Source organism: Carya illinoinensis, chromosome 2 (genome assembly GCF_018687715.1).
Source record: "Carya illinoinensis cultivar Pawnee chromosome 2, C.illinoinensisPawnee_v1, whole genome shotgun sequence".
Lineage (NCBI taxonomy): Eukaryota > Viridiplantae > Streptophyta > Magnoliopsida > Fagales > Juglandaceae > Carya > Carya illinoinensis.
The window spans coordinates 24,533,086-24,605,174 of NC_056753.1; the positions used below are offsets into that span (position 1 = coordinate 24,533,086).

The 72,089-nt window shown below is 36.9% G+C and overlaps 4 protein-coding genes across 5 annotated transcripts in view; 2 read left to right on the top strand and 2 right to left on the bottom strand.

The window, feature by feature from the left end:
• Positions 1-20,497: 20,497 nt before the first annotated feature.
• On the bottom strand, positions 20,498-23,498 carry LOC122301816. The gene is made up of 3 exons (XM_043113189.1): positions 23,391-23,498; positions 23,073-23,324; positions 20,498-20,881 (listed from the first exon to the last, which is right to left on the bottom strand). Exons 1-3 carry the CDS (start codon positions 23,496-23,498, stop codon positions 20,498-20,500), a joined length of 744 nt encoding a protein of 247 aa, XP_042969123.1.
• Positions 23,499-30,752: 7,254 nt separating this feature from the next.
• Positions 30,753-45,117, top strand: LOC122300452 (serine/threonine-protein kinase PBL27-like). Its single transcript, XM_043111121.1, has 5 exons — positions 30,753-31,235; positions 32,143-32,342; positions 32,598-32,787; positions 43,504-43,895; positions 44,064-45,117. The coding sequence occupies exons 1-5, from the start codon at positions 31,106-31,108 to the stop codon at positions 44,688-44,690; spliced, it is 1,539 nt and encodes a 512-aa protein (XP_042967055.1). The 5' UTR covers positions 30,753-31,105; the 3' UTR covers positions 44,691-45,117.
• A 785-nt stretch (positions 45,118-45,902) lies between these two features.
• LOC122300449 (ISWI chromatin-remodeling complex ATPase CHR11-like) lies at positions 45,903-58,690 on the bottom strand. The gene is made up of 25 exons (XM_043111120.1): positions 58,116-58,690; positions 57,523-57,654; positions 57,332-57,438; positions 53,824-53,936; positions 53,235-53,332; positions 52,883-53,062; positions 52,574-52,795; positions 51,972-52,106; positions 51,492-51,774; positions 51,325-51,398; positions 50,964-51,184; positions 50,777-50,864; positions 49,373-49,466; positions 49,044-49,232; positions 48,896-48,927; positions 48,695-48,771; positions 48,513-48,602; positions 48,349-48,418; positions 48,136-48,190; positions 47,989-48,047; positions 47,748-47,913; positions 47,064-47,242; positions 46,736-46,951; positions 46,424-46,522; positions 45,903-46,319 (listed from the first exon to the last, which is right to left on the bottom strand). Exons 1-25 carry the CDS (start codon positions 58,338-58,340, stop codon positions 46,302-46,304), a joined length of 3,222 nt encoding a protein of 1,073 aa, XP_042967054.1. The 5' UTR covers positions 58,341-58,690; the 3' UTR covers positions 45,903-46,301.
• A 9,528-nt stretch (positions 58,691-68,218) lies between these two features.
• The window catches only part of LOC122300453 (lipase-like), a 4,372-nt gene continuing 501 nt past the window's right edge, over positions 68,219-72,089 (top strand). Inside the window, exons 1-10 of one of the 2 annotated variants that reach the window (XM_043111122.1) lie at positions 68,219-68,488; positions 68,659-68,728; positions 69,382-69,464; positions 69,975-70,040; positions 70,180-70,227; positions 70,345-70,412; positions 70,741-70,813; positions 70,897-71,058; positions 71,640-71,834; positions 71,923-72,011. In XM_043111122.1, the coding sequence (XP_042967056.1) occupies positions 68,662-68,728; positions 69,382-69,464; positions 69,975-70,040; positions 70,180-70,227; positions 70,345-70,412; positions 70,741-70,813; positions 70,897-71,058; positions 71,640-71,834; positions 71,923-72,011 (851 nt within the window). In that variant the 5' untranslated portion in view covers positions 68,219-68,488; positions 68,659-68,661. The remainder of the gene's footprint in view (positions 68,489-68,658; positions 68,729-69,381; positions 69,465-69,974; positions 70,041-70,179; positions 70,228-70,344; positions 70,413-70,740; positions 70,814-70,896; positions 71,059-71,639; positions 71,835-71,922; positions 72,012-72,089) is intronic. The other variant, XM_043111123.1, reaches the window with a different exon arrangement.

A 72,089-nucleotide genomic window follows, 5' to 3' on the forward strand; every position in this document is an offset into this window, starting at 1 on the left:
AAGTACTCTCAATTATTTCCATCGAGATAAGAGTATTTTACAACGGGAATAAAAAAAAAAAAATCGATGAATACGTGGCTTAAAAATAAATAAATAATAATAATATAACAAGAAAGCGATGATTATGTTGGAAAAAATGTTTGAGATTATCCGACAGAGAAACAAGAAAGAGACTGGCGTAACCAATTAATGTCAATCTGAAAAAGAGTAGTGACAATAATTGGTCACTGTATTAAGCTTTGTCATTTGTCGTGATTATATATTAAGTGTACTTTCTCCCCCATCCTTTAGCTTTTTAGTGCCACGTTAATCATGTGATCTTATAACCATTTTGTTTCTTTTTTGCCTTCAAGACCATAATATGACTGCCTCTCGGGAGTGTTAAAAAAAAAAAAAAAAAAAAATCAGTAACTCGATAAATTTGATCGGATTGGACCAAATCGATAAGATTGTCCGATTTTGAGTTTAGTTTAATTTAGTATTAATTTATTTATTTTTTAAATTAATTAAAATCAGTCTAATTCTATTTTTTTTTTTATTAAAATCGGACCGAATCGGTTTATATATATTTTTTATATTATATATGATATTTATATATAATATATAACTAAATATAAAATAGTTTTGTATTATATGGTAAATTACTAATTAATATAATATTAAATTTTAAAATCTTATATAATTTTGTTTATTGTATTAATAGTTATATTAATATTATATAATGCATATTAATAGTTATAATAATACTATATAACCATACATTATAATATACTATAATATATCATTATATTATATATTATATTATATCATTATAGTCTATAATATATATTATAATATATTATATTATATAATATAGTATATTAAAATCGAAAAATCGGACCGAAAATCGATAAAAGTGGAGTACCGGTTTAGAAGGATAACTGATGCGTAATTGATTTTGAAAAATGCAAAATCGATGCATACCGATTCGGTCTAGGTCATAAATTTTATCCAAAACGGACCAAACCGGACCGGTTACACCCCTAGTGGCCTCTCCTCTATGGCTTTCCTCTACGTTGATGTATGTATTAAATTTTTGAATACTATAACAGTGACTGCTTTGATTAAAGTATTGAAATAAAATATTTTGATATTGACACAATTTCGAGATCAATTATATATTATATATAAATAGTTATATGTATATATAAGCTAACAATTAATAGAATAAATACATATACGTAAATATGTATCATGTATACGTGTATATATATATATATATATATATGAAAGAATTGAAAATTTATAAAATGAATATATGTTGAAAAAATCACAAACTTGAGTTAAGACACAAAAATAAAGAAAAAAAGAAAAAAATAGATAGATTATTAAAAATAATGATATTTAAAAATAAAAAGAATGATGAGACTTATTTGAAGTTACAAAAAAATTAAAATTATATAAATCTATTTTATATTCTAGAATTAATTAAATACCATTTGAATTTAAAATTTACAAAAATATTATCCAAGTACAAGAAAATTAGAAAAACAATCCGAAACATAATAGGGAGTGAAATATCAATTTTGGCCAGAACGGACTAGAATGGGCCAAAATTTGGAGCAAAACGGAATGAAATGATATAATGTACCAGATACTACACCAAAACGATAAATTCTGGCCATACCAAGTACTGGTACGGAACGATTTTAAAAACTTTGGTATATATTGTATAAAGATATTAGGGGTGAAAACCGACCCATTTGACGCGGTTTTTGAGCAAAATTGCCGCCGACCAATGAGAGGAAAAACGGTGGAGCAACCGACCATAACCAGTCGACGAGGAGGAGGAGAACCAGCCGTATCGACTTCGGCAGTTCACAGTCAGTTCTTGTTTCTCCCTGGCGGCGTCATTTGTCTGAGAGAGTAGAGAGAGAGAGAGAGAGAGAGAGAGAGAGAGAGAGAGAGAGAGAGAGAGAGAGAGAACGAAGAGATAGGGAAGAAGAACGAAGAAGACGACTATATAATATCTAAACAGAGCCGTTTGGTTTAATACCAGACGAAGCCGTTCTACTTTTTTTTTTACACCTTATAAACAAAACGACGTCGTTTGGTTTAATAACAAATGGCATCGTTTAATATGTGTGTAAAACACAAATGTAGGAGTAAAACGATGTCATTCCACTTACACTTAAGTGGAATGACGTCGTTTCATATTGATATAATTTAAAAAAAAAAAAGTATTATTACATCGGCCGGTTCAACAATTTGAGCATGCTTCAAACCGCGACCGAATTAACGATAGTCAGTTTTGCTAAAACTTTACTGTCCACCGACCAGTTCCGGTCTTCGGCAGCCAGTCTGAGTCGGTCACGGCCGATTCCACGGTTTCCTGTACACCCTTAAAAGATATACTTATAATTCTTTTAATAATTTTTATATAATTATGTTTTAAATTAAAAATATTTTATAAAATATATTAATTTTATTACTTATTTTAAATCAAATTCATCTTTTAAAATATGATTGTGTAAAATATAAAAAAATGAGTGTATGTGTATTATTTCTCATATCATATTCGCGTTCTTTTATTTTATGTATTAATTCGGAAAGCTCGTTCTAATTTCTTGGTTTGATATTGCTTCATTATTTGATTGCATTTTCTTTAATTATTTGGTACGTGTCATGATTGATAGATTTTTGTGCACTATTTATTGAATTTCCATAGATACAAGTTTAGTGTGTAATATATTATATATTGTGTGACTTATTATACTCATAAAAAATTAAAAAAGAAATTAACAATTTTCAAAATGAGTTGACGTGACAAATTTATGCATCAGTGGTGTGTTAATAAATAAGATTGTAAATAAATTTATTTTATTTATTTAGAGTGTAGTAATGTTTGTATGATCGATCATGTCATTTTATGTAATATTAAAATTTTACTAAATTTTATTGATTCTACTTCATTGGTTTATAGGTCTATTTCTACAAGCAGTACTGTAGTTTGTTAATGAAGTACTTAGGGGTAACAAATTGCGCGTATTTTTTAGTTATGTTCGTGTCGTATCAAGTTATGAATATTTGATTATATATGTCAGTTTAAACAGAATCCGTTAAACGTAAATGTTGTTACAACAAGATAGAAGGGAGATAAGAATATAATATATAATATTTTATAATCTTGAACTTTTGAGTTATCCTTATAAAAATAATGATTGGTTCAATGAATTCAAAACTAATAAAGTCACTTAACGATTAACAAATTAATAAGGTCCTTTAGAAGTAGTTTTTTTTTTTTTAAATTTTTATTTTTTTGAATTTTTTGTTCCACTTTGAGTTGGGCCTGTTTTAAACCTCTCTTAAATAACAATAAATCTTTGCAACCATTTCACTTCATTAGAATGAATTTTAACTTAAAAGGCTCCATGTTGCTTTTCTTAAACTGGAATCAGGCTGTCCATAGAAGCCTATTAATAACCATCTCTCTGCACAATTGGTTCTTTGATCCATACACTTATATGCCAAACAGAAAAATTCTCCACCTCAACTTCTACCATATGGTCCCACATCATTATCTAACCCCCTTTCAACCCTACTGCTTCAACTACCAAGCATCCCTCAAATTTTAACTTTCTCCTTAGACTCTCAGCCTTTGTTTTTTTTCAACTTTGTTTCCATCAAAAACACAACGCTGGGCTTCTTGTCCTCTGCCATGTGGCAGAGATCCGGAACTGCCGAGGGCTCACTGTCCAAGGGTTCCCAAGCCCTCGGCAGTTCCAACTTAATGTTTTCATGGGGACAGGTAGGGCTGCATCACAGCCTCCACCAACTCAGTTGAACTTTCTACCTGCAGTTCAGAAAGTCCACCAACCATCCACTTAGATTTTTTCTCTACTCTTTCATCCTCCTCCTTGTCTACCCCTAATCTTAACATTCTTTTTTAGGGTGAAAAGGATGTTGTGGAACCCTCACCTCTCTTCCCAATATCTCTTGCTCTTCTTTTCCAAACCCCCCTCCCCTTACTCCTTGTAGCCACTTCACTCATATCATTACTCACATCCACCCCACCGAACTCCTCTACACTTTGTTTTTGGAACCCCTTCTTAACCACTATGCCCTTACCCTTCTCCATACTCCACTTTCTCTCTCAATCTGCATTCTCCCTCATCCACTACCTCTCCCTTTTTTGCACTTACTTCCATGTTGGATAATGCAATCTCTTGAGTGACAGGAACACACTCCACTTCAGATTACACCCCCCTATCCTTTTCTTTTTGTCTCATTCCCTATTTCTGAATTATCACTCTCTCGCTCACTACAGACTCCTTCTAAAGAAGCAGTCATTATTTTCTCCTTATACCTCCAACCATCACTGTGTTTCAACCTATTCCCAGCTCTTAACCATACACCAAACTGAGCCTCACCATCCTTCTCCCCCTTGCATCCTACCTCCTCATGCATAATGCATCCACATTGAAAACAAAAGTGAGGTAGTTTCTCATACCTCAAAGGGATCCAGTGACTCCTCCCTTTCAAGTTGATGGTCCTCCCTCTAGCTAATGGTTTCTGAATATCTATCTCTATTAGTACCCTTATATAGAGTCCCCATCCACATCCATCAGCTCCTGTCTCAACCTCAACGACTCTCCCAATCGTACCACCCACCATTTCCCCCTTGGGTTTGTTCATACATTTGAGCGGCAACTCAAACATTTGTATCCGAAATCTCTCAGTATTAAACTACATCTTATGTGGAGGGACACACCCATCATAGTCCCGTAGCACAAATAGATGATCATCGAAGAGCCAGGGTCTGCCCTCCATGATTCTCTGCTTGTCTGTTACACTGCCAAATTCAACCACGAAGGTGTTTGGCCCAACTACATGGAATCTTGCCCTTCTACTAATCCTCCAGATTTTTGCCATAACCGATTCAATCACACCCTTGTTTATTTTTCTCTCAGTCCAAACCTTCCCTATCAAGCACATCTCTTCTTTGAATTTGAATTTGAATTTAAAACCACAAAGTGACAAGGGCTAGTGTGTGCTAGGTGATTTCAACGAAATCCTAGCTCATGATGAGAAGTATGGAGGAAAACAAAGACCAGAAAGACAGATGACCAGATTTAGATAGGTGTTAGAGGAGGGGGGTTTGTTTGATTTGGGTTGGAAAGGGGATAAATTCACCTAGAGCAACAAGCATGAAGATGAGACTTTTACTAAAGAAATGTTAGATAGGGCTGTTGCAAACTCAAAATGGATGGACAATCATACAGAAGGATGGGTGGAGGTGTTGGTGGCCAGGTACTCAGACCATAGGCCCATCTTGCTGAACAAGAGCTTGAGAACAAGCTTGGGAGGTAGATACAAGAAGTTGTTTAGATTTGAAGCCAGTTGGGCACTCGATGGTAACTGTGAAGAAATTGTCAAAACAGTTTGGAAAGAAGATAACAAAGATGGGATACCTACCATGGAGATCTTACACAAGCTGGCTAAGACAGAAGGAGCCCTTTCGAGGTGGAGCAAGCTCATGGTTACTAATCAGAAAAAGATGCTAGCAGAAAAGACTGCTCAATTGAGGAGGTTACAAGAACAAGAAGACAGACACAACACGGCAGCTATAAAAGATCTTCAAAAGGAATTAGGAGTCATGATGGCAAAGGAGGATTTGAAATGGAGGTAGAGGGAAAAGGTGAATTGGTATCAACTTGGAGATAAAAACACTAAGTTTTTTCACTGCTATGCAAATCAGAGAAGGAGGGTTAACAGGACTCAAGAAATAACTGATGAGTCCCATAGAAAACATACCAGGCAAGAAGAACTGGCAGGGACTTTCAAGGTTTATTTTGAGAGGATGTTTGCTTCTTCAAAACCTGATAGTGAGGACATTGAATTCTGTTTAAGGAATCTGCACCCCTCGGTTACTAGCAAAATGAATGAACAGTTATCCAAAGCCTTTACTAGAAGTGAAGTTGAGGCAGCCATTAAACATATGGCACCTTACAAATCACCTAGGCTCGATGGCTTTGGAGCTTGTTTCTACCAGAAATACTGGCACCTTGTAGGAGAAGAGGTCAGTAATTCAGTTTTGGCCTTGTTGAATGGTAACTCTCTATCCTCTCTTGCTAATTATACTTACATTACCCTTATTCTCAAGAAAAAAGAACCCAAAATGGCTAGTGACTACAAACCTATTAGTCTGTGTAATGTGGCCTACAAAATAATGGCAAAAGTTTTAGCAAACCAATTAAAAAGAGTGCTAAATGACATCATCTCTCTTAATCAAAGTGCCTTCATACCTGAAAGATTAATCACTTATAACATTCTAGTAGCTTTTGAGGTGTTGCATACTATGAAAGTGAGGAAGAAGGGGAAAGAATGGCATATGGACATCAAGCTCGACATGTCAAAAGCCTATGATAGGATTGAGTGGCCTTACTTGAAAGCTGTCATGGTGAAAATGGGTTTCTGTGATGGTTGAATTGAGTTGATTATGAAATGTGTGTCTTCAGTTTCATATTCAGTTCTTGTTAATAGGAAGCCAGGAGAGAAGATTATGCCATCAAGAGGGTTGAGGCAAGGGGATCCCCTATCCCTTTACCTGTTTCTACTATGTGCAGAAGGACTTAGCTCCCTGCTAAACTTCTCAGACCAGATAGGGGAGACTAAAGGTGTAACTGTTGCGAGGGGAAGGACTAGAGTTAACCATCTACTCTTTGCAGATGACTACATTTTATTTGGAAGGGCCAAGTATGAGGAATGGGAGAAGATCAAGGGTATTCTTTGGCAGTATGAGAAAGCTTCAAGCCAGTTCATGAATCAAGATAAGACTGCAGTTTTATTTAGCTCTAACTCTAAGGAGGAAGAGAAAAGGAAAATCATGCAAAGTGGTGGAGCTGTAATGAGAGGTTCCTATGAATCTTATTTGGGTTTACCTCTAGTTGTGGGAAGCTCCAAATATAATGCCTTCAGGTGCATCAAAGAAAAAGTATGGAAGAAGATAAACAATTGGAAGAACTCCTTCCTTTCTGCAGCAGGGAAAGAAGTGCTGATCAAAGCAGTCCTTCAGGCAGTGCCCACGTATACTACGAGTGTTTTCCAACTCCCTAAGCAGCTATGCAAGGAACTGAATGTCATGTTGGGTAAGTTTTGGTGGGGCAATCACCAAACAGGGAAAGGCATGCAATGGTGTAACTGGGAAAGAATGGGAAGACAGAAGGGATTAGGGGGGCTGGGCTATAGGGATTTAGAGAGCTTTAATCTGGCTCTCTTGGCCAAACAGGGTTGGAGATTACTTCAGAATGACAAAAGCATGGCTGCAAAGATCATGAAAGAAAAATACTTCAAAGGAAAGTCCCTTTTGACAGCAAAGTTGGGTCATAGACCTTCTTACGTGTGGAGGAGCATGTGGAATGCTATGAAGTTACTAAAAGAGGGCCTGAGATGGAAGGTGAGAAATGGGGAGAAAATCAAGATATGGGGGTGTAGATGGCTTGCCTTACCTTCATCTGGCATGGTGCAATCACCACTTAAAATACTAGATAGAGAAGCTTCTGTGTGTGCACTGATGACTGAGCCAGGGAATTAGAATGAGCCTCTAATCAAGAACGTCTTCAATGAAGTGGAAGCAGACCATATATGCAGTATGCCCTTGAGCAAGATGGGGGTGGAGGATAGAATGATATGGGGACCCTCAAACAAAGGTCTGTTTTCTGTTAAAAGCACTTATCATCTGGAAAAGGAAAGAAAGCAGGCTATTTGTGGTGGTTTTTCAATGCAAAATGAGAGGGGAAGGAGCTGGGATAGTTTATAGAAGTTAAATGTTCCTGAGAAAATTAAAATTTTCTTATGGAAAGCAGCAAATGAATTACTGGCTACCAAAAGGAATCTTTTTGCAAGAAAGATTACCAGTAATCCCTTATGCCATATCTATAAAAGGAAGGAGGAGACAATGATGCATGTTATTTGGCAATGCCCAGTTGCATGTGATGTATGGTCAGAATTTTTGAAGAAAATGCAGAAGATGAAGTCAAATGAAGCTGATCTACTGGTTCTGTGGGAAAAATTAAGGGACTTACTTGATGAGAATGAACTAGAAGTCACAGCAGCAGTTATGAGGGGGTTATGGCTGAGGAGGAATGAAAGCTTCTTTGAGGATAAATTTAAAGCTCCAAGTCAGGTTTTAAGAGCAGCAAAGAATGATATTCTCGAGTTTCAGCAAGCTCAACAGTTGATCAAAGCTAAGGACAACAGATTTGAGGAGGTTAGTAAAAGAACCAAAGGGTGGACAAAACCAAGCCCAGGTTATGTCAAAGTAAACTGGGATGCAGCAGTTAGAAAGAAGGAAAAGAAGGTGAGTATAAGGGTGGTTATGAGAGATGAGGATGGAGATTTCTTAGTGGCAGTTGAAGAACAAAAGCCTCACATAGATTTACCTGTGGTAGCAGAGGCATATGCCCTGTGGAGGGCCATGGAAGTGTGCAGAGAGCTTTAGTTGGTTAAGGTGCTGTTTGAAGGGGATGCTCAAGTAGTGGTACATGCAGTTAACTCGGTTACAGAAGAACTATCTTTCTATGGTAGTCTAATTGAGGATATAAAAATTATACAAAAGCAAAGAAGTGGATGGTCAGTACAGTATACAAACAGATCCAATAATGAAGTTGCCCATTTATTAGCTAAGGAAAGTCTATCTTTACAGACCAGTTTGGTATGGATTGATAATATACCTGATTGCATTAAGCAAATTGTTGATAGTGAGAGTTCATGTAATGATCAATGATTAATGAAGTTAGTTTTTTCCTTTCAAAAAAGAATGAATTTTAACTTTACAAAATTACCATCAATTTTATATTGAGCTTTAAAAAGATAATTAAAAAAAAAACTGTAAGTTGTTCATTTTTTCTATTAATTTCTTTTTAATTGGAGATTCTGAAAACTAAATTAAAGAAATGGGAAGTTTAGTCAAGAACTTACCAATGCTGGTATGAGTGAAGATAAAATAAAATAAAAAATGATATTATTTGATCATTTGGAGGGGGATTGGCTCAAGAACAATCCTATGAAGAGAATGAGGATATATATGAGTAATGCTATAGACAAATGTGTAAGTTTTGCGTAACCTTTTTGTAACCATCAAAAAGTGAAATTTTCACACTTTTTATGGTGTGGTCCTTTTTTTTTTCCTTCTAACAAAAAGTATTCGTGAAATTTGTACATTTTGAACTTGTATATATCTATTAAGGACATATTTCGCATAGGGGTGCTACCTTCCCCCGCCCATGCGAGGGGAAGTTTTTTGTCCCCGCCCTGCATGAACGGGAGCGGGGTACCCCATCCGGTGACAGGGGTGCGGGGGTGGACCTGCCCCGTCCACCCCTCGGCTTGGTAACTGGACCCTTGGCTCGTTGAGATTATTTGGGCCATTTTGAGTCCAAATAAGTTTTTTTGGATTTAAAATGACTCAGAAACACAATCCATGCCTATTTTTAGACTAAAAATTTAACTACAACTATATTTATATATTAAAAAATTTGAAAAAAAAATAGGAATACAAATACTAATTACTAAATTCCAAGTTCAAAAACTTCAACTGTCAACCTAATACTATTAGCCTATTAATTACTAAGTAACTAAGGCATGCACTAAGCTATTACAAAATTACAATGATAGAAATTACAAAATCATGTCAACTAATAAACAATTACAAAATTACAAAGACATAAAAATAATAAATACTACAAATTGTACCATTAATAATTAACATTACAACTAATTATAAATTAACAAAATCATAACATTAGAAAGTTTGATCAATTTTAGGTGGCGGTGAGTTCACTGAGATGTTCCATTGTGTTGAGATATGGACAGACAAATTCAAGATCATAAATCCTGCAATAATAATAAGTTAAAAATAAAACGAATTAGAATTATCAATATAAAGTTTTAACTTATAAATTAAGGGATTAATTGTGCAAACCATGAGCAATGGTAGGTCTAGAGTCTAATATAAAAGAAGTCATACTACAGTGGAGGTACTTGTAGACATCGTCCCACATATCACTACAACAATTAAATTTGAAATCAACACCAATTAATTTTAAATAAATAAATAAAAATAAGATAATTGAATTCAGGTGACATTACCAGATCCAAGTGCATCATCACCTTCCTCCTCGGCGTTGACATGATCATAATCAATAACATCCGAAATATGAATTGGACTCCCTGTAATCCAATTTGAGGTGCAAATCAAAAACTCAACAGTGGCAAGATCTAATGAGCTCTGGAATGGATCCAATATGCACCCTCCGGTGCTAAAGGCCGACTCTGAGGCTACAGTACTAATAGAGATGACCAAAATACTGTGGGCTATTTGTGCAAGGACGGGATACTTGGGGGCATGTACCTTCCACCAAGCTAAGATATCAAAGTCTCGTACATATGGTTCAAGATCTAGACCAAAGTATCTGTCTATCTCTGACTTAGCCTCTATAGTACTTCTCGTTAATGGGTTCCCTTCCATCTTGTCACCCCAGTCTATTCTACGTTTTTTCTCAGCCCTGGCATCTGGAACTAGTGGAGGGATAGGAGTAGGTGTTGTAATATTACCATCCCGCAAGATGGTAAACTCATAAAATAATCTATCAAGGGTTTCTCTAACCCTTGATACAATATGCTCCGCCCATACTTGCCCGTAGGCAATATCCAATCCATATACCATGCCATCCACCTTAAACCGAGGGTCAATGGCAACAACATCATATAGCAACATATTAGCCCTATAGAAATCTACCCCCCAATTCTTGTCGTACTTCGCCCTCATCAACAATGCTATCTCCCACAACCTAGTGTGACCGCTCGCAATAATCTCATCTAATTCCTCTTTTACCTTACATATTTGTTAACAAAAATGATGGGATGTAGGATACAAAGAACTAGATAAAATCATGGTAATCTCGTAGAAAAGCCTTAGAAAATCTATGAAAGTAGATACAACATCCCAGTCCTCAGTCATAAGCTTCCCCAATCCCGCTTGATCTTCAAAATATTTTACATATTGGATGTTTTCCTCACCCAATAAGACAAATGCCAACTTATACTCTTAGACTGCCTCCAACATAAAAAATGTTGAGTTTTATCGTGTAGTCAAATCAGTACAAAGCCCATTCTTTGATGTTATGCCAGTAGACCACGCAGCAACCTTAAATTTTTCCAATCTCGCAGGAGAATATCTCACCCATCTCACAGCAGTCCTGACCTGAGCAATAGAGTCATGAAGATTTTTCATACCGTCACTGAAATAAGATTAAGAATATGTACTACACACCTCACATGCAAATACTCACCACTCAATATTATCTTATTTGCCTCTCTAAGAAAGGTCTTAAGATATCCCAATGCGATATCGTTAGACGATACATTATCAACGGTGCATGTCACAACGCGTGTCAACCCCCACTCGTTATAGCGGCCTCCAAGGTTCTCTCAATCGTCTCACCCTTGTGATCGATAATTTGAGAAAATTTAAGAATTTTCTTATGCAATGTCCAATTGTCATCAACAAAATGACAAGTCAAAGATATATAATTAAAATTTTAGAGTGATGTCTAACAATAGTGGTGAGACAAACAAACTGATCCGCCAAGACACCCCTCAACTTCTCTTTTTCATATCGATAATATTTTTTTACTTCATTTGCCATCGTGTGACGAGAAGGAAGTTGAAACCTTGGTTCCATGTAGTGACAAAACGCTTGGAACCCTTCCCCATCCACAATTTGAAAAGGCAGCTCATCCATGATGACCATATAGGCTAGGTGTATCCTACACTCCTCAGGATCCCACTTCGTGTATCCCTTCAACTCAATACCCCCACTACTTACATCCTCCATTTTTTTAAGTCCAATTTCTAGATTAGATTGACTCTTCTCTTGCAAAGATTTTAGCATTGAACTTTTTTTACATTACTCTTCTAAGTACACCTTTAATTGAGAGGTGTCATGTCTCCTATAGTGGCATCCATAAATTTTACCGCAATTGTTACATTTAACTTGAGTGTTATTAGGATCACCACCCTCTAGTTTGGTTAAGTGAGACTAAACTATAGAAGCAGGTTTTTTGTTAAGCTTGGGGGCAGGGCAAGGGGTAGAGGTAGGGGTAGGGGTACCCTTAATTGGGGTAGGGGTAGAGGCAGGGATACCATCAATATTGTTTGATATATTGGTTGATATTTACATTCTATGGTATACTTAAGGCGATGGTTGATATTTAAGTTCTCTAGAAGAACAAGATTTTAGAAATCATAGGAGTGATGCAGCAAATGATCTTAGAAGTTTGAAAATATATCAATATGTAGCGAAAATAGTTAAAAAGAAAGGAATCCCGCATAAGAAAAGAGCCCAACATAAATTAGAAGGAAAAGTCATACATTATATGTCGGAGGGTCAAAAACCCCACCACATTGTTGAAGTACAACAATAGTTTCAAATGGAAGACAAAGTACTTGCACGGACTAATTATTTCAATATCGTGAGAGGGAAAAGCAAGTATAAAAAAAATTAAATCATTAAACATACAAAATATATCATGCATAGGTGTTTCTCTTGTATGTATCCTGTGTACTTGACTATGCGTATTTTTAATAAAACTCTTACTGATAAAAAAATATATATATCCTTCGTGTTGACCAATATATTACAGAGTGGAAAAAGGTTGCTAACTTTAGTTCCATCCACTTCTTCATTTTCAACAGTCCATAAGTGTCAGTAATGCAAAGAAGAGCTGATTACAAATAATCGAACAATCTAGAAAACTAATTCGTGTTTTATGATTTATCATTAAAACTCTTTAGAAAAATTTATCATTTTTTTTTTAATTTTTTGATCGGTAAAACTCTTTAAGAACTTGTTATAGATAAATCAACAAGAACTTGTTAGATAAATAATCAAAATACTTGCTAAGGATGTTAGCCAGAAAAATATAGCATTCAGCTTCCTTTAAATATACAAACAATCGGCGTGAGGAATATATATAAATAATTATATATATAAATTCATAATCACTTGTGTTTAAAGTTTGTAAAATACCTTTCGCAACTTCATACACGCAGACACGAATAATTAAAATTTACAATAATTTTTGCCCTAAAAATGCAATTAATAGGGCAAAAAAAATTAGACAACCTTCAAATAACAAAATGAACTCAATAATTAAATTAAATTTATAGTAAAATCCAACCATAAAAACAAACCAAAAGGATTTTATAAAAACAAATTTACACAAAATCAAAACACATTCAATCTGATCACTCATCACACACATGCACATTCAATCCTCCACAGCACACAATTCACAATCTCATCCTTCATCTCCATTAATCTCATCTTCCACTTAATTCCATAAAAATTTAAATTAAAAAAAAAAAAGAAAAAAAAAAGAGAGAGACATACTTACCGGCCAGAGAGACTTGAGGAGGTAACTGCGGTGGCGACGGGGGGAACGATGACGCAATGGCGCACTAAGTGGCTGGCCAGATCTGTTCGACCGGGGTGGGGGGGGGGGGGGGGGGGGGTTTACTCCGTTGGGGGGGGGGGGGGGGGGTCTGTGCCAGCTGGATTTGATCTCGCGAGGGGGGGGTTTAGTTTTAGGTTAAAAGTAAACCCAAAACGCACCGTTTTGGATTTACTTTCTTATAAAAATAAAAAAATAAAACCTCAGGTGTCAAAATGATGCCGTTTTGGTCACCAGAGGGTTTATATATATATTTATATAAATATATATATACGGGGCAAGGCGGGGTACCACCCCATACTGCCCCCACCACTGCCCATGACCCATATACGAGCAGGGGAAACCCCACCCCTATGTTGCCGGACAGGATAATCATCCCCACCACACAAGGGCGGGGCGAGGTAGCAGCAGGGCCCCGCTACGCACCCCTAGTTTCGCATTCTGCTTGAAAATGCAATCTTCTTGAGATAAGGATGCTTGGTGGCCTAGAGTGCAAGAAAAAACCTTCGATGCCTAATTTAGTTTTTAGTTCAAAGATGAGAGTTTGATAAAACATAAACCTGGATTGTATAAAAGCTTTTATACTTAAATTTTTCGATAAGGTCATTGTTCTTTCTGAACTTGGGGTATCCTCCCATACTCTGGACATCATGCTATCGCTTTTAATGTGGTAGGCTCTATCGAAGGTAAGATTTCCTGTCATAATCTCTTGTCAATGGTGAACGTCAGAACATTTAATGCAGAGTAGTTCTCCACAAGTCATTTGGCTAGTGGTGTGCCCATGTGGACACTGTTCCCTCTCCTTATGTTGGTCTAGACCCTTCGCTTCTTTACTGGTCGATTGGCTTGAGACATCTAGATTGTGGGCTTTAGTTGAGAAGGGTTGGGCCTAGTCAGACGAGGGATGAATATGTCGCTCAAATATCATTATTCACACACACATATCTATTTTATTATAAAAAGTGGCTATCTAACTACTATACTAACTTTTTTTATTTTTCCATTAACTTTTATTTCCTCATTAATTTGCTACCTATTATTGGCCTTAATTCAATAGATCAAGGTTGTTTGTTGCATTGAAAGAAGAGAAAGATGGATGCATGCACATGGTTAAAATTGAGAAAAAATGTCTTTTCAATCAAAACATTTTCTGTTTGATGGCCAATGAGAAATAAAAAATAAAAAATAAAATCTTTATGGATCTCATGAACACGTTCTCCTGTACGTCATATCTGCATGTTTTATAGACAGACAAGTCTTTCTTTCTAATTACCATTTCCTTTAATTAAATATGTTACTACTTTTTCAAAATTATAATTTTTAGATGAAAACATTTGCTAGATAGGTAGGTCGTAGGTGTACTATATGCAGTTTTTTCTTTCAAAGTTAATCAACGTGCGTGTTAAATGCATGATGCAGAAAGGAGGCATGCAATAAAATAGATAAGAGTGAAAGCTGACTCACTCTTTCTATACTACTCATCAATGATACTCATGAAGTTGACAACAATTTATCTCATAATTAAGCAAACACTTCCACTAATTAAATAACTAATTTGAATAAAAAACTTATTAAAGAATTAATCATATTTTTTATGTATGTAATGTGGTGTACAATTGTAATATCTTAAAAATATATTAGCTTGGAATAATTGAAATAGTCTGGTAAGTAAGAGAAATAATATATAATCTATTCAACTTTTAATCAAATGGAAAAGTTAAAATATAAATAATATTTTTGAGATCAAAAGAAGTCATTTTTAAGATTTTGTGATTGTTAAAAATTATATATAAATATATATATATATACTAGGTCAAGATCAATGTGTAAAACACGTTTGCCTAGTTGGGTAAAATGATTATTTTAAAATATATATATATTATAAAAAAAAAGTTAGTTTGAATTAATAATTTATGGCATAGGAGAAAAAATGTGAATTCTAGTAAATAGTCTTGATGTTATATAAAATAATAAAATTTTTATAAAAGACAAGTGTTACACATATGTTATATAAAAATAAAAGATATATTATACATCAGTTAAAATTTATTCCACACCCCACTAACATGATTTTATTTTTAAGGTTAAACCCATCACGATGTTATGAATCTATTTCTCTCATGACATCTCTCTCCTCAAACCCTTTCTTTTTCTCATCTCTCTCTACCCCTCTCAATCCCTTTCTCTCTCACAAAAAATAAATCTTCCAATTTCTCTCTCCCAACTAGCTTATCTCTATCGTCATTGTGGGGTAGTGGAGATGGAATGAGGCGTGCGGTGCCTTTGTAGCTTATGACATAGATGAGGATTAAGGACGAGATGCTCCCGTTACCTCGGGCTCGGAGGAAAAGACAATTGCATTATAGTCATGATTAATTTAATTTGCCAACAAATTCAGTTAAAGGGTGTATAGTCATATTATTTATGAATCATTCATTCTAATTACCTTCTATTTTTTTAGTATTATTTTTCTTAATTTAATATTAATTTTATTAAATAGATTCTATTTCATTTTAAATATTATTAAATATTTTTAATGAATTATAATTAGAATTCTATCAGAGAATAAAATAAATAAAAAAGAAATCTAAGAATAAATAGATATTAATTATAAATCGATATTATTAAAATGATATTTATATGAAATATTGAATATAAAATAATAAATAATAAATTAAATAAGATAGGTAGAATAGAAAATTCTGCAGCGTCCTAACTCCTAAACAATCTAACTATTTGTTTGGGACCATTTTAAATCATAGCGTGCCACTGACTGTGCCTCTTGGCGAGGGATGTCATCTCATATGGGTCACTGACATCTGTTATGACATGTGCGAGCCGGTATATTGATGAGATCAAGAGGAGTGTAATTCGAACTGCATTTCGAGGCTAACAAACAGAGTTAATGGAAAATAAAAAAATATTAACGGAAAATAATAAAAACTGTTAAAACAACAATTTTTGTTAGATAGCTACTATATAAAGTTTTCACCTTTTAACGGAAATTTCATGAGATTGGGGACTCCATGGAAGTCTGTTGTGTGTATATATATATTATATTATATTTATAATGGGTACAATTTTGAATATAATTTATTCGTACTAACATATATATATTACATATCTCTCACAATATTTTTTATTTGTAAAAATTGTATTTCTGGGTCTTAGTTTGAAGACACAATGATTAAGAGAAGTTTATGCACTTTTGATTTTAATGTCAGTGAGTATCTTTCGTTTATATATTTTGTTTAGAAATAATAGAAAATAGTGAGGGATAGTTTGATCTCACCATCTATAATTTATATTGATTTATCATGTTTTAAACTATAAATTGTATTGATCATATACGAGTATTAAATTCATATCATGTATGAGCATTTGTTATATTTGGAGAATATTACAACATAAACTTCACAAAGAGATGATTTAATTTGATGCATTAATTAATTTTTTTTGAAAAAAATCATATTATTTTTATTAAAAATCTTGTTTCACTCGATTAGGCAAACGTACTTTACACGTTGGTCTAGCCTAGCATATATATATATACATGCATATATATCACAGATAATGAGCATTTTTAAATGGTAAAATGCGTCAATGTGCCATAAATAGAGAAATCACATGGAATAGAATGCTGATTAGCTTTTTGTCTCACAGCAATCGCATCCCCTTGAGGAATAAGCCTTTTTTTACTAAACTAGTAGTAATTTAGAAAAAAAAAAAAAATTGCATGCCCCGATGCACTCTTTCTCAAGCGAAAAAGAATCCCAAGACCCTAATCTTGCGAATGGCTTGACCTCCTTTCTCTTTTTTTTTTTTTTAAGAGTTGGTAGCCACCCACATAGCGGCCTCGTCCTAATTTTATTATTAAGCCCTCACTTATGACGGAGGAATACCGTAATAACATCATAACACTTGGGGGCTTACAAGATAAATGCTAAGAAAAAAGACCCAAAACCAAGTGTCCAAACAAACCAAATCAAAAGACAAAACAGCCAAAAAAGAGACCAACTCTAACATGCCTAAAACAACCAACCAACTAAACGTAAAAAAACAGAAACCAAACAACCAGGACCAAAGCCAAAGCACCTACAAAACGAGCAGCCAACATACAATTTTCAAGAAAAAAATAGAAACGTACCACGACTACGAAAAGCGCAAGTAGGGAAGACCAATTCTGTCCATACGAAGCAGACCACGGAGTTGATTGGGTAAGGAGTCATTAACAAATCAATCCATATTGAAACCCCCAGCTCCCCTTTTGGCTAGAAAATCAGCGACCACATTACCTTCACGAAAAATATGGTGCATGCGAAACTCCATACAGCCCAAAAGACCCCACAGTTCCTCCCAAAAATCTTCTAGGTACTAAATATTACACTCACCCTTAGTACACTAGCGAACCAACAATTGGGAATCAACCTCAATCTCAACCTGACAAAAACCAAACTGATGGCACCTCCTAACCCCTTCTAACAAACTTCTCAACTCAGCAAAATTATTAGAACCCTGACCCAAGAAAACCGAGTAAGCAGAATGCAACCTACCAAGACTACCACGAATAACCCCCCCAGCACCAGCCTACCCTGGATTCCCTAAACTACTACCAACCGAGTTGAGTTTCATCCAATCTTGGGGTGGCCGCTGCCACCTGATCACACGAATTTGCCTGGGCCTAAGATAAACAACCGGGATCTCCAGCCTTTTCAGAATAGCCTCATCTTGAATAGAAATCCTAGCGACTTTCATAAATAACGACATAATCCTTCGAATCCATAACTTGATAACATGCCAAACAGACTGAACTGAATCCACTTTATCTTCAACCCGAGCTTTGCAACGTCTATCCCAAAGCCTCCAAGAAACAATAGAAGGAAGAATACCAAAGATAGACCTCAACTGAGAAGACTTACCAGCACGCCAAAACCAGAAATTAATTTGCTCCTTCCAAGTATTGAAAACACCCATATGAACACCTAGATGGGTCGCTACCAACCTCCAAATACATCTGGCAAAATCACATGTACAGAGTACATGATTTAAATCCTCCATATGTCCTCTGGCACAACAATTACATTTAGAAACAATAGGAATGCCAATATTCTTAATCTTCTCATCCACACTCAAACAATTATGGTACGCCTTCCACATCATAATAGAAATTTTCTTAGGAATATGAGTATGCCAAATCCGATTTGCCCAAGGTAACGAGGGAGCTCTCAAACGGATACAATCCCAAGCACTTCTAGTGTTAAACTTCCCATTGTTATCCCTCATCCAAATAAAGATATCCTAACCATCCTTCCTAGTCGCCAAAAGCTAAAACAAATCTTCGGCTTTTTGTGAACCTACTAATCTTTCCAAGAGAGAAGTATCCCAACCATTATCAAGCTGACACTCTTTGACTCTAAGCAAAGGTCTCTCAAGAACTGGAAAATGATCACCAATAGGATCCCCATCCGCCCAATTATCATACCAAAAAGAAACATTTCCTTCTTTCACCAACCACTTAGAATTATTTAAAACTTCCGGGATGCAATGCACAATGGCTTTCCAAAACCTAGTTCCTTTAGTAGGATTCAAAAGGGATAAGTGACTACCTTTCACATACTTGCCTCTGAAAAAATCTGCCCATAAAGAATGCCCCTGAATTAGATGCCAAGAAAATTTCATATGTAAGGCCCTCTTAATCTCCTCAAAGTCCCGAATACCCAAACCGCCTTCCTCCGTAGGATGACAAATATTTTTCCGAGCCACCCACTTCCTCTTTCCTTTCCCTTCAAAATCACCCCAAAAAAAGGAACTTATAATCTTGTTCAGCGCCATGTAAACACCATGGGGAACATGAAGAACGACCATGAGATGAGTTGCCATGCTCAATAAAACATGACGTAAAAGAATAACACGGCCCCCATTAGAAATCAATTTCATTTTCCACCCTGCAACTTTCTTATTAAATTTAGCAATCAGATCACCAAAATCACAAACCTTCAGACGACCCATCACAATAGGAACTCCCAGATATTTAAAGGGAAAAGATCCTTCTGAAAAACCAGTTATACGAAGAAGAGAAGACTTTCTAGGATCAGATATTTTTTTAGAAAACAAAATAGCACTTTTCTTTTTATTAAGAATCTGACCTGTCCACTTCTCATAAAGATTAAGCACCTCCATCAACCCTCTCATAGACTTCTTCCCACCATTAGAAAAAATAACAATATCATCCGCATATATAAGGTGAGAAATAAAGGGAGTACCTCTAGCTTGAGAAAACCTGCCAATTTTGCCATTCTCAAAAGCATTCTTGAGCAGCCGAGATAGCGTCTCCTGCATAATGACAAATAAATAAGGAGACAGCGGGTCGCCCTGCCTCAGACCACGCTCGCCCTTAAAGAAACCCAAGGATGTACCATTCATCATAATAGAATACCAAGGTGAGGAAATACAGAAGTTTATCAAAGCGCAAAACTGAGGAGAAAACCCAAAAGAATCCAGAACCTGAATGAGGAACCTCCAATTCACTCTATCATAAGCTTTGGATATATCAAACTTAACCAAGACATTTCCCCCTATAGTGGTTTTATTAATAGAATGGACTATTTCCTGCATAAGACTTATATTTTCAAAAATGCTACGACCAGGAATAAAGGCCCCTTGCTCTTGGAAAATCATCTTAGGAAGCACATTCGTGAGGCGGCCCACCAAAATTTTCGCACAGATCTTATAAACCACATAGCACAAACTGATAGGTCTAAACTTATCAAAGCCCGTAGGAGATTCAACCTTTGGGATAAGAACAATAAAAGACGCTGAACAATATCTAGGGAGCAGCTGATGTTGAAAGAACTCAGAAATTGCCTCCAAAAGGTTTGCTTTAACAATCTCCCTGTAGGACCTAAAGAAGCCGGAACCAAAACCATCCGAACCCGGGCTACTATCAATAAGAATACTGAACAAAGCATCCTTAATATCACCCATCGAAGGAGTACTACAAAGCATCAATTCTCATCCGTAGTAATCACTGGAGAAATCAAATCCCGTAAACTAGAAAACTCAAAATGGCTATTATCACCCAAAAACTGCTTAAAATACTCAACAACGGCCTTATGAATCTCAATAGGGTTATTTAAATGAGTATCATCTACAAGAAACATATCAGTAATCCTCTTTTGATTTTTAGCATTCAAATACGCATGGAAAAATTTTGAGTTATTATCCCCATCTATCAACCATCTTTTCTTAGCCATATGAGACAGACGAATGTTTTCCCGACCCTTCCAAGTTAAGAGTTCCAAATTGGCAGCCAAGAGATCATTATCATCCTCAATAGAATAAGAGTTCTGAAGACTATTATCCAGGCGATCAATACGCTGCTCAATATCCTTGATAATCACATATGTCCTCCCAAAAACACGTTTGTGACGCCCCCAAAATCCCCACGCCCGAACACGGGGAAATTGAGACGTCCGGATGGTGACAACCCGGGTCACCATCCCATCGACGGGTGCCGAGTGTGTGCAAGGCAACAGATGTGTACAGAGAAACACGCAGCGGGTAACGAAAGTCATAACTAAGTACCAGAATTTTCTTAACGTAATACAAGCTGTTTAAAACATACATAAATAAAATATTACAAACACAAATACAGTTTTGAACAAATAAAAAAAGATAGCATCAGCAACCCGGCGGAGCCGCATCCTCGGGCTCAGCCTCCTCCTCTTCGTCTTCTAACTCTGCACCAAAAGCTACGGAACCACGAATGGTACCGCAGGTAAGTAAAACCCAAACACTACCAGATAAAAACACATAAAACTCAAACAAGATGCATGAACCATGCCCAATGCACAAAGCCCAAAAACGCCAGTTTTTCACACACGCCAAAAACCCGTTTGGCCCAAAAGCATATCCTTTCTGAAAAACACGCCAAAAGTCACATTTGGCCGCCAAAAGTCCATTTGGCCCAATATCTCGCCAGAAGTCCATCCGGCCCAATATCTCGCCAGAAGTTCATCCGGCCCACGCCAAAAGTCCCATTTGGCCTCATAAACCATTATCCAATTTTAACCGTATGCACCATGACCTCCCCTAGGGGTCATCCGCACACCCTGGCTCCAGTGTCACACCGTAGAGTACCACCACGCATGTGACACCTAACGAGCGATGCCCAGTTCCGCGCCCCGCGCGTGCGTAGCCAAGCATCCTCTAGCCCTCGCCAGCGAAGGGCCACGGAGTCGGTGAGTAGGGCGATGCCCGGTTCCGCGCCCGGCGCGTTCGTAGCCAAGCATCCCCTAGCCCCGCTCCCGTCATCTCTCTCAACAACTCAGGGGACATCACTCAGTTTATTCCGCTCCCGAGTGACCAGAGGAGCTCCACCGAGATAATAACCCATCCCGGCTTGGGCTCGTGATACACACGCACCCGTAAAACCACTCACGTCAATACACAGGCTTTTCACACAATTCCACAAACACACGTGCATGCACCATGTAATGCCATAACAATGCATAATAAAATAATCAAACAACATAAAACAATAAAACAGACAACTCCGTCCTCCATCCATCCGACCCCCGAAACTCCTCGGACTCAGTCCGGAATCAACAACCAACAACAGTAAATAAATTGAATGAGCGATATATATTTAAATCTGAAAATAGGATTTGAAAAATACTTACAGCGCTATACGGCAATTTTAGAAAACAAGCGGCGTTGCAAACGGCGGAAAAACAGCAACGTCACAGTGAAAATTCACTGTGGCCGTGGGTCTGAAAAACCCACTTTTGAACGGGGACAAACTAGGACACGAGATTGATAGGGAATGGTCTAGGGATGGTTGTGAAGCTATTGGAAGCGACGGACGGCCTTGGGTGGCGGCGGAATGGCCGGAAATGGCCGAAAATAGCAAATCGGAAAACAAGCTCGTAGGAGCTGTTCCGGTGGTCGTTGGAGGCCGGAAATGGGTGGGTTAGGACGGCAAGGAGTCGGTGATGAAGTGGTGAAGAAATGGTGGCCGGAGGTGGAGCGACGGCGGCGGATCGGAGTGAAATCCGTGCGGCCTTGTTGGGCTTTTTCCGGCCAAATGGCCGGCCGGTTGGGGGTGGCTTTCGGAGGGGTGGTGCGCCGGAGGGAGGGGGAACTTTTGGGACCGGTGGGGGTCCGGTTGGTGGTCGGACGGCGATGGGCTGGAAGAGAGAGAGAGCCGGCGCGGGGGAGAGGGAGGAGAGAGAGAGAGAGAGAGAGAGCACCGGGGGGTCCGGATCGAGGAGAGAGAAGGAAAAAAAAGAAAAAGAAGAAAAAAAGAAAAAGAAAAAGAAAAGAAGGGAAAAAGAAAAAAGAAAAAAAAAAAAAGAGAAAAAGGGAAAAAGATGTGAAAAGAGATGAGGTCCAATCCTCACTCCGGGAAAACGAAACAAACCGCCAAAAAGATTAAAACCACAAAACAACTTAAAGAAATAAAACACAACCTCAAATAAATTAAATTAAATTAAAACCCAATTTTTAAAACGCAATTAAATTAAAATAAAATAACTGATATATTAATTAAAATAAAAACAATTATTTCAGCGAAAATACACTTAAAAGCGGGTCATCACAACGTTGATTCCAATCCCTAAGCGCCACCTTAAGTCTTTTAAGCTTAAAGGATAACTTAAAAAGACCAAAACCAAGCCCAGCTTGATTCCAATTCCCCTCCACGAATCTAAGGAAATCTGCATAGTCAGTCCACATAAATTGAAAATGAAAGGGACTAGGCCCATACCTGAACGGGTCTTCACCCATCTGAATCACTAAAGGAGAGTGATCAGAGGTAGAACGAGACAAAACCTGAGAAAAGATGTTAGAAAAACAGTTAAGAAAAATAGAATTAAGAAAGCAACGATCTAACCTTGCCCAACTACGAGCCAAGCCGCTTTGGCCATTACACCAGGTCATCAACGCGCCTTGTGATCTCATATCCATAACACCGCAATTTTGAAGGCAAATATTGAAGTCCCCCATAGCATTAAAAGGTCGAGGGTGTCCCCCCCGTCGTTCCGAATCCTCTCTTATAATGTTGAAATCGCCGCAGAGAATCCACGGAAGATTTCCATTACTCATCTCAACCAAATCTTCCCAAAGATTCTTCCTTTCAACAGGGTTGCACTTAGCATAGACTATATTAAGAATAAAAACAAACCCGTTCTCCTCAACTTTCACAGAAACAAATTGGTTCGACCCATTCAACCATTGTATAGAGATCTCAGAGTTCCACAACAACCAAATTTTTCCACTATGCCTCTCATTAGTGACAAAACTATTACAATTATACTTCCCCAAAAGAGTAATTATTTTATCTTCCCTCAAAAAAGGCTCAGCCAAAGCAATAATATTCGGCTTGAATTTTTTTAATAATCTTCCCTTCGTTTTCCTTTATATGTCGTTGCCTTCTAGTCATGTACGTCCTACGACTCCCACGCACTACTCCATTTGACTTCTCAATTGCAAATCCTACTATGAGTACTATCCCTAGAATAAGTGCCACCAAAGTCCAAACAATTGGCTTTTGAATCTTTGCAAATTCTCAATAACACATGCAATATCAGCATCAAATCTTTCAAAATTAACTAGTATCACCCATCTTCTCACTACAAGAAAAATGACCATTTATGATGGATTATATGCAATGAAAATAATTATTTACGATAAAAATATACTCATTTTGATATAAAATAATTATTTTTTACAAGAAATAACTAGTTATGATTTAGCAGTTTTCTTGTACTGCCTACAACCACAAGTGATTTTTTTTTTGGTTGTTGCTAGAAACTTAATTAGATGGCCTCATGCTATCTACTATATCTGTTCTCTCTCTCCTTGACTAAGAATCAAGAGGAATGGGAATTTAAGGTCCATTTGAATAATGAGATGAAAAATTTTCAAAAGTTCTTATAATTATTTCTCAAATACAAAATATTATTTAATTTTAAATTTTTAACTTTTTTTATCTAATCATTACAACTTTTATAAATTTTAAAATAAAATATAAAAATCAATACGATTTTTTCAAATTTCAAAATAAAAATAATATTTAAATAATTTTTTAACTTTATTACATTTTTATCTCACATTTCTTTAAAATCCAATAAAACATATTAATTCAAACTATTTGACTATTATTTATAGAATTTTGAAAAACACTCCAAACGAGTAATTGATCCCTTAACTGGTATAGACAGTAAAATGAAGTATCTATTTTGTACTTGATGTTCTTACGGATACAAGGCTTGCTTAGGGCATTCACATTGACATATGCATCCACATATGCAAAGCCAGTTTTACATAATATTAGCATAAAACCGACCCACATTGGATTCTTCATTTCCAAAATTTTAGCTAACTATAAACAGTAGATTTACAACTTTCCATATCTACTATTTTGCCTCCAAATTATATTTTAATAGTTATTTCTCTCTCCTCCCACACTCTCTCTCCCCGAAATCTCCCCAAACGGTATTATTTCTCTCTCTCTCCCCGAAAACCCCCCAAGGGATTATTTTTCTCGAAGCAGAGCTCTCCACACGATTTCTCCCCTCCGAATCTCCATCCCTCTCTCGACCCAAACAACCCCACCGAAAGAAGAGAATCCGTGCACCTCTCTAAGGCGACGGTTGTCGACAGAGCTTGCAACTACTGAAGTGAATCATCCCGGTTGCTGGTTTGCTGAAATTTCTTCTATTTCAGGTATGATTTCTCTGTTTCTCTTCACAGTTTCGGTTAGGGTTTTAGACTAGTGAAAGTGTTTTTGTGTTCTGCTGTTGCCATTTCTTCATTTCATGTTTTTCTTGGTTTTAGATTAGGGTTTGTACATTTCAGATCAAGAGCCATCGATAGGTTTCTGTTCTTGCCCACTATTATTTCTAGAAAGATTTAAACAGAAAATAGGCAATGAAACCGTGATGATTCCCTGTGTACGAGAGGTTTCTGATTTTAGGAGCCATTGATAGGTTGGTGGTTATGAAATTGTCTGTGTATCTAGGCAATGAAATAGAAAATCGTAAAAAAATCAAACTTTGAAGCATGTTCTGAACTCTGTTTTAGTGCTTTTCTTGATTGGAGATTGTTTAAATGGTAGACAGTGCCAAAGTTGAACATATATAGATATTGAATTTTCCTCTTTTGGTTCTTCCTTTATGTTATGAATTGATTTTGTTTTCAGTGCATGGTCTTAAATTCACAGTACTAAAACAACCTTGCTGGATAAATAAGTTAGATTTAAAGGTATTTTAGTTGCATTATTGGTACCATAATCTGTAGATGTTAGTGAGAATCATTATCGTGCTTGTGCTCCCTGCCTCGTACTTTTCCTGAAACCTTTTGCTCTTCTTTTGGGATTGTTGACATTAAATTGAGATTGAATATAATGAATCATTATAGAGAGAGAGACACAGAGCAAAAGGGAGAGGGATTAAAATCGATGATGCATTAGTGGAAGTAATTCTCTTTGTATGGCATTGTCTTTTGGTTCTGCTTGAACACTTACTCATGATGTGGAGCTGCACTTCCTGAGCTTCTCCCATGTTGAATATCAAGATGTTTCAAAGATATAGATATATAGAGAGACAAAACTAAATGGCAATAATTGCTTAATCTGAATTTTGTAAACTGTTGATCTTGCTTAATATGAATTTTGGCCCTGTTTTTTGTAATATGTGCTGTTTTAGTAACATTTTGTCCTTCAATATTTTGTTAAAGGATGACCACTTTAATTGATGAGGATCCCTCTTCACCACATTGTTGGAAAGTGATGAGGGTGGTATAAACAACCCTATTGTGGAGGCTGCTTTCGTTGTATCCAAGCGACACATCCCCAACGGGAAAAAAGGGCACCTAAACATAAATCCCAGCGGGGTGTGTCATTTACTATTGAGGAAGATACTCTCCTCATTTCAGCTTGGCTGAACGTTAGTATAGATTCCATACGGGGGACTGACCAAACCTCCACACAATTGTGGAGTAGAATTTATGATTACTACTGCACTTATAAAAAACCTAACAGTCAAGAACGATCTGTACCATCGTTGACCAATCAGTGGTCAACCATTCAAAAATATGTCAATAAATTTTGTGATTCTTTGGCTCAAGTTGAAGGAATGCATCCAAGCGATGCAACCGAGCTAGACAAGTTATAATCGTTTATTTTGTTATTGTGTAAAATTATTTCAGATTTGTCCTACTAATTGTTTCTATATTTTGTAGATTGACAAGGCAAAAATTTTGTATCGAGAGACCGAAAAAACCAACTTCACCTTGGATCATTGTTGGAATCTTTTAAAGAACCAACCGAAATGGCAAACACACATGGAGACCGTAAGAAGAAGAGACAATGTCTCACGTTCAGGTAGTACTCCAAACTCAATACAATTAGGGGACCCAATGGAAAATGTGCCCGTGGAGTGTGAGAGACCTCCGGGGAAAAAGGTTAAAAAAGAAAGAGAGAAAAAAAGAAAAAGTAGGGAAAGAGAAGATAAAAAATTTAGTGAGGCCTTAAGGGAAATGATAGATGATAGGAAGATTCTAATATTAGAGAGAAAAGAAAGCTTAATGAGAGTAGAAAACCGCAATGCTGAGTTATTGGAAATTAAGAAGAAAAATGTTGAAATGGAAATTAAGGCTCAAGAAGAAAGATCTATGATATTAGCTGAAAAGAAGAGAAAAAATGATATGGAAATAATGAAACTGGATATTGGGTCTATGAATTCTGTGCAGCAAGAGTATTTCCATAATCTTCAAATGGAAATTCTTGAGGAACAAAGAAATAAGGCCTAGGGTGGTACATAGTTGTCTTTTTTGTTTTGTGCAGTTTTTGAATGTGTATTTAAAACAGCCTTGGTGACATTGTTGTGGATATTTATATACTACTGGTTGCTATGAACACCAAACCCTTTTTTGTACCTATCTTTATGGGGAGATTGTTTTGTTGGTGGTTGGTGGTGGGTGAGAACATTTTGTTGGATGAATTTTGTTGCGGGTGGGATATTGTTGTATTGCTTGCTACTTGTCGGTGCTGGAGCCGCTAGAGGACCCAATGGCAAGGCTGTTTTTGTTGCTGCTGAAGGGTGCTGGAGGGTGCTGGAGCTGCTGAAGGGTGCTGGAGCTGCTGAGGCTGCTGGAGGGTGCTGGGCGTGCAGTTATTTTCTGGTTGCTGAATTTCATATATGCTGAATTTGTTGGTTGCTAAATTTGTATAAAAATCAACTTTTTGCAACTTGTATTAAGTTGATTTTGATACATAGAATTAGTCACATGTAAATTCTGAAGTTAATATTAGTCAAATGTAATCTGAAGTTGATATTAGTCAGAAATTATTATATATAGAATGCTGGAAATTTGGATGCATGAAAGGTTGGTATGGATGCAGCACATAGTCTATATTATTTCATTGACAGGTTAGGTTTTAATGGATATTATCTATGTACTGGGTACTAATTGCATGTACAAACCAGTACATGAAAATTGCAAGGTAAAAAATTAATATTAGGCAAAAAAAAATATTAAAATGATAATATTTTATTATTATTTTGCTTTAAATATGCATAAGCTAATGTGGAAGTTTTATTGAAATGATAAAGTGGATATGCAAAAGAGTTAATTTTGTATATGCATATCCATATATTAATGTGAATGCTCTTAAGAAATAAAAAATAAAAAAAAATAAAAAAATAAAAAAAAAAAAGAGAAAAAGAAACAAGAAAGAGAAGAAGAAGAAGCAGCAGCAGCAATTTATCGTCCCATCTCAACCACAATGATTGAAGGGGGTATGCTTAACTAGGTTTGAGCTACTAACCCTACCAAACCTACGAGACCAAGTTGCTTTGTGCTATGGAGACTTAGCTCTCCCTTTTAATCAATGGAAGACAGCAACATTGCCACTGTGGCTCATCATTCACGGAATCACACATGTAGACTATGTAGTGGTCCAACGTTGATTTGATAATTAAATTTCAAAATTATTATTTTTTATAATCTTAAATTAATTCTAATCACGCAGCATCCACATATATATTATATCCATAGTATTCGTAATTTAAGTTTTACAAGTAATTGATACATATTAGTTAATTAAGATATGGTTAAATAAAATGAGATCAGATATTTTGTTAAAAATTAAATAAAATATTGTTATAATATAATTTTTTCATATTAATTTTATTTTAAAATTTTAAAAAAATAATAATAATTATATGAGATTCATGACCACCCTAAAAATTCATGATTTTGCATATACATTACGTACGTACCAATGTGGCTGAGAAAAAGGGTTGAAGTCAAGTGACGCTGTTTTGGGTTGGGCGCTGTAAGATTACCGATTACGAGGTTGTACTTGACAATTGGGATTAATGCACAGACCCAAACGTGCGACTGCGTGGGTAGAAAACTGGAGCATGCCTTTGCGTGTTCCCTGTTCTGTCCCTCTCAAGCCGCAGATGGTGGTGAATGAATCAAGTTCTCTCCACTGATGTCCGATGAATAAGCTACGAGAACCATTGGTGCATGTTTGGTCTCCCTTGTGTCAAACCCGAGTCAGTCATATCTTTGATGGTGGAGAATCTTGGAGACTCTATAGACACAATATCTCTTTTACTCAATTAAACTCTAGACTCGTGTAAATCAGCTATTTTATTATCCATCATATCAAAACTGTTATAGTCATAAAATGATTTAAAAATAAATAAATTTATAAATTAATATAATTCCATATAATACGTTATATTTTTTTATAAAATATAAAATCTATTAAATCCCTATTACTAAAAAATATCACACGTTTTACTCTCTTGTTATTAAACTATACTTAAATTTATTTATATGAAATTGACAATAGACAATTAGAAATTTAAGATATCCCGAAATTTCTAATTGAGAAAATTAACAATATACTTATAGGACCTAACTCAAATGTTCTCTCTCTTACCTTAGAATAAGAATTTTAATTTATTTTATTTTTTATCAAAACGGGAAAGAATATTAATATATGAATATTGCTACTATACTTTTTCATTTTATTCTCTCATTTTGTCAGCTCATGTATTTAATTTTTTTTAAAAAAAATTTCACTTACTAGTTAAGAAATTGACTATTATTGTATTGATATTTTTTTTATATTTAAAAAAAAATATTAAAAAAATATGAATAATAAAAATGAAAATTTTAAAAAGTGAATTTTGCCTTGAGGCATGCCCAATGGTTACTACTAGGTGGCACCTTAGCAACACTCTTAATATATTGTAATGTAAAAAAACCATATTTTTTCATTGTCAATTTTACAAAGATTTACATATTTTGTTTAAAATTAAAATAAAATAGAAGTTATTTTTCAACAAGTTAAAATGCAATTGAATGGGACCCTCAAGTCTGTCAAATGTATGATAACTCACCCATTAATTTAAAACTAATTTTTAAAAAATTAACTCTTCTCATTAAAATTGAAACCAATTTTTAAAAATTAAAATCTCGTTTGGTTATACAAATCATCTCATCTCATCTCACATATTTATTACAAATTTTTTAAACTCTTATACAAAATATAATAAAAAATTTTAATTTTTTCAAATTTTAAAATAAAAATAATATTATAATAATATTTTATTCAATTTTTAATTTTTTTCCATCTTATTTTATCTCATTTTAATTTTTTTCCATCCCACTAGTACAAACTTCTATTTTTTAATGTTTTTCTTCTTTTCTTTTTGACATATTTTAATTATATTTAAATATTTTTAAAAAATAGAAAGATCTATTAATATATTAAAAATTACTTCTTTAATTATTAAATAAAAAAATTTAAATACATTAACGATATTAAAAAACTTAAAGCTAACATTTTCCAATCTAAAATAATTTTAAGATGGAAAAATGGTACCGATCACGCTGAAACATAACCCAACTTGTCTTCTCTTGCCCCTTTTTAAACATGTGTTAAGAATGTCAATCACAAATGGGGAAGCACATCCCGTAAGTGAGACCCACTTCCCGACAGTGATGATGTTTTGAGTTTTTCACAACTCTCCGACCGTAATTTTCTGACATTTGGAGGGGTAAGAAAGTTAAAGTGATCCAAAAAAAGGGTGAGGTGGCATCATTGTATTATTACGTATCGTAATTTAGCTTCTAATTACCAAATAATTGAACGAAATTTCAGTTTTAGCCCTCAACAGCCACAGACGCTCTCTCTCTCTCTCTCTCTCTCTCTCTCTCTCTCTCTCTCTCTCTCTCAATTTTTATTATTTCTTAAATGATTTTTACTTATTTGATATGTGTTTTTTTTTTGCCTTTTGTTTGCTCTTTCTTTACCTTCTCCTGCACCACATCAGTTTCTACGATTTGTTGATCTGCTTGTCGGAGTTGTTGGTCTCGATCTTACCCTATAATGGCCACTGAAAATCAAAGAGAGAGAGGGTGAACGAGTGAGAGAGGACAACAGTGATCTGGTTGAATTTCTCGGCTGGGTTTCGCTCTGAGAAAACATGAAGAGTGAAAGTTGAAGAATTCGAGTTCGTTTTCCTCTGTTATGTGCGCTATTCTTTGTTGGGGGTTTTGGGTGTGGCTTTGATTTGGTTAGATTTGATATGGGTGGGTGTTTTCCTTGTTTTGGATCATCCGACGAGGAAGGAAGTGGCGTGAAGGAAGTGGCCAAGAAGGATTCAGTTAAAGAAGGCTCAGCTATTCACTCTCACCATGTGAACAGAGTTAACTCAGGTGGGTTTTTTCTTTTTTCTTTTTTTTTTCCTTTTGAATTTTTTTCCAGGGTAAATTTTCTGGTTTTTTTGTCAGTTTGATTACCATGTACGCTTTGATGTGTTGGAGCTTTTGTTCTTAGTGGCGTTATTCGAACGTTTTGATGATGAGTTGTTGGAATTTGTTGCCACTTTGATCTGATGTATCTGTGGTTGTCAACTCTGATTCGGCTCGCTTGCTAAATCTGGTGCTTTTATGGTTTTACTGTTCCAGTTAAATTATAAATTATTGGCAGTGGATTTGCTTCTTGGACTTCTTGTTTAAATGTTAATTTATTTAGCAGTACAAGAACATTTTGGAGACCCGGTATCAGGTCTGAAAGTTCCAATCAGTTCGCTTGCTTTTGGTAAATGTTTTCTGCTGATTTATAATCGTCAAACTTAAGACAGATAGTGGTGCTAGCAAGTGCATTGTAAATTACAATATTAATTGTCCTACAGAAATTGGAAAGGTGAAAAAACTCTGACTGAAATGCCACATGACTCTGTAAAGAATGTATGGTGAAATATTACATATCCATAAAGGATATATGATGCACTATTAAATCGAATTTTAAGCTTCAATTTGAAAATTTATTGAAAAATTTACAGTTACATCCATTTTTTACACCGTACAAGCATGACATACTCGGCCTAATTAGAATATGCAACAATAGCGATTTGGCATTCTTGGGTGATCTTAAATGACCGGGCATCTTTAAAAGCAAACTGAAATGCAGATGCATATAGGCGCCTCCAACGATTCTTCTCATGAATTCATGCCCTTAGGTTACAGATTTCTGATTTCTAATTTCCTTATCTTACTTAAGTTTTTTTTCCTCTATTCTTCCTACCCACTAAATGGCTTCTAATTCACTTTTTTTCTCTAGAAAAATCAAAATCTCGAAGTGGTTCAGATCCTAAGAAGGAATCAGCTGTTCCAAAAGATGGACCAACAGCAAATATTGCTGCACAAACATTTACATTTCGAGAGCTTGCTGCAGCAACCAAAAACTTTAGGCAAGAATGTTTGCTGGGTGAAGGTGGGTTCGGTCGTGTTTATAAAGGTCGGTTGGAGAGCACAGGACAGGTAATTTGTGATCAGTTTAGATAGATGCCATAATATCATTTCTATGAATGTGCTCAGTTTATGTCCTAAACTAATGCATTCCATGACTTAGATTCCGGATCTTATTTGACAGAGAAACCTCTACATTGTTCTAGAGCAATCACTTATTCACGCCTCCAGTAAACTAAATTCATCCCTTTAATCGCTAATTTGACTCAATCTCGTCTCATATGGTCTTTGGTGATCTCCTGTTTGATATAAGCTTTGTTTTTGCAGGTAGTTGCTGTGAAACAGCTTGACAGGAATGGCCTTCAAGGAAATCGAGAATTTTTAGTGGAGGTTCTCATGCTTAGCCTCTTACACCATGCAAACCTTGTCAATTTGATCGGTTATTGTGCAGATGGAGATCAACGTCTCCTTGTCTATGAGTTTATGCCATTGGGATCCTTAGAGGATCATTTGCATGGTTAGATTGCATCCTTTTACTACTTTTGGTATCTTTTGCTCCTTAATAATTATCATTTTATTTACATACTTGTTTATAGGTTGTACCAGGTTGTATCATGTAATTTTTCCCACCAATGCTATAGTCTTGCTGTTGTCTCTGGAGGTTCTTAAGCTATTAAAACTTTGGTAGAGTAAAACATTTTAATCAAGGATCTGGTTGGGGCTTAGTATGTACAATATTTTAAGTGAAAACTTGGCATTGTTGTTAATTTGAAGGATTTTCTCGGTATAGGTAGATTTCATACTTGTGTTTTGCATGGATGCATGGTTGGCTTGAAGGTGATTGATAGCTAAAAAGAGATCCTCAAAGACACAAGCAGCCGAGTGCTTAACGCAAACCTTGGAAAGCTGTTGAGGATCTTACAGAAACAAGGGCATCTCAGAAAGCCAGAGTAGTGGTCCTTACTCCTTAGGGACCCCAATCAGCTCTTGGCTCGCTATGGTGCCTACACACTACCCACTGCCTTTTCTTATATAAATAAGGGATTGATAGCGTTTTGTATAAATTATTCCTTGTGAGGCAAGTCTTGCTCTACACTATCAATTTATTAGACATTAATTGTGGTATTAATTGTAGGTTGGAGGTAATCTAGTAATTAAGTGAATTGGCAGTGTTTTAGTAGCTTGCTGGCCACTTATGCTTCAATAATAATTCACATGTATACTTCCAGTGTACCTGGCTTACGCCTTCTTCTCATTAATAAAATTTAATATTACTTATCAAAAAAAAAAACTTATGCTTCAATAATTGATAGGGACGTTTATGGTTTGGTTTCATTGATTTATTTGCTCGGCTATTATTATTAACTTTTTATCTTTTAGATGGTCATTTTTCAACCTAGATGTTGAATCACCTAATGGTTCATTATTAAAATTATTGTGTTTAGGTACATTAAACAATTTAGAATGTTTCTCTTTGATTTGACTTATTATTTCTTTTTTTATATTATTTCTAGCACAATATCCATTGTTAACAGGTTCATGAGTCAATTCAGTTTGGGTTGTACAGTGACTATTAATTCTATCATCTTCCTCCCCTTCTACATGACTTTAATGGTGTGTAGTTAGATTCTATTGAATCGTAGAAGCAATAATAATTCCAAAACTCAGTATTGCATACGGCTATGGTTCTTTTTTTTAGTGTATACAATTGTTTCTTGTTCCTTAATGATGTTTTTTTGTCTTTTGTTTATCATCTAACTCTGCATGAGAAGAGGTAAGGACTGCAGATGATTTTTCTGAGATAATTAGTGGCTTTTGATATTACAACCGTTTAATTTTTTTTTTGGATGTTTTATGCTGCATGTATTTTTATTAGAAACTTTAGATTGCTTGAGGATGCCAACAAATAAGGGGCATCTCATCAACACCAGGAAGGGGCTTTTCAGAGGTGGGAGATGGCTACCTCCACTTTTGTTGACTATCAAGCCCAAATGGCCTCCAATGAATCCAAAACATAAATCAATAAATACATACAAGTATAGAGCATCATGCTTGTCTTCTTGATTTTGGAGAGAACATAAGAAGTTTCCATGCTACTCAGAAATGGAAGAAAGTGTGTTAAGTCCCACATCAGGTGGGTGGATTGTGGAGGTGTGTGTGTGCACGTGCGCACTTAGTCCCACATTGGCTGTAGATGGAATTGAAGTTTCTGAGTGAATTATCTCTCTGTCTCTATCTCTGTCTCTCTCTTTTTTTTTGATCGGTAAACAAGAAATTTTATTCATAAGAATAGGCAAAGCCCAAATACACAAGGAGTATACATGAGAATTAGATAACTAGAGTTTACAACTAATAATAGAAAGTCATGGACATATCGTCCGTTACAAACAACGCCCCCACCCATGAAAACAATTTTCTAACGAAAAAAAACTTTCAGCTCCTCCATTGTTCTGTCGTGGTTTTAGAAGCTTCTATCATTTTGCTCCTACCACATACATCAACACATACATATAGGACCATTTCCAGATTGCTGCAACTTGTGAGTTACCTCGGAGAGCTCTCCAGCTTGCTAGAAAATCCACCAATCTAAGGGGCATGACCCATGATAATCCAAGTCCTGTAAAAAAATCATCCCATATGGTCCTGGCCACCTCGCAATGTAGGAACAGATGGTCAATTGATTCGCCATCTTTCCTACACATGCAACACCAATCCATCACTATTACCAGACGTTTCCTTAGATTATCTGTGGAGAGAATTTTGTTTTCTCCTGCTGTCCAAACAAAAAAAACTGCTTTTCAAGGAGCTTTCGTCTACTAAATACTCTTCCATGGGAATGTGGGTCTACTTGGGCTCTTTAAACTTTGTGAAAAGATTTGACCATGAATTTACCTTTCTTGGAAGGGCTCCAACTCATCCTATCCATGGTACCCTCAGGCATACGTACAGAATATAGTGCCGCATAGAACTCTGAGATAACCTCCAACTCTCAGTCTTGGGTTGCCATAGTGAAATCAACATCCCATTGAGGGAGGCCACTAGAAAAAGCCAAGAGATCCACTATCGCTGCACCCTTTACTCATGCGAGCTCAAATATGGCAAGAACAGTGTGTTGGAGATCGTTCACCACACCATTTGTCATAAAATCTGATACAAAAGTCATCATCCACTACAATATGTGTATGTCACCGGAAGATCTCCCAACCCTTCCTAATGTATTTCCACAAACCCACCCCATGTGGGCTGTGGCATACCTCATTCAATTGTCAAATTGTTTTAAATACCCTTTTCAGAGGGTTTATCTTCATTATATAGCTATGTAATTACATCCTAAATGCTAGGTTTATAGCATATGATATGCTATACAAGGTAAGTATTTACACCCTAATTGGCAGCTAAATATAAGCTAAATACAAGGCCCTCATTTCCTGTTGGTATCGCCACAACCATTTACCCATTAGGGCTTGATTGAACTTCATCGAGTTACGTATCCCCAATCCACCCCCAGAGAAAGGAGTACAAACCATGGACCAATTGACCAAATGGAATTTGAACTCGTCTCCCAAACCACACCTCAAGAAATTGCATCGTAGATTCTCAATACGGTTGGCATTCTTTGCTGGGAGTGGGAACAAGGACAAAAAATCGGTAGGGAGGTTAGAGAGAGTACTTTTAATCAAAGTGAGCTTACCACCTTTAGATAAACACAACCTCTTCCAAGATGCCAATCTGCGCTCCACCTTTTCAATCACAACATTCTAGATTTGCAGAAAATGAGGTGCTTGGTGTGGTAAAAGGTATGAACAAAGATAAAGCCCCAGGTCCAGATGGCTTTTCAATGGCCTTCTTTCACGCTTGTTGGGAAATTGTCAAAGAGGACATCATGAAGGTTTTCTTGGAATTTCACTCTTTTATGAAATTTGAGAAGAGCCTTAATGTTTCTTTCATCGCTCTCATTCCCAAGAGAGCAAAGTCGGTGGAAGTGAATGATTTTCGACCTATAAGTTTGATAAGTGGAGTTTACAAGATTATCTCTAAAGTCCTAGCAAAGCGGTTGAGCAAAGTCATGGGGAAAATCATCTTGAAGTCACAAAACGCCTTCGTAAAAGGAAGGCAAATATTAGACTCGGTCCTCATTGCCAACGAATGTCTAGAGAGCAGAGTCAGAACCGGCACTCCAGGTATCTTGTGTAAACTGGATATGGAAAAGGCTTTTGATCATGTGAACTGGGATTTTTTGTTGTATATTCTTAGAAGATATGGCTTTGGGACAAGATGGTGTCAGTGGATCAAGCACTGTATTACAACTGCCAGATTTTCTGTTTTGATCAACGGCACCCCCGAAGGTTTCTTCAACAGTTCTCAGGGTTTGAGACAAGGGGACCTTCTATCCCCACTCTTATTCATCCTTGTCATGGATGTTCTGAGTAGAATGTTGGATAGGGCAGTGGCTACAGGCTTCATTTCAGGTTATTCGGTGGGTGGTTCTACACATGGAAGCATGGTGGTTTCTCATCTCTTATTCGCTGATGATACGTTGATTTTTTGTGACCCAGATTTGGATCAGATCCGCTCCCTCAGAGCACTCCTTCTTTGCTTTGAAGCTGTATCAGGTCTCAAGGTGAACTTACCTAAGTCGGAAGTAGTTCCCGTCGGCTCGGTTAACAATTTAGGGGAGGTGGCAGCCATCTTGGAATGCAAGGTCGCATCCTTGCCAATGAAGTATCTTGGACTCCCTTTGGGGGCTCCCCATAATTCGAAGGTAATGTGGGAAGGAATTGTGGAGAAAATTGAAGGCAAACTAGCGGGATGGAAGAGAATCTACTTGTCTAAGGGCGGGAGAATCACACTTATTAAGAGTACTTTATCCAATCTCCCAACGTATTTCCTCTCACTATTTCCAGTGCCTGCAGGGGTTTCGAATAAATTGGAAAAGATCTTTCGTGACTTCCTTTGGGGAGGGCTAGAGAATACAAAGAAATTCCATTTGATCAAATGGGAAAAAGTATGCACCCCATTATCTTGTGGCGGTTTGGGTCTACGGAATTTGAGAACCTTTAACAAGGCACTCCTTGGGAAATGGTTATGGCGCTTTCATCTCGAGGGAGATGCCCTTTGGAAAAATATTTTAGAGATCAAATATGGGAATGTATGGGGAGGTTGGTGCTCAAATGAAGTCAGAGGGGCCTATGGTGTGGGACTTTGGAAACATATTCGGAAGGGCTGGGATGATTTCCTCGGCAACTGCAGGTTCGAGGTGGGAAGAGGCACGCGGACAAAATTTTGGCATGACTGTTGGTGTGGAGACGTGATCTTGAAAAACGCTTTTCCCTCTCTTTATAGGATCGCTTTGGACCAAGGTTCTTCAGTGGCTGATAATATGTGCAATAATTCTGACTCCATCACTTGGTCCGTGAGTTTCACTAGAGCTGTGCAAGATTGGGAGATGGGGGACATCACTGAGTTCTATAGAGTGCTATATTTGCTGAAGTTAAGGGCAGGAAGGGAGGACAAACTACTTTGGAATGGCACAGGAAACAAGAAATTCTCAGTTCGTTCATACCATAAAGCCTTGTCGACCCATTCCTCCAATGCTTTCCCTTGGAAGAGTATTTGGAGGAGTAATGTTCCACTCAAAGTCGCTTTTTTTGGTTGGGTGGCCTCCCATGGTAAAATCTTAACAATCGACAAACTAAGAAAGCGTGGATTTTATATAGTGGATTGGTGCTACATGTGCAAACGTAACGGCGAATCAGCGGATCACCTTCTCCTTCATTGCGAAGTAGTTAAGGTTTTATGGGATGCAATCTTCTCGAGGCTTGACATTGCGTGGGTCATGCCCAAGAGGGTGATAGACCTATTGTCTTGTTGGCAAAGGATTAGGGGCAATCGCCAGATCGCTGCTGTATGGAAGATGATACCTTTATGTCTAATGTGGTGCACATGAAACGAAAGAAATGGTCGTTGTTTTGAGGATAAGGAACGCTCCCCGGACATCTTTAGGGATTACTTTTTTCATACTCTGTTGCTTTGGGCCCATTCTATTGCATGGAATGGAACGGGTCTTAATGATTTGTATGCTACTATCCGTAGCACGTAGCTTTTGTAACTAGGCTTTTCTTGTATACTCCCTGTGTACTCGGGCTTTGTCTATTTACGAGGATCAATAAAACTTCTTTTATCTATCAAAAAAAAAAACATTCTAGATTTGCTCTGATTTAAAGGAAGTACTCAAAGGTAAGCCAAGATACTTCAGGGGTAGTGAAGATACCTTAAGACTGCGTTTAAATGTTGAACTGAGTTGAGTTGAGATGAAAATTATAAGTTGAATAAAATATTGTTAGAATATTATTATTTTGGAATTCGAAAAAGTTGAATTGCTTATTATATTTTGTGTTGGAATTTGGAAAATTTGTAATAATTAAATGAAATGAGTTGAGATGAGTTGAAATGAATTGAGAATCCAAACTGGCCCTAAATCCCAAGAGAGAGTCTAGAGCCACCGCTTCAGGAACAGTCCCCACTAGTACGAACAGTCCACACATTCCTCCAACCTTTCCACCACCCTTTTGTCGAACATGATAAGAACACCACCCAAAACTCCTTTAGAAGGCAGATATGACAACCTGACATGATGCCCTTTTCACAAACTTCGAACTATTTGCCTTGTAATTAATTCTAAGTTGGTCTCCTATAAACAAATGATATCACCCTGCCATTGTCGAAATAAGTTCCTGACTTGGAGCCGTCTGTTATGCTCATTCTACCCCCTTATGTTCCATGATATTATTTTTGGCTTCATATTGGGATCATTGTTGCCCATCCCTTGAGACGCCGTCGGCTAGAACTCCTCTCCCCTCCCTCATCATTCATGGCCCATGTAAGCCTCTTGAGTTCTTTCTCTTTTTTTATCCGACTTAAGTAAGAATCCGTTTTGGATTGTGCATGTCCAGCTTCAATAGCTGTGAGTAATGTCAAAAATTCATCTTCAAGACCCTTGCATGTAATTCGTACACAATGCTTGATCTCCTAGACTCAAATACTACTAGAGCCCTTTCCATTGCAACTTCCACTGAGATACCAGGCTTCCCTCACTGTCAAGGTCAAGGACAGAGAAGGATTTCTGGGCTACTGAAGAAGATTCTAGCACGTTTATAGGTTCGCATGGTGTGGAGGTTAGTCAACTGCCCAAAGGTCGCTGACGGACTTTTTTGCTCCAACCCTCCAGGCGACGCTCCCATCCTCTTCTCTACAAGATCGTGTGGTAGCTCAACAACTATTGGCATGGGTGACGTCTCCTCGACGTCCATGATGACAGGAGGCAACCTAGAAAGGACAGACGCACCCTTCTGTGCCTCGCCACTAGACAATGCCCTATCGGCGTCGAGGAAGCCAACTGCATAGCCTCCTCAAGCTGCGAAATCCTTTCTGGTGCAAGGTCTCCGATGATAGGGTTACAAGGAATAATCCCAGAGGTTGCCAATGACAATTTCTATGGCACCCGTTGCCGTTGGTGGGCAGTCATCTCCACGGGCCCAGTTGCGGACGTGGAGCCCTTCTCAAAGGAAGGCCCAGTTCTTTTGAAGCGCCAGTGCATTTTGGATTGGGCTTGGCGTGTCTGGCCCAAACCCACGCCCACACCCACCTTTGTTTTACCTTTATCCAGTCTCCTTTTTGGCCTTAATCCAGACCTAGCATTTGTATTTTCTTGGGCCAGGCCCAAGCCCAGGCTAAGGATTAAATTCCAGTCCACACTACCTGTTATTGCTTCTACAGCCTTCTTCAAACAACAAAGCTCCTCCTTCACGCCAACAAGCTCCTACTTTAGCCCAGACAGTACCTTCTGCCCCTCACTTTCCCATATACAGGCATCGAACAGACCACCTCCAACTATATCAGGTACAGAGTTTCGACCAACCCTCCCTGCCAAAGAATACTCCCTTGTACCCATTTCTTTTTGTCTGTCTCCATTTTGTGATGCCAAAGCCTAGCCCGTACCACCATACACTACCACCCTACTACCTACTCTACCACCCATCACAGCTTTAGCATACGTCCTAGCCTGCCTGCCCATTTCTTTCCCCTTCCCATCACCCTAGACCACCGTTGGAACCTTGGAGAAGCGTGATAGAGCTTGCTTCATCTCCATGGACGGACTTTTCTACCCCCTTCCTTCCATCCCTTCCGGGACCACAAGCAGGCCTTGACGCCCATTACCACCATACTCAGTGACTTCCAAGTAGTGTCCAAAGGCATTGGAATGCCAATGAACAACTGTTGCCACAAACCCAACACGATAAGCCTTGGAAAAAATCCTTTCTTCATTCCGACAGGGAGCATTCTTCCACCGTGTTTGCCAGCCAACGAGCGCTAAAATGGCTGAGTACCATCTCCTTCGTGACCTTCCGACTTCTTTCAGTGATACAGAAGTGGCTTCTCCCCTCTAATGATAATACAAAAACCTTAGTTTCTATTAATAAATGTTTTAAGAAGCCCATCCTAGACCAGACAGATTACAGACTCAGGAAAAGCTATGATAGATGTAGCATTAGTGTTATTTCTGATGTAGTTGTAGCAACAGCAGTTGGATTTGGCATAGCATTAGGGGCGGTGATAGTATAATTACGAACAGTAACTTAAATGTGGCTATGACAAGTGTAGTGTTTCTAATTATAATGGGTCCAAGATTGTCGGTTGATATCCATGGTTGGAGGTGGAAAGCAGCTTGGCTTGGTTTTTCTTGTAAAAGCATCAACTAGTTGACTTCTTAGAAAGATAAACGCTGGTAATGTCAAGTTCCAAGCAATGCCATACAGAAAATTTGGTTAGATATTTTGGGCCTGTATACACTATTATATGAGATTGTTGTATAAGTTGAGCTTGCAATGCATCTATTTTTCTTTCTTAGATTATAAAGATGACCTGAATTTTGCATGTGCTAGAAGAGTCTTGGAGAAGATTCTTTGGATAAGGTAAGAAAGCGGCAAGCTGTAGTGCTTGATAAGTGTTGCATGTGCAAGAAGAGTGGGAAAAACTGGACCATCTTCTGCTTCGTGTGAGGTAGCTAATATCGTATGGAACGTGATTTTTGGCTTCTTTGGGATGGATTGGATCTTTCCTTCTCAAGTGGCAGGTCTCCCAGCATGTTGGAAAGATCATTACAGTAGCCATCGGTTCACATTGTGAAAAATGATCCCATCTTGCTTATGGTGTATTTAGAGAGAGAGAGAGAGAAGCACATTTTTTAAGACTATGAAAAGTCGGTGTTAGACTTCATGTCAATCTTTCTAAACACCCTCTATCATTGGAATAGTGGCCCACAATAGTGTTGCTTTTTCTATTTCTACGATTCAGGATTTCTAGATTTATTCTCTTTGCTAGTTAGGTGTTTCTCTTGTAAACTTCCTATGTACAGGGGTAATACCCTTTTTGACGCAAGAATATTTTTTCTTACTTACAAAACAAAATTTGCATGTACTTTTTAGAAGAGACCATAAGTATGCAGCCTTTTGTATCATCTTGTACGCTCAACTCCTATCCTTTGTTTCTGATATATTCAGTTTATTATTGCTTGGTATGAGCCTATCGGTTCAAGCTTGTGCTTTTTATGGAACATATCCTTATGCATAGCAAATATTATCTTCTTTACAACAATTACATGGATTCAGCTGCATATTTTCATTAAGAATTTAAATTCTACTTATCAGGAAAAAAAAAAAAAAAAAAGCATTTCTATTCCTGTTTTAAAAAACTGCTTGAATTTAGCTTCTGGTACTTGGCATCTTAAGTCGCATCAAGTGATGGTTTTATGCCCTGTTTGGACCTCTTGTTGTACAGTAAGCTGAACAAAATTTGTGCTTCTGTTGCATATTTATTGCTTTCCCCGCAAGAGAAACTGGTCTCCTAGTTCTCAATTTTGGGAATATGAAGTATTTATCCATCCTTTATTGTCAGTAAACTTTCTTATTCCTCCTAGCAATGTTAGTATCTTCCCGTTGTCTCTGGTACATGGCATCTGATCTGGGAAATGGTATTTGGAACTTATTTTCCCAATATTTGTGTGTTGAGCGCCTGGCTTTTGGTACTACAATTGAAAGCCAGATCTTTGATTTCAATATGAAGTTAAGTGACTAACTAGTTTCCCAAACACGCATATTAATTTAATTAACAAAGACTGTTAATTTAGTCACCATGGCATCAAGAAGACAGGGAATCTTTGGCTTGTAATCTTTAGACAGTGGGTAATACTGTAATAGTCCAGAAATCATTATGGGAAAAACGATGATTAAATGAATGAGTGGAGTCTAGGGAAAAGGGAAAGGTAGAAATATAATTGAAAGCATTTGTACTTACAAAAAATTGAAAGCATTTGTAAAGAGCTTTACTCTGGTGCTTATTTAGATGAGAAAATTTGCCTGATATGGTTCTATCGTATAAGATATCGGGGGTTCACAGTAATAAAAGAAAGGATTTCCATGGAAGGTTTCAGAAAGAAATAAGATAGGTTGAAAAGAGCAATAGAAAAGAAATGGTTGCCTAGGTTTTAACTATAATTGGTATAAGATCAAGCTTTTTGTCAGTTTGAGCTTTTTGACAAAAGGTACCCCTTGTTGTTCTGAGTAATGCTTGCTCAATAAAACAGAAAAAAGGGGTAAAATGGTTTATTTATTATTTTGCTATGCTTTGAGTCTATTTTTGTTTGACTCCAGGAATGGGCTATTTAGGGAGGGGTCTGGATTTAAGTTTTTCCAAAAAAAAAAAAAAAAAAAATGCTGGACACACCCTCTTAACTAATAAGAATCTAATGACATATACACCCTCTGTAAGTACACTTAAATGTCTAATCCAAGATAAATATCTTAGATTATTCTGGAGCAAAGGAGATACTTTTGAATGCAAATAACATGTTATTTACATATTTACACATGCGAAGACATTATCACTTCATTGATGAATGGGGTCACACTTATCTCGTTATATTGCAGGACCTGCTATTGGGGAAGTATATTTCCTAGTGAACAAATGAAACAATTGAAAGACATGACTAACTTAACTGCTTTACTTAATTATTACAGATGCTTCAAGTTGCCAAATTAGATTTCCACTGGAGCTGTATTCAGCTTCTAAATTTCTCCTCCTCCTTCAATACTTGAATACCTGGCTCAAATTCAAATTTCATGTCTGAACTTTCTACAAACGACCTGACTTTTACTCTTTTGCTATTTATTTTCAGATCTTCTTCCAGACAAGAAGCCCCTGGACTGGAATACAAGGATGAAGATTGCAGCGGGTGCAGCCAAGGGGTTGGAATATCTGCATGATAAAGCAAATCCTCCAGTGATATACAGAGATTTAAAATCATCCAATATCCTTCTTGATGAGGGTTATCACCCTAAGCTGTCAGATTTTGGGCTTGCCAAACTGGGTCCTGTTGGTGATAAGACTCATGTGTCCACACGTGTCATGGGTACATATGGTTATTGTGCACCTGAATATGCTATGACGGGTCAACTGACTCTTAAGTCTGATGTCTATAGTTTTGGGGTTGTGTTTCTTGAACTCATAACGGGTCGCAAAGCAATTGATAATACCCGTGCACCTGGGGAGCATAATCTTGTTGCATGGGTAAGTCATCTTCCTGTCAATTTGGAAGAGTTCTTTAGATAACGTTGATGAATAATGGCTTGGTGATTAGTCTTATTAGTAATTATTGGATTGACATTTAAGTTGTCACTTTTTACTTTTTTACTTCTGAAAAAAAGAGTAAATTTATGTGGTATGTGGTATTTGTAGGCACGACCACTTTTCAAGGATCGTAGGAAATTTCCCAAAATGGCTGATCCTCTACTCCAAGGCCGTTATCCAATGCGAGGACTTTACCAAGCTCTTGCAGTCGCAGCCATGTGTTTGCAGGAACAAGCTGCTACTAGACCTCTAATCGGGGATGTTGTGACTGCTCTCACATATTTAGCCTCCCAAACCTATGATCCAGATACAGCTGCTGCTCAAAATAACAGAGTTGGTCCATCTACGCCTAGGAACAAGGACGAAAGAAGAAGCATGGCAGATGGACTGGATAGCCCAGGTGAGTCTGGACGAGGTGGGCGCCATGGTTCCCCTTCTGCGTATAAAAATTCACCAGATTACAGAAAGAGAGATTTAAGGGAAGCGAGTGGTGGTGCAGCACTAGCAAGGATTGACACCGGTGGTGGTTCTGGGAGAAAAGCAGGATTGGATGAGTCAGAGCGCCGTGAATCTCATAGAGACAGCCCAATAAGTACTGGGAGAGCCAGGGAAACCCAAAGGAATCGTGATTTAGATAGAGAACGTGCTGTGGCAGAGGCAAAAGTATGGGGTGAGAATTGGAGAGAGAAGAAGCGGGCAAGTCGGATGGGTAGTTTCGATGGCACAAATGAGTGATGGACAAGAACTCCGTCGTTTTACACAATTCTTCTATGGAAGTAATTATATCGTTGTTATTGAGTAAGGGAACTGAATGCATCAATTTAAATTAAATGGTAATGGGAGGAAGCATGGCAAAAAGGGATGGTGAATCATCAAGGGAGGGAGGTAAAATGTTGTGAATTGAGGCATTTACGGGTAAAGACCTTTGAGAGAATGTTGTTGTCTGCAACATGTCCATTTTATGTATGTAGGAATTTCACAGGTGTATGTTACAGAGAGCAGTGAAGATGTCTAATTTTTGCACCCGCCCTCATGTAATAGTGTTGTCTGTGAACGTGGGTGGTGGGGGAAAAACTTAAAGTGGGGTTTGGTGTGGGTGTCGTTAAATGTTGTACTTTTCATACAGTTGCGTAAATGGACGTCTGAGTTATGTACTTTAAAAGTGTTTTCGGCTTATTCAGAGAGAGAGAGAGAGAGGGAGGTTTGGTCATATCCTTCCGTTCAGCTCTCTCTGGTAAATGGATTGAACGAGTGAAAATGTATTATGGAAATGAAATGGAACCATTGTTTAGGACAACCAACCAAAAAAAAAAAAGCAAAACAAAACAAGGATATGTACAATAGATAGACCTGCTCTTGAAGTTAGCATATCTCTTCCTGATATCTTCTTGGTTTATAAAATAATAGGCAGTTCCTATATAATTAGTTTTGTTTATTTCTTTTCCACTCTAGAATTTTATAATTTGGATTAACAAAAAAAATAAAAGAACTATAGAAATTCTGAATTCTTGGAAACCAAGTCATGTCTGGCATCAGGAGTTGAGTCAGATTTCCAAACGAATCCGCCTCGAAGCAAATAACAACTGACATTAAATACTCAATTTGTACAAAATTTTCTGAGAAGGATTTACCAAATGGTCAAAACTTCATATTTTGTACTAAACGAACTCGATCCACAAACATTGGTTTCTGGGAAAAAGGTAAGACACTTCTTTTATAAATCAAGCTCACAAAACGCATCAAACAAGATCCATTTTCGGGTAGGATGATTACTGACGTAGCAGTAGTTTAGTACTCAAATAATTCAAATATTCAACCGTCGTCTTTGCAAATGCCTGCCTGACATCCCAACAGCCGTAGAGAGAGAGAGAGAGAGAATAACCAGGCGACCTTGCATACCTCTGTGCCTTAAGGAGCAAGTTCAATATATTCGCCGGGTGACAGTAGTTTATATAAATGAAATTTTGAAATATATTATAATGCCTCGTACATTCTCCATCTTTTTAGGCAAATTTGTTTTAGGGACATCAACCCTAATAGTTGGGGGTTGGAACCCCCAACCGTGGACCCCATGTGGACAGAAGGCCTCGTACATTCATTCGTTTATACAAAATTCCCAAATCAAATTTGTAACCCAAAACATTTTGAAAGAAACCCATCAGTGATGAATAGATAGGATTCTGGTGAACCCTGATCCCAAAAATAAGGGGATATAACAAACTCAAGCATCAAAACTAGAGCCATGCCTTGCCAGACTACTACTACCCTAGAATTATAATAGGTGTTACCTTACCCCCCACCCCCAAAAAATATGGGAAAAGGAAATCGCAACTTTAAATTTCAATATCATTTCCTCCGCTTTCCCTGCAAGAACATTATTTGCTTCAGTATGTAAACAGTAAGTATACCACATGAAAAGAAAGCAAAACTATTACATATTCTAATATAAAGTGGGGGCAGTGACGCACCGAGCTCACATAGTTGTCCATAGTCAATTGTTTCCGCTTCTTTTGGGAAATGGGGCTTTCTGTTTGCCTAGCAAGAGCGCGCTTTGATGGTGTCATGCTCTGAAATACATATTGTCAAATCAGTGTAAGATGTAGCAATTTGGATGGAAGAAGATTGGTTTGATCAGGAAAAAAAACTGGAGGATCCAAATGAACAAATGTATGTGATGTGAGAAGGTAGGTTGGTGAAGTTTAAGAGTGGTGCACACCGCACAGATAAATAAAATATATGAATGGTGGTGTTTACAGAAGTTTTGAGTACAAGTATCCAACCTTGGCAAGCTTCTTCTCTTTACGAGCTTGTCTCTCCCTCTCATCATACTCTTGGTTTTCCTTCTCCACTAACCGAATAAGGGTATCACACCTCCTTGCAAGTTCTTGAGTTGTGCGAGACTTTACAAACCAATCAAATCGAAACAAGGGTGAAGTGCGAAATGCTGCCTTCAGCTCATCCCAATTCCCATACCCAAGTTTATGAACCATGCATATCTGCAAAAGGCAAAAACCATATTATATGTTTGAAGATCCCACACATACACAGTTCATCATTTATTTGGGAAGGAGAGAAACACAGTAAATGATTTTAAAAGAAAAGACGCACCATGAAGCGATCACATTCTTCATTGTACAACTTCCCTTTGTTCTGACCATACTGAATCTTGAGTTCCAGCCATGGATTCTTATACCTGTCTAACTTCTTCCCAATAGCTTTCATGATTTCATCTTTGCGTGAAATTCTAGCCTCTCCTCTCTCGATATTCTTGATGATCCTATCATAATCTGGAGGATATATTCAGGTTTAATAATGGTATCTTACACTACAAAATTTTTAATGTGGCAATCCCATGAAAGCTTATAGTTTGCACCATATCAATGCAATCCTTTATCAGGTTCAACTACAAATGACCAACTCCTGCAACTGAACAAACAAATGATGCTGCAGTTTAGCTCAAACCAGACACTAATGCAGTTCTTCGCCCTGATAACTGAAGGTCAAATACAGTCAAACCACCTAATGCTATTTCTTCAAAACGTTCATATATTAAAAAATACACATTTTTTTGGGGTGTTAATGTAGATATGATACATCATTAAGAGAGCACATGTTCTAGGCGCCAGGAGTTCACAAACAAATGGCATGTGAACTCAGGTCAAAAGGGCTGAAGTTCAAACCAGCAGACAGTATTAAAGAAAGGTATATGTACATGTAAAAATAACAAAAGCTTACATTAGCTTCTCATTACAACATTTTTTCGCCAAAGGCATAGTATTGGATGTTACTTACCATTCAGCTCTTTGTATCTTTCTTTAAAAGCTTTGGCATATCTTTCAACTTCCTCCTCTGTTTTCCCTTCCATCTCATAAGCAATACTTTTTATGTCATTTCGGCCATACTTCTCACACGCTCTGATGAAGGTATTGAAATCTTTTCTACTCCAAGAAGAAAACCCCTGAAATTCATCAATAACCATATTTAGAAAAAGGTATCTGTCATAAACTTGTTCTACAACATATAATCCACTTACTGCTTCTAATAAACGTTCCTTTTCTTCCAGTTCTTCAGCAGTCAATGGATCTCCAACCTCTGAATAGCATCATTCAGTTAGAGAAGAATTCAATGAAACAATAAGTCAGGAAAGGAAGGCAATCCTTATGAAAGATACTCAAAATACCTTCGGGTTCATCCACATCTATTGTGTCTTTCAACTGATTCTTTTGATGTGTTTGCTGAAAAGTCAATTAATAATAAACTCTGTAAAAAATTGCATTTGCTGAAAATAATGTCAATAAATTATGCAGAAAAACTAAAATTTCAACCAAAAATGGATGGAATAGGTTCTAATCAAAGCAAAAGGGATATTTTCAGGAGCTTAATGACTACCCACCATCAGATAGCGCACTTCCTTTTCATAGAGCTCACTCAGCCTCTGTGTGTTAAAGAACTGGAAATCATGCCTGGAAGAAAAGAATCAATAGAAACAAATAGATGTTCTTAGCAAATAAGAACACAGCCCTGTTCACAGTGCAACAAGTTTCAGGAGATGCTTACAATTGTGGCATCCGAGGAATTCGAGGTTCTCTTGGTTTTGCTGGACCCCCTTGACGCATTGTTTGCTTAAAGTATTCAGATTCTGAGTAACTAGAGAGGGCAAAAAGAGAATTGTGTTTCAATCATGATGAAAAATAATCTTAAATGTTTATCTTAATAGAACAAAAAAAGGTTGTTATTACTTTCGTTTCCGCTCTCTCTTTGGTGGTTCTATCCAGTTATCACTAACAAGTTTCTTGAAGTCAACCTTGTTCTCATCCTTCACCACAGAACAAACATATGGCAGTAAGTTGCTTAAGCAAGCCTTAGAGTAAGGCCAACCAAAGTACAAGTTGAACAGCCTATACAGGTTGAAGAACAAAATATGAAGGTATCACATTTACCTTCTCATCATCAAAATCATACAATTCAGCAGCTGCATGAAGCCGCATCAATATCAGCATTTTTTTACATTTTAAAAATGAATAATTACTAATAAGCAAAAAACAAATACATTTACGCGAAAAAACCCCTGATAACTAATATACATACTGTCATCCATTTTAAACTTGATTGCATCTTCTGTAAATTTCTTCATCTTCGCGTCGAGCTCAGCAGTCGCCTCTTCTCCTTTTGCTATAATTCTGTCAATGTCCTCATCTGTAATTGTACTGTCCTTGGAACTGAAAACCATTTCAGCACCAAATCTCACCATCTGAAGCAGCTCATCTTTATTAACAGCTGCATGAAACAAAAATGCATCAGAACACATTGATGCACAGAAATATCTTTAAAAGAAAAGAAGAAAAACACAAAAAATAGATACTTCCATAAGAAACATCTTTTTTTTTTTTTAATAATAAAAATCTGAAAATGCTTACTCTTCTGCTCTGCTAATCGTCCTTGTTGAATCACCAAAGCATCAAGTGCAAGCTTTTTGTAAGCCCTCTCAATCACTTTTTCCTCAATGGCATACTGTTCCATAAACCAATTAAATGAGAAGATTAACATTACAAACTCAGCTATGGAGGAGGTTGGTTTTTGCATGAGGTTGATGGGTCATTCAGGATTGGTCTCTGGAAGAGCATCTTTCTCCCACTTTATTATATAGATGGTGGGCAATGGATCCAAAATTCGTTTTTGGCAGGATCTGTGATGTGAAGACAGGTCCTTGAATGTGCTTTCCCCCTGTAATTCAATATTGCATGTTTTAAGGAATTTGAGGGGGATCAATGTCAACTTCTCACAAGATTTTCATATGTGGAGGTGGATCTCTTCATATTGTCATTCAACCAGATGTATCCTAGTAGAGTGGGACAGGGTGGTGAAGATAACTAGTTTTGAGTCCAACAAAGAAATAAGCACTTGAAGTCACTATAAAATATTTTATGTGCCCATGATAACCAACCCCTATGGGTTGGCTCAATTGGTAAAGGCCTTGGGCTTGGGGATATGCTCCCCCTAGGTCTAAGGTTCAAATCCTTTTGGGTGCAAACAATCTCTAAGAGCCATCGAACTAAGAGATTTTCCCTTTGAATTACCCGAAGTGCACTTGCGGGAAACTCCTTGTGGAGGGCTTGTGCTCTCCCAGGATTAGTCGGGACACTGTTTGCGGAAACCCGATGCCAATCAAAGAAAAAATGTGCTCACGATAGCCCATTTTCCTGGGAAAATTATTTGAAGAAACAAGGCACCCAAAGAGGGAACTTGTTTGAATGAGCGTTAGCTTTAAGAAAGATTATGACCTTGGATTATGTAAGAAAATGGAGGTTGTACAGATTGGTGTTGTATGTGTAAGAAGAGTGAGGAATCTACGGATCGCCTTTTACTTCAATCTATGGATTGCCTTTTACTTCATTGCAAGACTTCTAGTACTTTATGGAACACAATCTTTGGACTATTCAGGATAGATTAAGCCATGCCATCCTGAATGGTGGATCTTCTCACTTGTTGGAAAATGCAGATCAGTGGTCACCAGTGTGCAATATCATGGAAAATGATCAGATCATGTTTAATGAGGTGTATTTGTAGAAAAAGAAATGGGTGTAGCATTGAAGGTTGTGAGAAGCCAATGATGGGCCTGCAGACATTGTTCTCAACACCTTCTACCATTAGATGGTGGTCATAGCCTTGAGAATTTTCTATATCTGTTACCTTTCTCTATTTAGTTGTATTTCTGTATACTTTATGTGGTAACACCCTTTTTTAGTAAAGAAAATTTAACTTGCTTATGTTTATAAAAAATAAGCTTATAATCTTTCATAATAAAATACAACGGTCCAAACCTCTGTGCAGAACCGAAAAACTTGAACTTCTTTCTTTTGACCAATCCTGTGAGCACGGTCCTGTGCTTGTAGATCCACTTGTGGATTCCTAAGAATCCCAAGCATCAACAAAACCGCCAAAGTAAATGAAAATAAACAAACATATACATACCAAAACCAAAAGAGAAAATACAGAACTGGTGCTCACCAATCACTATCATAGAGAATGACAACATCAGCCGTAGCAAGATTAATGCCAAGGCCACCAGCTCTTGTTGATAATAAGAAAACAAATTTCTCGCTCCCAGGCCTGTTAAAAGCATCAATGGAAGCATCGCGATCTTCTCCACCAGTATTCCCATCAATTCGACAGTATAGGTATCCACGAAACATCAAGTAATCTTCAAGAATATCCAGAAGCCTTGTCATCTGAATTATAAAAACAATTCCAAGACTTATAAAATAAAAAATAAAAAACAAAAACCAATACCAAGAGTAGAATTATACAGGAAAAATAACAAATGCCTACCACATCACATGAAAAAAGTATAATTTTGAAGAAAATTGACCTGTGAAAATATCAAGACCCTAGAATCGCGCTCTTTTAATTTTGGAAGCAACTTATCCAACAGAACCATTTTACCTGAAAAGGAAAATTAATAGTGGATTAGGTTTTATCATTTGTCAATTGGTAAACACCTTATAAACTCAATATCTTGTAGAATGGAGAGCGCACCAGCATTTGTAATAAGATGATCTCCAGTCGTATAAGGAGGGCCAGGTTCGGCACCTTGAAAAAGGTATGGATGATTACAGCATTTACGCAGCTGCATTGCTATATTCAGAAGACGCTTACGTTCTCCACCAGCATTAACAACTTCAAGATCTTTCTGCAGCAAAGCCTTGTAATAGTGTTTCTGCATTTGTGACATGCCCACCTTAAGAATTGTTTCCTTCTTTGGAGGTAAACCTTTCTCAACATCTGACTTCAACCTTCGGAGGAGGAAAGGACGGAGGACCTTATATATGCAGAAAACAAAAGTTACATCATCAGCTCAAAAGGCATAGCGCATTCGTGTGTGTGTGTCTGTGTGTGTGTGTGTGTGTGTGAGAGAGAGAGAGAGAGAGAGAGAGAGAGAGAGAGAGAGAGAGAGAGAGAGAGAGAGAGAGTAAAATGATATGCATTACTCCCCAATTAGATGGATTTTTTACATACCTTATGAAGTTGTTGAACAACTTCCTGCTGATCATTTTCACCAGAAATTTGGAACCATTCATCAAAAGTTTCAGCAGAACTAAATATCTCTGGCAGAAGAAAGTTGAGAAGGGCCCAAAGTTCATGGAGATTGTTCTGTAAAATGACAACATATTACTACATTTAGATTAAGAAAAAAGTGTCCCCAGTGAATGATGGTGTACAAAGTCCAAAAAATGAAACCAATTTGCTCCTGACAGAAGATACTGAAAGCAACAAAAAATCAGGCACACAAAAGGTACTCATGAAAAAATATAGTGCAGTTCACTGGATCTTTTCTCCCCACCACATTTTACTTCCATTCATTTTTCATAATTCACATTTTACTTCCATTCAACACTACATGGGAAAAATTTTTATGAAACATTTATGTTGGTCTTTTCTACAACCTTTTGTTTCCATTCATTGATAAAGCAAGTCTTGATCTTTGCCTGAAGTTTGCAACACTATGCAACAACACAACCGTATCTGCTACTTTCAAGGATAACCAACAAGTACAATGGACACGTGCATATGTTTTCTAACATGGCAGGGCCAAGCATCCACGTTCATGAAATTTATACCTGAAGCGGTGTACCCGTGATGAGAAGACGATAATTAGTATTATACAGCCTCATTGTTTTTGAAAGGAGGGAATTCTCATTCTTGATTCGATGGGCTTCATCAATGATAATATAGCGCCAGCTAAAGCGACGCAAGGTGGACTTCTCTTTAATTGCCATTTCGAAACTTGTTACACAGACATCAAACTTGCCAGCAACCAGTAAATTTTCTCGTATATATCTCTGCAGAAATAAAGAGTGACAAAACATCAAGCAAAAAGATTATCTGGTATCACAGTTCACTAATCCAAAAGAGAAAAAATAACTCACTCTTTCATCAGGATTTCCAAGAAACTTTACAGCACGCAAAACTGGGCAAAAACGCCGAATTTCATTCATCCAGTTTCCAAGGGTAGATTTTGGAGCAACTACCATATGAGGGCCAGTAATTCCTCTGAACTCATGCAAATAGCCCAGTAAGGAGATGGTTTGTAACGTTTTACCAAGGCCCTGGATAGCAAAATTAACTTTTCATTAAAAATACCAAGTAACCAGAAGTAATAATATAATCACCATTTGTGACAAATACAGCTTGAAAGACCAAGACTCAAAGTCCATCATCTTGCATCAACATCAAGTAAAATCAGAGTCAATTCTAAAATGCAAAAAATTATATACATACCATTTCATCGGCGAGGATTCCATTTATACCATTCTCATAAAGACGTATAAGCCAGTTTAACCCAGCAAGTTGGTAGTCCCTCATTTTCCCCTGAATACCTAAAGAAAGGAATACACATAAAGAAAAATCAGCACTCCAAATCTGAACTGCACAGGAACTGAAAACTATCATCTTATATAGGGGCATCATTTAGACAGATCAAGAAATCTTCAAGAAACATCCAAGAAAAACTTTAAACTAGCACATGGGGGATCAAGGTCCCTGGGGGAAGAAAAAGCATACAACTAGTCAATCACACTTCCAGCCACTAAGAGCTATAGATCATCTAAACATAGTTCTCAATTAGTAAAAAAAAAAAAAGGAATCGGACAAGAACAAAAGAGAACAATGTACCAATAGCAGAAATTTTGGTGACGTCAGGAAAAAGGCACCAAAAAAAAAAACTTTGGAAAAGATCTTTTTCCAAAATATCAGTAAAATATTTCCCAAAATATCACATAAACAAACATTGAAGCAAAATACAGTGCATCACAAAATATGAAGACAACCCAATAATATTAGATCATATAGATAAACAGAGAGCGCATACAAGAGGGTTGAGTCAACAGCCGTGTGGTTCCTGTCCCAGATAAACCATCCTCTTCCTCCTTAAGGCATTCTTCATCTTCTTCCTCTTCAGTTAATTTTGATGCATGGCGACCCCTACGTTATAAAGACAGAAGAGCCATCACTAAATGAAGATTGAAAGTTTAATGGATAGCAAATGGGCAGAAAACCAAATTAAATGCCTCCTACATATCAGGGCATTAACACGGGTGGCTGGCTCATTATATCATGCACGCCACTTGTACTTCATCAACTTAATAGTTGCTCCAGAATTGAAAGACGGCAATTTTGTCTAGAGTGAAAAGCAAGATCCCTTAGTTTCCATTAGGATAGGAATATGCCTCCTACATAATTTTATTTTATTTTTAAATATCTGTGGGTGTCTGGGCCAGCTTGTGCGCACCTCAACTAATCTCACAGGGCCCTGAAGTTAACGACCAGGTAAACCTCTAATTGACCTAAGGAGACTCGAACTGATGACTATTGGGAAGAAAACCCAAGACCTGACTAACTGAGCTACCTCTCAAGTTTTCTCCTACATTTTTTATAGGTGAATAAGAATTTTATTAATGATAGAAAGTAGGCATATCCCAAGTACAAGGGACATATATAATAGCAACACCCATGCATAATTGTCTAGGGATACAAGAAAGTCATGAATATTCGTACTATTGAAATCTACTACAATCGACCAATGGGATAAAAAAATTAAAGAAAGCATTCTAAGCTCGTCCATTGATAGCTCACAATCTTCAAAACTTCTTTCATTCCTCTCCCTCCAAAGGCAACATCAAAGACAAGTTGAGATCATCTTCCAAAGTACCGCAATTTGTGAGTTACCATAAAGGCCTCTCCAATTTGCTAGAAACGCAACCACCCTTCTTGGCATGACCCAAGCTCGCCCAACTTTGGCAAAAATATCGTTTCATAGGGTCATGGCAACTTCACAATAAAGTAATAGATGACCAACAGATTCCCCACTCTTTTTGCACATATAACACCAATCCGTAACAATTAGTCGACATTTCCAAAGATTGTCTAAAGTGAGGATCTTCTTCGAGAAGGTAGTCCATACAAAGAAAGCAGATTTTCCTTGGTCCTCCAAATGTTCTTCCATGGGAATGGGTTGGTGTTTAGCATGATGAGAGATTTGTAGAATGATTGAATGGTGAATTTTCCCTTCTTAACGGGTGCCAAAAGATCTTATTTATACATCCCCCATTACTCTACTAGAGTATACAAGGTTGTAGAACTCTACGAAAGCTTCAACTTCCCAATTTTGTGCATCTCTAATAAAGGTGGTATTCCATTGAGGAAAGCCACTAAATGAATCCAGAAGATTTGCAATTGAGGTTTCTTACGTCCATGCAATTCTATAAATTCCTGGATAAGCTTCCTTTAGAAGATAATCAACACCATATGTCATGCCAAAATGAGATCCCCTTGGTTGCTTCATTCAAATCTAAGTCAATTTGGGATGAAGTCTTGGGCAAATTGGAGCAAAGATTGGGTAGCTGGAAAAGGGTGTATTTGTAGGGAAAAGAAAAAGATATTAACTTTTATTTAAAAAAAGAAAGAAAGAAAGGCCCTCTCTCTAACTTGCCTACTTATTTCCTTTTTTTGTTCCCAATGCCAAGTAGGGTGGCCCATCATATAGATAAACTGCAGCAAGAATTCTTATGGGGGCGATAAACAAGGAGTTTAAATTTCACCCCTTAAAATGGATTGCAGTATGTACTCCAATCTCAGAAGGACAGCTAAGAGTTTGAAATTTATTAGTTTTCAACAAGGCTCTATTGGGAAAGTAGTTGTGGAGATACCAACGAGAGATCTTTGTGGAGGGCCATTATAGAATCAAAATATGGTGGGGCTTTTTTCTCCATGAGTAAAAACAACTTTATTAATGAGAAAGATACAGGCGTTGCCCAAGTGCGCAAGAAGTATACAAAAGAAAGTACATGCTACATCCTATGAACAAAAAAAGAAACAAGAAAATCATGAGCTCTAGTTCCTTCAAGTACAATAACAGAAAACCAAAGCAATAAAGTGTGCACAAACGCCTTCAAAGTTCCTCCAAAGTGCACCCCCCATCTTCAAAGCAGCAAAATATGGTGGGACTTGAGGAGGATCGTGTCCGAATGAGGTGAGAGGGCCAAATGGCATGGGACCATGGAAGCAAATAAAAAGAGGATGGGGAAAGGGCTACTCCCAAATAGTTTAGGTCATATCTCATTTAAAATAAAATAAAAAATAAAATAAAATTAGCAAAACCCAAAAGAACACCAAAATGGAAATGTAGGATTAGAAATACAGTTAAAAGCGGCCAATATGTAATCATTCAAGGAAAAGGGCAATTATTTAGTTTGAAAAGGATTTTTGCACACCATTTCTATCTATTCAACATACGCCCTTTCAGGGGGACCAAAAGCTTATAAAGCTATATACTGCCACACATCCTCTTTGTAAACTCAGAAAAAGATAAATGTCCCTGCAGCAATTCAGTCCGACCATGAAATTAGGTTAAAAATCTACCGAACAACAAAATTGTATGCCGTAGTTAGCACCAACCCAAGCTCCATTTCAATTTGCACCACTTCAAACATTCCAAGAGACATCTATCAAGTGTTTAAGAAAATCTTTGTGACAATATCTCAACCCACCCCCCTTTTTTTATTTAAACACAGAAAAAACAGTCCAAGGCATCCCTATATAAAGCAGAATGAAGTGCTCTATTTCCATTTTCTGAAACTGATGCAGGAGAATATATGGATGCTGAGTTGTAAGGCTAAATAGAGCAGCAAAATTTTTAAAAAAAATAAAAATAAAAATGACGTCTTGCAGTCAAATGCATCTTATTCTATATAATTGCAAATAAAAATGACATGCCTTAATGAAAGAAAATAATCACACCAAAAACTCAATAATAAAAATTAAAAATATATATATATATCTTTTTAGTCCACCCAAACTTCCAATAAGCTCATTCTAGTTGAAATCTTATATTCTAATCAACAATTGAGGCTTACACCCTCACATGTCCAAGATCAAATTTCGACCTATCAACTAAAAGGGTTGAGTAGGAAACGAGAAAGCTATAAAAATTCCAAACATGAGGACTTGTATGACTAAAGAACTTCTAGTAAAAGAGAGATTGTATCTCAGATTAGAAGTAAATAAAGAGAATTAAAAGATTTTCCTGGGATGATTAAAAAGATTGTATCTTAAATTGACCCAAGTGGTGAAGGCCTTGGTTTTAGGGTATCAATCCCTTCAAGGTTCAAGGTTCAACACCTCATGGGTGCATACAATCTTTTGGGGCCACACCCCCTGGTGAAAAAGCCAACAATTTAATCAGTTCCGTGTAGGGAAACTTTTGAAGGTGCGGTGTATGGAACCAAGGTTTATTTTACAGGGGCGGGTCCAAAGGGCCTTGCCCTTGGAGAGGTTCCCCGACATCAAAAAATATTGTTTAAAGAGACCACGAGTTGTACCTTCCTTTTGACTTCTTTTGAGATGCAGATTGATCGCCTTTGGCAAAGTGTGCAAACAACTCAGTCTGCTGCAGGAGATACTTCAAGCGCCCAGTCCCCTTATTGTTCTGCAATTCAAATAAACCCACACATCACATTCAAAAGTCCAAAGATAAACAGAAAAACACGAGTCCTCCAAATGAGGCACGCACCATATCAGCATCAATTGCAGCATTTTGAGCATCCAGTATTTCCTGAATCTTTTGTTTCTTCATTTTCTGCATTTCATTAAGCCTAGCCTTCTCACGCTTGCTAATGTCCGCACCAGATACATTATTTCCATCCTGCAAGTAATCATGAACTCAAATGGTGATGATAAGTTTATGCACAGAATGTTACACGACATCGATAATGTCCAATTTGTCAACCATGTTGAGCTACTCAAGAGTGAGATAGACTAATCATCCAACAATTTGATAGCAAGAGATTGACTAATACTTAAATCCATTAATTTTTCATCATTTGGGACCCAATACGACAACGTGTAAGCTCAAGTTAGCATTATACAGCATTTTTTCTTGATATGCGTTTTCAATATGGGACAAGCACAATGAAATATAAACTCAACCTTGATTTTATTTAATTTTCCTCGTCTTTCTCTGAAACCGGACGGGATGAGAAGTTAACGACGCCCTAGACCATTCAAAATCTAGCGCAACAAGCGCCAAAACAAACCCTAGCATACAGATACAATCATAGACTCGGATCCAACAAAAGGAAAGCAAAGACGTGATCGCAAAATTACCTCATCTTCTTCTTCGGCATCGCCATCCTCGGCGACGGCAGGTTCGTCGTCGTCCGAGGCGGGAGACTTGTCATCGTCGGAGCCGGCCGAGCGTGCTACGGCTTCGAGTTCCTCCTCGTCCTCCTCATCGTTGATCTGATCGTTGACCTGCTCCGACGACGACGAATTGGTGCCATCGGATAGGACTTCATCTGAGGATGCCTCTGGATCAGATGGCTTGGCCATGGATTCAGTTTCTCTAAGACCGAGGGTTTCCTTCGTGCGTGCGAGTACTGAACTCTATACTTGTGTATATGCGTGCGAGGGAGAGAGACCGACTTCTAATAGAAGCCCACTTCCCAAAAAAGAGGAAGGGAACTTGGGAAGGTCCAGAGCCAGGGTATGTCCATTTATAGCCGTTTGATTGGGGAAGTGAGATGTGCGGTTCGAAAGCGTTCGGAGTCCAAGGAAGGAATTTGCGTGAAACTTCCCGCCAACATTAGATAATGCACATTTTCCCGCCTATGGGGCTCGGACCCCAGGCCCAGGATGCACCTCTCGAGCGCGGCGAGCGGCTGTCGGCTTGTCACGGTGCTGCTATTACTCAAATATGGCAAACCTAGCTTGGGGACAAAATTATATCAAGATGTTTCTTTTTCGCTAAAATTAATTTTTATGTTAAAAATATCGGATTTTGTTTAGATATTGAGATGATAATTTTTTATTTTAAATGAAAATTTAAAATATTATTTTTAATATTATTATTATTTTAAAATTTGAAAAAGTTAAATTATTTATTATATTTTATGTAAAATTTTAAAAAAATTATAATAATAAAATGAGATGAGATGAGAATTTTGTATCTCATCTCACTTATCAAATCTGTCCTTCTAAGAGTATTTCAAATTTTAGGAAGGTTAGGCACAATATCTCTTTTGTAATCATCAAGTGGTGCCTCTTTTTAATGTACTAGTAAAGCGTGCACTTGATTCTTATGTTGTAGTATAAATTAATAATCTTAAAGTAAAATGGAAAACTTCAATCCAAAACCTACCAATAAATATATGAAATTGTGCACGCTTAGATCGTGCTTGATTTCCACTCAAGCATGCATCTAGAACGCTCATTTATGGATATACATACTCAAAATACTCATTTACAAATCATTGCTCATCTATGGACGAGTACTTTGCGTTTGCACGATGCTTGTTGAGAGGATGATCACTTTTGTTATCTGTAGTGCTCATATGAGAGTGAGGACTTTTGCCTTTCATGTGGTGTTCACTTTGAGCCAAGAGCTTTTTTCCTTCTGTTTAGCTCGCAAGGAAGCAAGCACTTTTACCCTCTAAGATGCTCGCTTGGGTAAACAAACTTTTGGTCTCGCAATGCTCTCTGAGATGGCTACCACGTATGCTTTAGACAATGCTAGCCTAAGGCGAGCACTCCTCTCAAGGATACTCACTTGATGGCTAGCACTTTGCTCTCTGTGGTGCTTACTAAGAATGACCATGCTCTCCACAAGTTGGTGAGTAATTTTATTATTTATGATCCTCACTCGAGGGCAAGCATTTTTTCCTTTTACTAGTACTCACCTAGGGGAAAGCATCACACTCAACATGAGTTGGCAATCACTTTGTTATTCGTGATTCTCTCCCAAGGGCAAGTACTTTTGCTTTTATGTGATGCTCACATCGAGGCTAATACTTTTGCATTTCACACTATACACACCTGGGGGTGATAACTTTTTATTTTAAGTATACTTGCCTCGAGGTGAGCACTATGCTCTCCCAATGCTCGCATAGGAGTGAAAGCTCTTGGTCTCCACGATGCTTGGCTAGGGTGAGCACTCTTGGTCTCGGCAATACTTGTCTAGGGCTAGCAATTTGCCTTTCATTGATGCTTAGAAAAGTGGTGTGCACTTTGCTCTCCTTGATGCTCATTTGGAGGCCAAGGACCCTTGCTCTCCACTATGCTCACATAGGCGTGAGCAATTTTGTTCTTCGTGGTGCACACCTGGGGCAAAGTACTTTTCCTTTCCACTATGCTGGCTACAGGGGCGAGAACTCTTGTTCTCCATGTTGCCAACATTGATGCGAGCACTTGTCCATCCAATGATGCGAGCTTGGGGGCAAGCAACACCATCTTTTGTTCTTGAGATGCTCGTTAGGGTGGTGATCACCTTTTCTTTCGATGGACAAATTGATCTTCTTTTTTTAAAAAACAAAACCAAGTTGAACATAAAAAGTTAACGGACAATAAACATTTCAGCACCATTCTTTATTGTTTTATCAATTCAACACCAAACAAATAGGAACTTAGAGAGGAATTGAGATTCTTTTATAGGATCACTAAATCCATTTTATGGGATAATCAATATTAATACCACATATTATGTTCTTTTTTAAGGATAGACAAACATATGCATTTTCATAAAAATCAACATTTTTTTTTTTTATGTTGCCAAGAAATGGAGCACTTTGCTCTTTGTGGTACTCGTTGAGGGCGGGCATCAAGTTCTCCATGAGTTGGTAAGTACTTCTCTTATCTGTGGTCCTCACCCGAGGGTGAGCACTTTTGCCTTTTTATGGTGCTCGCCTAGGAGGCGATAGCTTTTTCTTTCAATGGTGCTCGCTTGGAGCGAACACTTTTTCTTTCAGGAATACTCATCTAGGAGTAAGCACTATGTTCTCCTGATGCTCAACTAAGAGCTAAATCTGTTGCTTTCCATGATGCTCGATTGGGGCGAGCACTTTGCCTTTTAGTGATGCTCGGCAGGCAACGAGCACTTTGATCTCTCCAAAGTTAGCCTCAGGGGGTGAGCACTCTTGTTCTCCACCATGCTCACATGGGTGCGAGCACTTTTGCTCTCTATGGTACTTGCTTTGTGGCCAAGCATTTTGCCTTCCACTATGCTCGCCATGGGGGTGAGCACTTTTGCTCTTTATGTTGCTCACATTTATGCAAGCACTTGTCCATCCAATGATGCTCTTAGGGCCAAGCAACACCATCATTTGTTCTCAAGATGCTCGCATAGGTTGTGAGCACATTGCCTTTCCGTGTGTAAGTTGATTTTAAAAAAAAAAAAAAAAAAAAAAACCGATTGTGCAAAGTGAAAACGAGTTGGACATAGGAAATTAACTCACAATAAACATTTGTGCACCATCTTTTTATTTATATCAATTCAACACCAAAGAAATAGGAACCTAGAGAGGGATTGAGTTTTTTTTTTTTTAAAGGAACACCGAATCTATTTTTATGAGATAATCAATATTATTACCATCTGTTATGCTTTTTTTTTTTTTTCAAGATAGACAAATATATGTATTTTCATAAAAATCAACACTCTTTATGTTGTCAAGAAATGGAGCACTTTGTTCTCTATAGTGCTTGCTAGTACTTTTGTTGGCGAGTACTTTTGTTATCCATGGTCTTACCTACCATCACTTTTTCCTTAAAGTGGTGGTCGCCCAGGAAAGATCACTTTCTTCAATGGTACTCGTCTAAGGATGGTACTTTTTTCTTTGAATGGTGCCGCTTGGGGTGAGCATTTTTGTCTATTCTTTTTAACTCTTGTTCTTTTATTTTCAATCTGTTATTTTTTTAGCACTACACTAGAAAATAGTATAACAAAAGAAATGAAGGGAGCTGGACCATTTCTAACTATCTTTTCTAAAAGGAAAAAGTAACAAACTGCTACTTAAAAAAAAAAAAAGAGAAAAACTAATAAAATTATGGGTTCAAAAAATAAAATAATATATGTTGTTGTAAAGTATTTGCAACTATCTACCAAGACCATTCTACAAAGACTAATCAAACTATATACCAAATTATTTGCAACAATACATCAAGACTAGTCCAAATTTTAACAAGAACCTAAATAGAAGTTACACAATGAGAGTGAAATATAGAGAGACAACAAGCATGCCACAATAGCAATAGAGATGATGTATTGCAAGGTTGCACCAAGGTTAAGATTGGATAAGATAGAGACCATGGTGGAATCCACGCAGCTCGTCGGCCTCGGGTCGATGGTGCCGAGGTCAAGGAAGGAGAAACAAGGGCAGTTGTGAGGTCACTACAGTGTAGAGCATGATCCCAATATTTCAAAGAGAGAGCTTGAAAGAAGATGACTTGACCCTCATCATGTCTTCTTACATGAAAATGAAAACAGAGAAATGGATGCAAACGAGAGCTTGAGGTGGGTGGCATTCTTAAAAGCTCACAGAAAAGCAAGTAAATAAAAAATAAGACCAAGCATAGACATGGTTTTATAATGTTAACTCATTCACTAGTACAAGAGCAATGGTAGCCATCTTTTATCAAAGGGGATTGTTAGGGTCACCAAAAGGTGTTTCCAAGAATTTCTACCGAGAAGTATAAAATACACTTTTTTTTTTGTGCTTTTTTCAAGTACTTTTAAATCACTTTAAACATTTGAAAAAATCACAAACTCATTTAGAAATACTTACTTAATAATTAAGTATATAAAACAAATGGGTAAGTGCATCTTCGGTGGATGCATCATTTCTCTTTCTCAAAACAGGTATGGCATGGAAAGGGCTAAACTTTTTTAGAGCATTGGTTAGTTCAAGAGAGATATGTGCAATTTTTTCACGACAGGGGAGATATAGCAAAGGTTAAGCATTTTCAGAGTATGGGAAACAAGACTGTTGGTTGTGGGTACCCCATGACTTATGATGTGTCCACATAGGTGAGGAGGTTATTAATTAACTTCCCATCACTACCACTTAATTTTAGGGAAGTTAATTAACCTCTCATAAGAAAAATCTTTAAATAAGAGTTATACATACATTAAATTAAGAAGAGTTAAAAAGTGAACGTACAAAAGAAAAGCTCTCATTTCTCCCTACTCTAATAGTCGCTTAGGTGGCTATTAGAGTCTCCTAAAAAATTACACGCTTTAAGATCAAGATATATATTGGTGAGTAAGTAATATTTTTCTCATTAAAAATTGAACAATAAAACAAATTAAGAAAAAGGAAAAGTCAGGGCTGTTAATAAAAGACAAGGTCTATTGGCATCATACTCTAAACAAACAAGTTAGTCTAAGCCCATAAGAAAATATTCCCCAAGTTTCGACCACCAGGAGTAGTTCTTCAAGCCCTACTTCCTTAATAGGGGTGAATAGGAACAAATCATAACTGCCTTTGAATTTTGAAATCAGCTGAAATTGACGGAGAACTGGTTGGTGTCCAACAAGGTACAAATTGATATTGGTCTACAATTCCCGATTTGCATAATATTCAAACCGGTGAAATGACCATTATATATATTTATAGTTGTTTTATAAAATTATATTAATTAAATAATGTCGTTTCATTAAAACAGTTCAAAATAAATTAACTAAAACGATGTGGTTTTGGTCAGGAGTTCAACTCTAACCCTTTCTTCAACTCAGAACCTCTCTCTCTCTCTCTCTCTACAACATTCCATCAATGGTAAAAAATTCTAGGCAGGCAGTCTCACAACTTGTTCCTTGCCCCATTGTAAGCGTCCCACGTCTTTGTCAGCCATCCTTGAAAGTGTTAAGTTCAAACAGATGAACTGAATGCAGCCTGATTGGTGCCGCACTAGTTGATGCTCTACCCTTCGTTTGGTCAATTCAATCAGTTAGAGTTCTTAAATGTCATGTCAATTTAGTTTCGATTTTGGGCCGAAACCGAATCGACTAGTCGGTTTTCTACCCATATTCCTTACAACAAAGAAATGGACAATTGTTCTAAGAGCATTGGCATTGGATTATCCAAATGCCAATGAAATGCAAAATTTAACTCAATTACACATAAAATCATCTGCATCGGATTATCCAACAACAAAATAAATTACTTTGAGTTACAGTAAATCAAACTCGACGGTCATATATGCAAGACTACTGTACAAAAACCAAACCTTATTTTTATTCAATAAAGTACAGCACCGGTTACTTTTTCCCTCGAAAGTCAGTTTCCCAAGGACACAACCGAGCTCCCTCCTTCTCTCCTCTTCCCCATTTTCGTTCCCATTCTCCATTTTGTCTTCACCATTTTCGTTCAACCCAGCGTCCGAAAACTCCAAGAAGGATTTCACAACATCATCATTCAGGTGCGTACATTTCATTTCTCTCTCTGATTTTCTTTGCTTCATTTTCATTTTGGGCATTTGAGATTAAAAATGGTTTATGTCGCATGGTGGCTTGATGTTTCATTATCTAGGTTTTGTTTCTTTTCATCAGATTTGTGATAAAGGTTGCTCCTTTTCTTGATAATACTCTATTTTGTGGGGTGATTCTCTTGGTTTGTTCTATATGCAAGACTACTTTATATTCTCTTTTTTGCTTTCTTCTTTTCTGTTTGCTTTTTTAATTACAAGCTTTTTGGTTTTAGCTTTTATGGTTGTTTTAGTTGAAAACGTTGTTTCAAGTGCTATTTCACCTTTTTTGTGTGATTGACCAATTGTATTTCACCTTCCCTTGGATGCTGCTTCTCTTTGACAATAGAAAACCTGGCGAATAACATTTGCTTTCTCCAAAATTGCAGTGACTTTGACATTTGTAGCAGGTCTTAGTGTATGAGTTGGCTTTGGTGTCATTGTGCGTCTCAAGTTAAACGACTGGGATAGTATAGAAATAGCACAAGTTAGGCAAAGCAAACTCTCTCGATTGTCCATATCTCTTTGAGCTAATAGTTACTGTTAGGATGTGGCAAATTCTGTGCTATTGTTTATTTGTAAAAACCACATCCATAGGTCAGTGTAATTATCCCCTTGTAAAACAAAATACCTTGGGGTTCATGTTCATTAGATTAGAGGGAAAATGAAAGTAAAGTGTAACATTGCTAATTTATTCTGCACACTATCTCTTGCCTTGTTAAATAAGTTTATCATGTAGAGTCAAATTCTCAATGGGGTGTCATCTGTTGATATGTTCAATGGATAGTAAGTTTAAAAACTTGAATCTTGGGTTGTTATTGAGATAAATGCAGCAAGCTCCTGTTGAGCAACAATCATTAATGGGATGAATTTCCCTTCTTGTTTGAGCAAGCTCCTATTATTTTCTTTTGCTGCTGCTGTTATGTTTTCTTTTCCTGCTACTGTTGTTTTTTCTTTTTATGCTATTAAAAGCAAATTCTCTGCAACAATATAAGGATAGATATTGATTATGTATGTTTAAAAGAAAATTTTCCTGCTACTGTTTTTGATTATGTATGGATATTGATAATGATGCTATTAAAAGCAAATTTTCCTACTGCTGTTTTTGCTTTTTCCTGCTGCTATTTGTGATTATATATGGATATTGATAATGATGCTATTAAAAGCAAATTTTCCTACTGCTATTTGTGATTATGCAATTTCTTAATATATGTTTAATAAGTTGATGTTTATATTGATGTTTTATGAGGAACTTTAAATTATTCAAGGATGGAGCCTTCATTTGATGCGGATCCCTTTTTCACCACTCTATTACAAAGTGATGGGCAAGGGGAGGGTAGCACCCTATTCAATAGCATACATGGTAATGTGGTGGTCCAACCATCACAAGTTGAAAGTGAACGAAGGCCACCTACTAAAAAATCTCAACGAGGTGTGTCTTTCACCACATAGGAGGATAATCTTCTTGTTTCAGCTTGGCTAAACATTAGCCTGCTATTCGGGAGACTGACCAAAAATTCATTCAAATGTGGAAAAGAATTTATGAATACTACCATGAGCATAAAAAATCAAACACTCCTGAACGTTCGACTGCATCATTGACCAATCGATGGCAATCAATTCAAAAATGCACAAACAAGTTTTGTGCTGCTATAGCACAAATAGAGTTTTTACATTTGAGTGGTACCACGGAGGTCGATAAGGTATTAATTCTATTTTTCTTTTAGTTTTTTATATGCTTATGCTTATTTTCATACTAACTTTATCACTTTATTCATTTAAGATTGAGAATGCGAAAATATTGTACAAAGAAAATGAGAATTCTTATTTTACCATGGAGCATTGTTGGTGTTTATTGAGACACCAACTAAAATGGCAACAACATCAGTCAACATTGTCAACGAGGAGGAAACCACTTGGAAGACGTCTGGCCAATTCTAGCTTAACTCTAGACGGCGACGATATGTTGGATGACAATGTGGAGGTCATTCATGAGAGACCTCCAAGAAAGAAGGCTGAAAAAGAAAAAGAAAGAAAGAGGAAGTCTAGAGATGAAATAGATGTTGAATTTAACCATACTTTAGCTCGCTTGACTACTGACAGAAATACATTCAACGTGGAGAGAGGAATTTTATAGCAAGGTAGAGCGGGATAGAGATGAACATTTTGCACTAAAGAAGAAGAAATTTGAAGCTAAAATAATGAAATTAGATATTGATGGGATGAAACCAAAGCAGCAAATCTATTTCCAACATCTTCAAGATGAAATTTTCAACGCTTTAATGAAAGAATCTACAATCACATCACCATTCGAGAACCCAACCACATATTTTGGAGGTGTGTAAGTATTTGTCTAGCTTATTTTGACATTGTAATTAACAGTAGTATATGTTTAATGTATACTTTGTCTGATTTTAGTGGTCGTCCAGTCACATGTAATAGAAATACATGTGACTGGACAACAACTTTATTGTTGGACATTGTCTACAATTTTTGTGATGGGTAGTAACATTAGTAATGGGCTGACTTTTGGAGGTATGTGTATTTTTGTGATAGACTGACTTTTGGAATGGGTGTGTATTTATGTGATGGGCTGAAATGTATAACCATCAGTTAGTGATAACTTGTGCTTTTCTCAATGATGTTTTTTTGAGGTGAAAATGTAATGGACAGGTTTTTTTTTTTAATGGTGTTGTGATGTAACTGAATGCATTTGTGATGGGCAGAAGTATTATAATTGAATGTATTTATGGGCTGAAATGTATAATGCCCAATTAGTGATGACTTGTACTTTTATCAATAGTGTTTTTTTGAGGTGAAAATGTAATGGGTAGGTTTTTTTTCAATGGTGTTGTGATGTAACTGAATGTATTTGTGATGGGCAGGAGTATTATGTTTTTTGATTTGTAACTTAATGTATTTGTGGTGGGCATAAATTTTGCTAATTGAATGTATTTATGGGCTGAAATGTATAACACCTAGTTAGTGATGACTTGTACTTTTCTCAATGGTGTTTTTTTGAAGTAAAAATGTAATGTGCAGGTTTTTTTAATGGTATTGTGATGTAACTGAATATATTTGTGATAAGTAGAAATATTGTGTTCAGTATTGTGTTTTTTGATTTGTAACTTAATGTATTTGTGGTGGGCATAAATATTATAACTGAATGTATTTGTGGATAGTTTGGTTTCAATTAATAGAAAAAAATTAAAAAAATATTATTAAATTTATAATATTTTATTATTATTTTGACTAATAGATGGATAATCTAATGTGGGAATAAATTTTGAGCGAAATAGCCAAATGCAAAATCAAGTCATATTATGTAAATTTTACATTTGCATTTACATAATCAAATGCCAATGCTCTAAAAAAAAAAAAAATACAAGTCGGCATTTATAGTGCTACAATTTAAATACCCCACAACTCTTGCAATTTTATATTGTAAACACTTCTTATAATTTAGATGGAAAACACCAATATTACATATGATTTTTATATTATTAAAATGCTTGTGAGAAGTGTATATTCAAGCTGGAGAAAGCTTTTTATATTTATCATCGGTACTCATGTCAATTTTGTAATATATTTTAAATGGCTGTTATTGTAGGTTTGACATTATAAAAATATTATTAAATATGAGTAGAGATAAGATTTAAAAAATAAAATAAAATTACTATTTAAATTTAGAAAGAGATCAAACCAATAATCTCACAATATTAAATCGTATCCATAAGAAATCTTGAATTCTAATTTTTTTGGTACCTGAATAATTATATTTTCCGTTCTTAATTTTTTGATTTAAATAATTTCACAAATGAATTAATTATGAGATCCTATCCGATGGTATGTACCTTTTACGAAGGCCAACCAAAAATGGCAAAATCCGTGCCCCACACGCGTCAAAAAATAAAGATTTATAAATAAATTATATAAAAATAATTTTATAAATTGATGTAATGTTTTTTATAGTTAGAATATTTTTCAGAACGAAAAGAAGAGTCGGGGTAATTTCGGCAAAGGGAAAAAAGAGTCAGGGAAGCGACTTTTCCGTCCTACGGTCTATCTTCTTCTGTTCTGATCTTGTCTCTAATCAGGCATTGCTCTCTGTACGGCCGAAGTCCGAAGCAAAGTACCGAAAGAGCCGTTGTTGCAGCCGCCTCACAGAGCTCTGAGCCTCCGCGGGCACGCTCCGATCGTTTCTGGAGGCCCGAATTTACTGTGCAAGTGGGTCCGAATTCTGTGCGGTATTTATTGTCAATTCGATTTTCAATTCTAAATCTGCTGCTAATCTTTGGATTTTGGTATTGTTTCATGACTAGAAACGAGGAGGAAAAAATATATTTTATAATCTTTTGGGTTTTTTATTGTTTGCAACTTTTAATTGTCTTATCGCTCGCGTTGTTTATGTTGACAGATAATGGGAAAGAGTTGTTGGTTGATGTTGGCAATCTTTACATATCTACTCTCCTTTTCTAGTGGAAGAGGTAACTGGAACTTTCAAATCTCAGTTCTCTCAATTAATTTTGGATTTAGAGTCCATAACGTTATTTATGTTTGATTTTTTTTTTTAATTTAATTCATAAGCTTCCTTAGTTCTGTATTTCGTTTCAACTCTCAAGGATTCCTCGTGTGCATGTTCGATTTTGATTTCCCGCATAAGTCGATTTTTGTTTTGGGAGAAAAATGCCTTCTTCTGGAAGTGTTAATATATTCTAATTTCCTTTCGAGCTCGTGGGGTTTTTTTTCATTACGGGCATTGCAAGCATATTTGCTGCGTGATGGAAGTAGTTGATTATTCTCAGGAAATAGGAAACTTTAGGAAACGATTTTGACAGATTTTGTTTAATTAGAGGAATTCCAATTGGCCTGACCTGGATCCACTCAATACCCGAGGCTTTCACGAGCCATGATGTCTTGTCACTAGAGATATGTTATCTGCATTTGAAATTTGGACAACCGAGATTAGCTTAAAGTCTGCTCAAGCTATCTTAATTAGTTAAGCCAATTGGAGTATTACACATTTAATTGCATGTATGTGTATCGTGCATGTTGAGAGTCACCACTTTACAAGCGAGCTGGTCATGTAAGGTCTATATTCTACAATTCATTCTATTCAGTTTTCCTGGTTTACTTGCAGAACTCAACGTCAAGGTCAAGGGGGATCATAGCTCCATTTACAATCATACCCTTGCTGCAGTATTGGTGGAGTATGCTTCGGCGGTAAGTTCTAGGGGAAATATTTTTAAAATCTGGAGTGATTTGAATAATAGATTACTGTCATAGAAAATTTATAGTCCCACCATTTACGATGTTAACCAGTACAATTTACTCAGTGTAGCTGGTGTGCTGTAACTATGATGTGGAGAAGCTGTAGTTATTTTAGGCAGCTTCTAGTTGAACAGAACTTACCATGAGGGAGACGCTATCTCAAAATAATTGGTGGCATATAAAGTTCAGAGAGATCCTATAAAAAGTTTTGAGCTCAGCTTTGGACTAGTGGATTGTCCCAATTTGCATTCCAGTTAACGTGCTAATAAAATTATTCTAGGTTTTTGAAATTGTACTTGACCTGAGTTCCAAATGGTGTAAGTCAAGTTGCATCTGTTGCTTCAATTAAGTGAATCTCAAGTTGCTTCATATTGCAATAGCCAAGATTTTAGCATGAAATGAGACTGCTAAGAGATTCTGTAGCATGAGATTGGTGACTCAAAGAAGCTTTTGCTCTTGCAGGTGTACATGTCAGATTTGACAGAACTATTTACTTGGACGTGCCCAAGATGTGATGGTTTGACGAAGGTACTGGGACGATATTGTCTGCTTTGTTTGTTTTTTTTTTAATTGCAAGAGTATGCTGAGTTTTGTATTTGCCAGAAGATGGTGTTTTTCGTTTTTCCTACTAAAACTGTTGGGCCGATGTTCTTTTTTATTGAAACAGGGCTTTGAAATCATAGAGTTGGTTGTTGACGTTCAGCACTGCTTACAGGTGCATTCTCATTTCATGATGGCATTTAAATAGTAGCATGTCCTTTCTGGTCTTATCCTGTAATTTAATTGCTGGAGGTTTCTGGCCATTGATATTACTATGCCTAACCTACTTCAGGGCTTTGTTGGGGTGGCAAAGGATCTTAATGCTATTGTGATTGCATTTAGAGGGACTCAGGAACACAGGTGATATTCTAGTGGCGTATTTACTCATAATTTTTGTTTAGTGATGTTTTCAGTCCTGACCGTTGTATGACGAGTAAAAGGGTGTGCACAGAAAAAGGGTGTCTGGCCCAAGCTAGTATGTTAAAGTGATATTGAATGCTTAGATGATGTCCTCTAGTTGATGAAATCTACTGGAAAATTGATTGGTTCATGAAGGGAGTACTATAAATATGGCAAAATACTTCAGCTTTCAATATGAAACTGGGTTTGTCACTTTGTGCAGAGGTCACCTTGGTTTTTTATCTTCCGTTATTTGGTTGCTGTTAACCTTTGAACTGCATTTATACAGCATAATGAATTGGATTGAAGACTTGTATTGGAAACAGCTTGACTTAAAGTACCCTGGCATGGATAATGCAATGGTATGTATTGTGGAGATATGATGCTATATTTATACAAGAGTTGAAGAGTATGAATTCTTAGCCAACTTTTTCATTCTTTCTAGGTGCACCATGGATTTTATTATGCTTACCACAACACAACTATACGCCCTGCAGTTTTAAATGCTGTTAAAAGGGCAAAGAAACTGTATGGAGACATTCCCATCATGGTGACTGGGCACTCAATGGGTGGGGCAATGGCCGCATTTTGTGGACTTGATCTAAAGGTAATTGAAAATAAACTTTTTTGGTAATCTGGGAATTTTTTGTGTGATTCGTTTCCATTGTCTCCAATGCTTTGGGAGGTTCGTTACAAATCCTGTGTTTGAGCTATGTTGTTTTTTAGGATCAATTTTGAGTTGGGGTGTTGGCATCTGCACTCATTGATTGTAGCGTGTGGACATAGAAATTGTGACCTGACACTTCAAACACGTGCATATTTTTCCACTCTGCATGTTATATCATCTAGTCCAAAGACCTACAACTATCAGTAAAGTTCTTTCAGATGGTTGTTGATTAATGCATGTGGAAGTTGTGGTACTCCATCATCTTGTATAATCTATAAAAATAAAATAAAAAATGAAAAATAAAAAATTCTTTCTGTAAAGTCGTTCATTTATTACTTGGTTTTTTACCGCTGCTTGATGAGCTGTTCTTTTCTGCTTAGTGCTGCTACATTTGTCAGATGTTCTGTTAGAAATTAGTTCTAATGTACAGTTTTACCTGGAAGCACATTTGATAAAATTATAGTTGTTTTGAAGTAATATCTTTTTATTTACAGGTCACTTATAAAAATATTTAATTACAGGTCAATCATGAGGCCCAGAATATTCAAGTCATGACATTTGGACAACCTCGTATTGGCAATGCAGCATTTGCGTCCTGCTATAGCAAACTTGTCCCAAATGCAATTCGAGTCATAAACGATCATGATATTGTACCTCATTTACCACCATACTACCACTATTTCCCTCAAAAGACATACCACCATTTCCCAAGAGAGGTATCCATTCGCTAACTGAATTGATGAAATATTTATTGGTTCTCTCTTTTACCCTGCCTCATTTGCTTCCAACCTATCTTAATTCTAGGTGTGGCTTTACAACATTGAATTGGAAAGTTTAATTTACAAAACCGAGAAGGTCTGTGATGGTACCGGAGAAGACCCATCCTGTAGCAGGTTAGCCTTCTTCAATGATATGCCTTTCTTTTGATAGTCTACCCTTTGTATAATTGAATTTGGGAAGTTAAACGGTAA

Excerpts from the sequence above, each read along its gene's own strand:
- LOC122301816 (XM_043113189.1), bottom strand. The coding sequence starts at position 23,498 with ATGGGGGACTTCAATATTTGCCTTCAAAATTGCGGTGTTATGGATATG. Across the intron at positions 23,325-23,390 it reads GCGGCTTGGCTCGTAGTTGG|GTTTTGTCTCGTTCTACCTC; the intron begins GCAAGGTTAGAT and ends ATCTTTTCTCAG. Across the intron at positions 20,882-23,072 it reads GTGATGACCCGCTTTTAAGT|GATATTGAGCAGCGTATTGA; the intron begins GTATTTTCGCTG and ends GTGATTATCAAG.
- LOC122300452 (XM_043111121.1), top strand. The coding sequence starts at position 31,106 with ATGGGTGGGTGTTTTCCTTGTTTTGGATCATCCGACGAGGAAGGAAGT. Across the intron at positions 32,788-43,503 it reads CTTAGAGGATCATTTGCATG|ATCTTCTTCCAGACAAGAAG; the intron begins GTTAGATTGCAT and ends ATTTATTTTCAG. Across the intron at positions 43,896-44,063 it reads AGCATAATCTTGTTGCATGG|GCACGACCACTTTTCAAGGA; the intron begins GTAAGTCATCTT and ends TGGTATTTGTAG.
- LOC122300449 (XM_043111120.1), bottom strand. The coding sequence starts at position 58,340 with ATGGCCAAGCCATCTGATCCAGAGGCATCCTCAGATGAAGTCCTATCC. Across the intron at positions 48,603-48,694 it reads AAGAGAGAGCGGAAACGAAA|TTACTCAGAATCTGAATACT; the intron begins GTAATAACAACC and ends TGCCCTCTCTAG. Across the intron at positions 46,523-46,735 it reads AAGAGAAGAAGCTTGCCAAG|AGCATGACACCATCAAAGCG; the intron begins GTTGGATACTTG and ends TATGTATTTCAG.